The sequence below is a fragment of the Schistocerca cancellata genome, chromosome 4, assembly GCF_023864275.1.
Source record: "Schistocerca cancellata isolate TAMUIC-IGC-003103 chromosome 4, iqSchCanc2.1, whole genome shotgun sequence".
NCBI lineage: Eukaryota > Metazoa > Arthropoda > Insecta > Orthoptera > Acrididae > Schistocerca > Schistocerca cancellata.
The window spans coordinates 34,548,161-34,620,249 of NC_064629.1; positions in this window are offsets into that span (position 1 = coordinate 34,548,161).

A 72,089-nucleotide genomic window follows, 5' to 3' on the forward strand; every position below is an offset into this window, starting at 1 on the left:
GCATTCAAGTCGTTCGCACCCGATTCTCTTATTATGGTACAGTAGCACCTTGCGTGTCAGATTGTTCCAGTGCTGGTCTTACATCTGCTGTCTAACGAGAAGATCACCGGTACGTAGCTGCAGATAATGAAATCCAGCATCGAGTACAGAAGTCAGCACAGCAGCCAGCACTTGTAGGTAGTCGAAGAGTCTACCAACACTGCTCCGGTCCAGGGCGGAAGCTGCCCTCAAACTCCAGTGTCGCATGGGTCCACCGGCCTACCCTACCTGCGGATCAGGTTCAGCATTCAGCACGACGTCACAGCGTCTGACGTCGCGATCCATCTGAGTGGACAACACTGGCGGTGATCTGGGAGGGAATCAGTACTCCCCGAACGGCTCGTGGATCAAACATACATTTTGTGGGCACCACCGTCTCCAAGAGGGCTACCGTAGGGGTGTGCCTACCTCGCCAGGTTGTGGTAAACCACCGCACCAAGGTGTCATCGACTTCCGCTCCTAGCTGATGCAGCGTCATCGGCAGCTGTGAGTCCACTCTTGGATTCAGTGGATTCCTCTCCACATTTTATAGATACCAGCCGTCACAGATGACACGGCAACGGTTTGTATTCTGATTAATAAGTGGAGTAACTTTGAATATTGTTTTATTGATACTAACGATGCGACACAGGTCCTCGGTCTCTATCCTGACAAAACAGTAGAGGTTTACAGCGCGGCAGTGGGCGACCCTATAAACTGGTGGTCAGAAGTGCTCCAGCACAGCGCCAGTATGAGTTAGAGAGCAACGGTCCGGCACACTAAAATCAGCAACTGTCGCAAAAAGTGGGTCAAAGAGAAGACATTGTTATTCGTTTTGAAAAGAAAAAAATTGTATTCTTTGCAATTTCCTGGTTAGGACTAAAGGATTTTGAAATTACCTCGTAAAACTTGTAATTTAACGGGAGACAGTGCACCCTGTGATAAATTTGCACCAGCAGCATGTAGTACATGCAGGAAATAGAGACACTTGTTCAGAGTGCCGTTGGTTAATTATTACGCCTAGGAATTAGATGTAATAATTTTATTTTTCCAACTGTTACTACTGGGTTATTGTCGGGATTAGTACTAGTTTGATTCGTGTAGAAGAGAGAAAGGTAAACTGCACACAAATGGCACAGACACAGTCAGCTAGTACCAACGGAGGGATAGACGCTCTTAAGGGGCATGTTTCCTAACTGCTAGAGGATAATGAACAACAGAAAACACTTAATGAACAGCTAAGTCAACAGCTACAAGATTTATTGACAGAACAGAAGCCACAATGAGGTATGAATGAAGATAAAACTGTGGTAAATATTCCCCCTTCATCCACTGATCCTTCAGCCTCGAATCTCATAATTGCCTTCTCTGGGAAAACAACAAATGACATTACTGAGTTTAGAGGCGACGTATTAACCACGGCCACGTTAAGTGGCTGTTCATAAGAAAAATGCTTGTGGATGGCCCAGCTACATATTACGGGTGAGGTAAAAACCTATACGTCATATCATAAGGTGCTTCATAAGGTGTCCAAATTCAGTGAGTTAGTGAAGGGTATGCGTCAGAAGTAGAGAAAACAGAAGAGTACATCGTTTTTAGGGAGAATCTCAAGAGTTTAACACAGAAGGCGAATGAAACAGTGGAATTATTTTCTGACAGAATACAAAAAATATATCCTTAAACTTACTAGCTGACGCACAAGTCAGATTCAGACAGAGTCTTGCTCAAAAAAAGCTGAAAATATAGCGTTGGACGTGTTTCACAGAGTGATCCACCCAGATTTTCCACGGTGTATGCGAATGGAAAACCGTGAAGATTTAGCCACAGTATATTGTGTTGCTACGCTTTTACAAGGAACGGATAATACAGCTAGGATAGGTGCCGAATGGAAGATATTCAGATCTGGTATAGAATGTTACTGTTAGCAGGGACATTTAAAGGCACAGTATCGTCAAGCGTAATGCTATAATTGCCAACAATTCAGGCGTAAGGCATAAATTTATGAAACAGGGCAAGTACAATGCGAAAACGAAACAGTTAAATGCTAACGGGAAGCATTCCCAGTAAATCGCAGTACGGTAAAACCGTACACAGAGACGGATTACTGCTTGATTGCTTACATAAGTCAGAGGACGTATAAGTTTTTAGTAGATACTGGGGTTGTGAGCCTGGACATCATGGACAAAAGGAGAATGAAAACGCCGAGGTACAGATTGCGTGCAATAGGAACAACAAAATAGACTCAGTGGAGACAACAGAGCTCAAGTGTAGGTTAGGAAACACATGTTTTCGTGATGAAATGGAAGTGTTGCCAACTGTGGGGCAGGATTTTTTGCAATACTCAGTTTAGGCTTTCTGGTTGGGTATCATGCTAAAATCGACCTGTGGCAATGAACAGTTGAACACAATGGGGATTCGTTTTCGGCGGGTGCAACAGTTGTAAATGTGTCACAAGGTACACCCTTTGCTAACTCAGTACAAGAAAGTTATTCTGGGTTACGATAGATGCTGATGTTCCACAGGAAGCTTCGTGTTGAATAGAACCCTTTGTCGAGTGATGATATGTTGGATGAACGGAATTCTTTTATACGAGGTACGCACATGCTAGGGAAATAAATGGCCAGGTTATGGCGCCAATAAGCCTGGATAATTTCAGAATGAACGAAGTAAGTCTTCCAAAGGAAGTGGTAGTAGCTTCACTACAGCAGGTATTCGATGAAGAAGACTAAGATGGGTCAGAGATGGAGCACGATGTCAAGCAAAACGTCAGCACATCTGCGTTACGCAACAAGGGCAGTCACTTAAAGGTAATAATCGATCAGTCTTGGAGTCATTGTTAGGTTGGTACAGAGATTTGTTTCATTCTGAAGGCCCCTTGCCAGCCCCACCCATAACACAGCATCATATTACAATGAGTATTCATGCACCAGTACACCGTCAGCAGTACAGGTTGCCAAAATATCTCCAGCTGTTAACAGAATAGTTCGTAGATCAACCGTTTAAAGAAGACATAATGAAACAACTACAGCCCTCGGTCAGCAAGTATAGTAGTCATGCCGAAATAGTCACCTCATGGAACAAGAAAATATAGATTCTGTTGTGATTACAGCTTTTTAAATGAACATATGGTAACCGATGTATATCCTATTTCAAATATAACTGAAACTTATGATAACCTGGGACAGTGTAAATTTTTTTCTACGATAGATTTATTTTATTGGGTATCACCAGTGTGAAGTGTGTCCATGCTTTCACAATGTCATCCAGTCACTTGTACTACAGAATGCCTTTCAAGTCAAAAAACGCACTTGCAACATTTCAGCACTTGATGGGTGCTGTTCTTTCAGGGTTGAAACCGAAAAAATGCATGTTCTACTTGGTGGACATCAGCGATTTTTCAAAAGACCTAGATAAACGCGCAGTGCGTACTGAAGTATTTGATAGAATGAAAACAAAAAATGTTCAAATGTGTGTGAAATCCTGTGGGACTTAACTGCTAAGGTCATCAGTCCCTATGCTTACACACTACTTAACCTAAATTATCCTAAGGACAAACACACACACCCATGCCTGAGGGAGGACTTGAACCTCCGCCGGGACCAGCCGCACAGTCCATGACTGCAGCGCCCAAGACCGCTCGGCTTATCCCGCGCGGCAGAATGAAAACAGCTCGTTTCACATTAAGCATTGACAAACGTCATTTTGCCCAGTCTCAAGTTACTTACCTGGGGCTTATTACCAGCGAAGATGAAGTGAGAACGGATCCTTCTCTCACTTCAGCTGTATGTGATTTTTCAGCTTCACAAACAGTTAAGTAATTACAATCATTTCTTGGATTGGCAAAGTATTACTGAAAGTTCGTCAAAGGATTTGTGTCAATTATGCAACCATTGACCAGCTTATTGAAAAAAAGGATTTACAATGCAATGGACAGCAAAATTCAAGCAGTATTTCAAAATTTGAAAGAGACACTGACTCCAGATCCTGTATTAATTTTTCCTGATTTTACTATAGAACTTATATTATCATGTGATGCAAGCGATAAATCCTTTAGTATCATTTTAAGTCAAACTGTAGATTGACAGCAACGTCCAGCAGCTTATTCACCTTACCTGCTGAATAAAGCTGAGCACAATTATACTGTTGTAGAAACCGAGATGTTAAGTTGGATACATGGTATTTCGTATTTCCATTGGTGCCCATAAGGACGTAAATTTATAGTTGTTACAGAACATGCATTATTAGGGCTAAAAGACCCTTCAAATCAGTTAATAAGATGGGCACTGAAATTGGCTGAGTTTGAGTATGAAGTAGTTCACAAGACATGTGTCAAGCACAAGAATGCAGATACACGTAGTAGAATAATTTCAGTGTTGCAGTATCGGGATTGAATTTAGTAAAATTGAGAAAGGCACAAGATGCAAGGACTCAGTTACATGCAGACCACGCATTATCGTAACTTCAGCACCACGAACCGAAGTGTTTCAACATGCACACGACCATGTAATATCAGGACATGGAGGTAGGAAAGCTACTGACACATGAGTCACAGAAAGACTTTGCTCGAGAACATGACATGATGATCTGGACAAGATGTAAAAAATTATATTCCATGTGGTTAATGAACAGATTTGTCACCAAAAGATACAACTTAAAAGATAACCAGAATCAGTGGAACTTTTTCAGATGATAGGAATTTATGTACTGGGATCGTTTTATAGAAGTTTAGTGATAAGTAAGTACTGTCGGTGATGGACCAATTTTACTGGCATATCTCATCTGATGAAACATCTGTGTCATCTATTGAAAGAAAGGCAATTGCATACTAGTCCATTACAACCACAAGCTAATGGTTTTACGGAACGAGTCTACTATACCACAGCGAAGGTGTTAAACGCTATATGAACAGTCAACGTTTAGAATGGGATGTCTATTTAGGCTATGCGATGAGTGTGTACGACTCAAAAATCCACACAGATATAGGACTTTCACTGTATGAAGTAGTGTATGGGAGAGAGATTACATCACATTTTCATCTAGCACAGCTAAAGAGAGAAATAGGGGGAACATGTGACAATTCGTGAAAACATTAAAATAAGTTTGACAGCGAGTGAAACGCGCAAATACAAAGGCATTGGAGCGTCAAGAGCGGATTGGGCAGTGTATCAGTAAATTATCCCAGTACCGAGTAGGACAATTGGTTCTACTAGCAAGTTCGTATACCCCAAACAGTAAAACGAAGAAATTCTTGACAAAAAATGAATTCACTGGTCAATGTCAAGTTGAAATTACCGATGAAAACATCAGTTGTACATGTCAGTCGAGTTAAACTTTTAAGAGTAGAGTTGATGCGTAACAAGAAAAACCTGCACAATTACCACAGGAAAAGAAATTACCGAATGGAACGTAGAGCGTACATAACAAACTTAGGTCTAGGGATAAGTGATAAAATAGCAGTGTATTGTGTTTAATTTTGTGTTGGGTTACCAGGGTTAAAATTTTTTGGGGCTTGATTAAAGACAATTCCTTTCTCCTGGGTGGTGTTGAGGATGACGTCACAATATATTATCATTGGCATAATGTTCTTACACGTATGTGAAACAGAGGTGATTACATTCCAACCATTGGAAAAGGGAGTCTTGTTCTCACCACACATTGTACCACAATTGAAAGGTAATACAGCATTCTTCTGTCATGTCTCTACAGTTGAGGTCTATTCAGATCGATCTAGGATCATATTAACATACGATTCCCAGTTGCAGTTTTAAATTCTTGTTACCAGTGTTTCACAATCCATCCGTATCTGGTCAGACAGAAAATTATTGATAAGTGAGTACAAGAGCAAACGAATGGATTGTTACCTATTTCGGAACAGATACACCAGTTGTTACGTCAACACCACATCTTAGCAGTTGTGTCAAGGAGTTAGTCATCATTTTTCCAGCACAGATGGTTCAAATTGACATATGAAATTCAATTGTTCCCAGGAAGTATGGGAGCACCAGAATATAAAAAGCGGCATCAGTACCACAAATACATATTCACAGGGTTGGCAGTCACTGGTTATATTCTATGCTTCCTTCAGAGACGGTAATCGTAAATTGCTACAACAATAAGACGTTTATGAGGATGACAAAATTAGAGTTAAAACAAAGTGGATTATTGGTAAATAGAACCAAGTGTGGTACAGCCGGAACAAAGTTTCACTTTCCTGCTACGATTACAGGTACAGGAACTCGATCAATGTTGTATTGGCCAGAGAAACCTCTTAGCACGCTGTACTTGCAAAACCTAACCTCCTACATAATTTAGATCCCCCATTACTACAGGCAATAGATGATTTATTCATTACAGAAAAAGAACAAAAACAGTCGATCAAGTGTTACATAACGTGTGGAAATATAAAGAGAAGTATAAACAAATATCGTTAAAATTAGAGTTATGGTGATACTAGCTTTTATTCGTGCAATCTACTTTTGTCTCAGTAAGAGAATAAATAGTGACAACCGTCCATTAAATTCCTTTGGAATGGATTGATACTAGTAAGTAAGAGATTTTGTAGAAAAATGTAAAACGAATCAACCTACAAAAATAATGTTGAGTTAGTATAATATTTTCTTTGTGCGTAAACGAGCGACAGGTTCAAAGTAGATTTAAATATGTAAGATAGTTAACCAAACAGATAGAAAAGAGTAAAATTCGGGATGAATTTTATTAAAGTGGAGGAAGTAAAGGGTCGGACATCTAACCCCACTCCAACGAGCAGTTTCTGTTAGAAAGTTCCACAGCAACATACAAGGGTTGGACAAAAATATGGAAATACCGCAAGAAATGTATGTTTCAGCATAAATGCAGATGCTAGGAAAGCCTGCAGGTGGCGCTTTTGCATTTAACCAGGAACGGCGCCTGTGCAATGTCCTCAAGACGTTCCAAGTATAAGTCATGGTCAGAAAAGTATTAGTTGTGAGTGCATTATGTCGGAGCTAAGTGAATTCGAACAAGGGATAACATTTAGTGCTCGTACCGTGCGGGCTTCAGTAACCAAAGTAGTTGAAGCCTTTGGTGTCTCAAGAGGCACCGTATCTAAGATTTATACCGCATACAAGGAAGGCAGAAAAACAACACAATGCGGACGAAAATGCGTACTGAGCAATCGTAACAGACGGTCATGGAAGAGGATGTAATGAAATATAAGACGTTGGCAACTTTGAAAGGCACTTCAGAACTGAATGTGGCGCTTGCGAACCCTGTCAATACCAGCACAACACGAAGGAGCTCCATAAGCTAGAAACTGCAGGGCCAGTTGGAATTCCGGAACCACTCATGAGTGATACAAACGCCCCTAACAGGAGAACGTGTCGCTGAAGCCACAAAACTAGGACTATGGAGCAATGGAAGAACGACATTTGGTCGGATGAGTCCTCTTCCACACTGGTTCCAACTTCTGGCCGAGTGCCTGGCGTAAGCTGTCCCAAGCCTACGATGCAGACTGCAGGGTGCGGAGAGTGAAATATGGCGGGGGTTCTGTGGTGATTTGGGCAGCCACATCGTGGTATTCCATGGGCCTCTGCAATTTCACACAGCTGTCAAGGTTTACGCGACGATTTCGGCTGATCGGATCTATCCCATGAGACAGTATTTGTTCCCCAATGAGATGCTGTGTTCTAAAACGACAGGACCCCTTATCACAAAGCTCGGATCCTAAAAGACTGGTTTTGTGAGCACGAGGGTTAACTGTCGCATCATTCCTTGCCACCACATCACCAGATCTTAATATTATTGAGTCTTTGTGGTCTGTTTTGGAAAGAAGGGCGCGTGATCGCTACCCGCCTCCATCATTGTTACCTGAACTTACTACTATTCTGCAGGAAAAATGGTATAAGATTCCCTATAAAATGCCTCTATTTATCCATTCCAAGACTAGTGGAAGGTATTGTAATGGTGTTTTCACATTTATATCAACCCCCAGTACAATCTGCTGCAAAACGGAAGATATAGTAGGGAAGTAACCCACAGGCCCTGGTGAACCATCCTCCACAATATCATTCTCCCAGTGCGACAAAGCCTCACTGTCTGGCAGATCAGTCACACATCATCACTCATTGGCCCGAATGGGTACAATGTGATAGCTATGTTAGGGAAGCCCACTGCGTCCAAGATACCATTATAAAGATCTAGCCTCCATCCTAGTCCTCATGCACATTGAAACTGGTCTGCAGAAGAGAGTACAGCAAAATATGCTCATCCAATAACATCGTTCCTAATTATATTAAATTTAATGTAAAAAAATAACACCAGCAGCACAGTGTGCTTAACAAACAGCTGAAAGAGCTTGGCTGAAGTATGACATTTGTTCCCTATACTCTAAAAAGCAAGAATTGAATTCAGCCTATACAAATAACACTTAGAACTAGCTCCTCAGTACTGTATGTTATAACAGAAAGAATAAAACACCTAACAGAATCAATAATGGGAAAGAAATAACAGACACAGGAACAGAAATTAAATAAACTTACGAACAAAAACATCTCTGAAAGTAAGACACACACACAAAACATACATGCCATGAAAGCTTGATTAAGTTTATTGACATTACGATCACAAAACAAGACCAGCAGTTTCTTGAAAAATGTCTCAAATATAATTTCATCACCCACATAACACATAAGACTATACAAAATCTAGTTAGTGAGACTGAGTACATTATAGAGCAACATGAAAAAATTAACACACCAGACTTCAATCAAGTCTAACAAGAGAAATAGTGGTGCAGGAAATGGAACAATCAGAAAGAACAGACCATCTGTAAATACAAATACACAAACATATGACAAGAAATCCATTACAAGTATACAGAGAATACTAAAACAACATAACACACTCGTCACCAAGGTGAACAAATGGAACTATTTAGTCTTAATAACAAAGGCAGGATACACTGAGAAAACAGAAAAAAAATACCCAAGCTAACCAGTGACCCAACGCAATGATACCAAAGAAACCTGAAGATTCTCTTAAAGAGCATCACACTCACACTCTCACACAGAACCTGTCAGAAAGAACGACACAAAAAGACTCCGAAAGCTCTACTCTTAACAAGCCATCCAAAGACCAATAAACATCTTATTCTAGTCAGACCAGTGGCTGACTGCAGAAAAGCCCCATCTTACTTACTAGGGAGACATATGCACACACTCGTACAGAAAATATACATGTACACAAAAAATAAAAACAAAAAATACAGGAGACATAATTGTAAAAATTAAGAACATCAACATCTACCAACAGCAAAATTGATATCTTTTGACATTACATCCATGTACATAGATATCTCCGACAGAAGAAGCTATAAACAATACAGAACAACTAAAAAGGATGACATTCGTAGACATACAAATAAAGGACGTTTCTTTAATCGTTTGGCTAATCACGGAACAAAATTACTTCACTGTTAACAACAAATTTTATTTGCAAGAAGGTAGGCTACCCATGGTGTCCCCAGCCAACGTTTTCTTGAATCATAAAGACAACATAAATTGAAAAATATTGTAAAACAAGAAGGGTGCAAAAAATGCACTGGTACCAATATATGGATGACATAATCTGTCTCACAGAAAAACCCCAAAGTAGGATAGGAGAGCTTCACAGTACCATGAACACAGTACACCCACAAATCCACTTCTCAAAGGAAACTGAAGGAAACCAGAAACTAAGTTTCCTGGCCCTTACAATTACAAGAAAAAAGAAACAACCAACATGAATTTTACATCCACAGGGAACCCACATCCACAAGCACTGTTATCCATAGCTCATCCAACCACCTGACACCTCATAAATATATCAGTTTCACACAGATGCTCTACAGGATAAATAGAACATCAGAAAACTATACACAGGAACTAAATACAATCAAACAAATTGCTGTTGAAAATGAGTACAAAGCAAACACCATAAACAGGCTCAACAACAAGGTAAAAATTAAAGATAAAGATAGTGGCCACTCATTCAAGAACAACTAAAGAATCCGAAAACACACAGGCAGAGTACACAGGCAGCACAGCAGACCACACCAGAAAGAAACAGATGGTGCAAACTAACATACAAACAAAAACTGTACGGAGAATTGGAAACCTACTGAAAAAACAAGGGATCTCAGTAACATTCAGCACAAACAACACAGTTCAAAAAAGGCTAATATCAGACAGATGAAGCCCAGACAAATTGAGCAGTGCAGGAATACACCAACTCACAGGTAACAAGCAGGAGCTTCCGAACACGGTACACAATGCCTATGAGAGCTCTGTAGAGTGACAGTGTTGTGGGTTGGCAAGAGAGCCAACCCGGTACTACTAGAGGAAGCCGAAAGGCACGCGTTTTAGCTCACGCAGGCTGGCGTGAGGTCTGGAACAAGACAAGGAAATTAGACTTAGAAAAAAACGGACGTAGCTGGTGGAATACTTAACTTTAATCCATAAATGGTGAACGTCGCTCTTGACGGTACATGTTTTACAGTATCAATAGTAACTGGTAATGGCACCTTGCTAGGTCGTAGCAAATGACGTAGCTGAAGGCTATGCTAACTATCGTCTCGGCAAATGAGAGCATATTTTGTCAGTGAACCATCTCTAGCAAAGTCGGCTGTTCAACTGGGGCGAGTGCTAGGAAGTGTCTGTAGACCTGCCGTGTGGCGGCGCTCGGTCTGCAATCACTGATAGTGGCGACACGCGGGTCCGACGTATACTAACGGACCGCGGTCGATTTAAAGGCTACCACCTAGCAAGTGTGGTGTCTGGCGGTGACACCACAGACAGCATACGTTCCACTTTCGCAGAATAAAAATCACCACCCCATTAATATCGGAAGAAAAACGTTGCATACGGAAAACTATAGTGGAAGAGGAAAACGTTGAGAGGTGGCATGAGCCCCCTCTCATATTTCTATCTTACGATTTTCCTCTCTAATTGCATGCAGTGAAAAGTCGCTATTCCTTCACATTCGGACTTCCCACGCAGCGTCTCTCGTCACCCGGGTGGTCCGGTGACAGGCGGGCTCTGCTGATCTGGAAAGCGTTAAGCCGACGGGTGTGAGGAAGTCGAGTGAATGCTTTGCAGACGCCAACATTGTCAAAAGACATGCCCGGAGGGGTCTGAAGTAGCGGCTGGGCTAGAGATTCCGTTACTTTGCAGAAACTTTGCGAAAACACTTTCTGGCGGGCTACCAGCGAGGCGTGGGAATGACTTGTGTACTCAGGCAGTTGTGGCGGGAAAATTCCCGCGCTTTCTGCAAAATAGTAACTGTGATTGGCTTGCTCAGGCCATAGCTCCGTGACGTAGCAAAATCAGCGCAGAAATTGGCGCCAAGAATCTCCATTGGTGGAATGGTAGTGCTCCGGCAATAGAGTGGAATTTTCCGCCGGTTTTCGAGTTGCTGATCGGAACGTTTAACCACGGCCACTGTCGTGGGGGCGGGAATGTTGTGTGTTCGGCCTGTACGGGTGCTCTAGGCATTCGGCTCTCGCCTTTCGGTCGAGTACGTCGAAGCAACCAGCCATCGCCTCCGGTACGCCAGATCGTGTTCTGGCAGTTAAGAGGACAGTTTGGTAATGTATGTCCGCAGCACCGCCAGATGGGGATTTTCCTAGGTGATAATCAGAGCTCAGCAGAGCGCGCCTGTTCGTCTTTTTCTAACTTTGTTCTGTCTTGAGTAGCAGCAATTAATGTTGGGTTAGCTGTGTGTCTCTCTTAAGATTTGAGTGGCAAGGAATTGGTTCCACATACCACTTCGTCTTAAACCTCACAATCTAGTTTAGGGACAACTTCACCTTCACAGCGTTTGTTTGAGTATCCAATTTGAGCCAATTTGATGTATTATAAATGTTTCATGTGTTTTTGTTTATTATTTTGTGTTTAGTCTTAATAAAACATATTGTTATTTTGGACAGAACTTTCATTCTGTTAATCGGTAGAGCAACCCATCATTTCTCACTACGTTAATGAAACCTTCCTTTATTTAACTTATTTATCAAATTAAATTATTGCAGGTGCCAAACTCTTTTCTACTCCACTTGCAGGGTTGATTACAGTCAGTTCGCATATATTTTTTAATCCATGTGCAACAGCAAAAGTCGGAATTAGAATAGCGGGGGGCTTAGAGCATCATTTACATATGGAGATTCTAGAAGAATTTAGTGTTGAATACACTGCTTGCCCCGGCACCTCGCAACGTAATAAATGAATACACAGCACTTTGCAGCAACACACTCTTCACGAATCTAAGAGAACTGACACGGGACGCAGAACAGGAACACACACACACACATACACACAAACACACACATAAATAAGGAGCAGAAGTCGTCAGAACTCCCGCTATAATTCCCAAGATCTTCCTGCAATATGCGATACATTCTCTGGACGCACGCGACCATGGTGTAAACGTTATATTTTTGTGTGTTTCAATGCAACTGCAGGTCGACTAATGAACGTGAGTACACGAAAAATTACATAATAACCTAGTGGACGGCACAACTGTATCCAGAACACTACCGCAGTTACCAGTAGTATAACGCTGACATATGTAAGTTCAGTTTTTCATATTTGTTAATAACAGCCACTCATACAACATCCGAAGGAACGGCAACAAATACGCAGAAAATGCTCCGGAAATAACGGCAACAGACGTAAAAACCATGCTGTGACGTGAAGTAAATAATGTATTATGAAACTATTCATAGAATAAAATATTTGGAACCAAACAGTAAACACGTAATAATTTTTATAACGTTTCTAATGATGCTATTCTTTCGTGTTTTAGCATTAAGAAAAAACCCATTGATGATGGCGATATTATCGCTGAAACTATTTTGAGAAAGAGAATAAATAAATAAAAACAAAAGTGTTCCGCATCAAGGCGGACCCACAATCCCATATTGTTAGTTCTCACTACATGTAACTCCGCAACACAGAAGTGAGTACTGGCAGATTTCACGGCAAAGATAATCAGGGACTCACTTTATAAATTTTGTGACTGCATTTAGTGCCGTTGTTTGATGGTCACAGACTTAAATGAGCTAAGAAATGTTTGGGAAGGACGTGAAAATATTAAAATACAGCCTCGTTAATAATGGCCTTCAGTTAACAACCACAGCCCGAATATAAGAGGCGGAGTTACTGACCTTAAAGAGATGCTATATCTGCTGTAGCTTACCTACTGTCCCAATTACGAGCGCTTTGAGCATATAATCATGTCATACAATGGACACGCAACTTTCCAAAAGTGCACCCAAAATACACTTATAGTTGGAAACGTATGCCCATTTTCACTAGCGTAGTTGAGTTGTTAGGGAAAACCCCAGTATGAAGACGAAACTATCAACCTTCCATAGCTGAAAAGAACTTTCAAGATATGGTTAGTATGAGGCGTATCTAATATTCGAAAGTTAGAGAGAGATAAATGATTCAGTAACTATTCACATTTGTCTCTTCATTGCAACAGTGCCCAAATCAGTCAGAAACATGCCAACTTTATCCGCTGAATCCAAAATGGAAATATGTACCTCAAAGCAGAGTGCAATGACTGACTTCAGGTTGAATCAGATGTTACCATCAGCAAAGGCTACAAGCAAATGATCGCAATAGGGCAAAAGTTCATTCCTTAAGGCAAACCGAAAACAGTCACGTAGTATGTCCCCAATAACTATATCACCATTGTCACCACTGAAAGAATGCAGCAGACGACGGTTCAAATGCCGGCCAGTGTGGCCACGCGGTTAAAAGCGCTTCAGTCTGGAACCGCGCGACCGCTACGGTCGCAGGTTCGAATCCTGCCTCGGGCATGGATGTGTGTGATGTGCTTAGGTTAGTTAGTTTTAAGTAGTTCTAAGTTCTAGGGGACTGATGACCTCAGATGTTAAGTCCCATAGTGCTCAGAGCCATTTGAACCATTTGAACGGTTCAAATCCGCGTCCGACCATCCTGATTAAGGTTTCCCGTGATTTCCCTAAATCGATCCAGACGAATGCCGGAGATGGTTTCTTTTAGAGCGCACAACCTATTTTCTTCCCTATCTCTGAATCGTTCTGAACTTGTGCTCCATCTCGAATGACCTCCATGTCGATGAGACATAAAGCCATCATCTTCCTTCCTTTCTTCCTTCCTTCCACTGAAATACAAACAAGTGGTAAAAAATTAAACCACTATAAGAACGATTTTTGTGTCCTCGGACCATTCCAGAATGATCCTGAGTGGGGAATCAGGTGCCGATCCAAGCACAGATGTCACGTTATCGAAGTCTGCCTGAGCCATGCACGACGGCCCTTAAAGAAATCCCAAATCTTTGAATGTCGGTAGAAATGTGGGTAAGAGACTAAGTTAAATGTCACTAATAAGATTTTTCCCATATTACTGTAGAACATTGGTGGAATTCGTGTGGATAGTCTCAAACTTCTACTATACAGGGTGAGTCACCTAACGTTACCGCTGGATATATTTCGTAAACCACATCAAATACTGACGAACCGAGTCCACAGACCGAACGTGAGGAGAGGGGCTAGTGAAATTGTTTAATACAAACCATACAAAAATGCACGGAAGTATGTTTTTTAACACAAACCTACCTTTTTTTAAATGGAACCACGTTAGTTTTGTTAGCACATCTGAACATATAAACAAATACGTAATCAGTGCCGTTTGTTGCATTGTAACATGTTAATTACATCCGGAGATATTGTAACCTAAAGTTGACGCTTGAAACCTCCGACGTTCAGTTGCGTGTTGTAACAAACACGGGCCACGGTCGGCGAGCAGCATCTGCAGGGACATGTTTACGATGACGACCGTGTTTACGAGTGTGGCTGTAGTGCACTGTTGTGGTTTGGTCTAGCTGTCGCAGTGTCCGCATGTAGCGCTTGCTGCTATTGTTATTCTGCATTCGTCTCCGCACGCAGACCAACTGTAGTACACCGTGTTACCAGACGTCTGTGATAGTGTAGTGTTGTAGGAACTGTGACCATGGTGTATTCGAACTCTGAAAAGGCGGAGATGATACTCATCTATGGCGAGTGTCGATGAAATGCAGCTGAAACCTGCAGGGTGTATGCAGAACGGTACCCGGACAGAGAGCATCCAACGTGCCGCACATTGCAAAACATCTACCGCCAACTGTATGCAACAGGTATGGTCGTAGCACGCAAACGGGTCCGTAACAGGCCCGTCACAGTGGAAGCGGGTGCAGTTGGTGTGTTAGCTCCTGTTGCCATGAACCCACGCATGAGTACACGGGACATTGCGAGAGCCGGTGGACTGAGTCAAAGTAGTGTCATGCGCATACTGCATCGTCACCGCTTTCACCCGTTTCATGTGTCGCTACATCAGCAATTACATGGTGATGACTTTAATCATCGAGTGCAATTCTGTCAATGGGCATTAACAGAGAATGCGTTGCAGTTCTACCTGTTTACCGATGAACCGGGTTACACAAACCACGGGGCAGTGAATCTACGGAACATCCATTACTGGTCCGTGGACAATCCTCGCTGGCTCAGACAGGTAGAGCGACAGCGACCGTGGACTGTAAATGTATGGTGCGGAATCATTGGCGACCACCTCACTTCATTGCAGGGGCCCAAACAGCTGCAACATACATCGCGTTTCTACAGAATGCTCTGCCAACGTTGCTCGAAAATGTCCCACTGGAAACGCGTCGACGTATATGGTATCCGCATGATGGTGCACCTGCACCTTCCGCAATTAACACTAGGCTGACCCTTGACAGGATGTACGACGGGCGTTTCATAGCACCCGGAGGACGCATAAATTGGCCAGCCCGTTCTCCTGATCTTACACCTCTGGACTTCTTTCTGTGGGGAACGTATTTGTTTATATGTTCAGATGTGCTAACAAAACTAACGGGGTTCCATTTAAAAAAACGTAGGTTTGTGTTAAAAATCATACTTCCGTGCATTTTTTTAATGGTTTGTATTAACCGATTACACTCGCCCCTCTCCTCACGTTCGGTCTGTGGAATCGATTCGTCAGTATTTGATGTGGTTTACGAAATATATCCAGCGGTAACGTTAGGTGACTCACCCTGTATATTAGGCCTTTGCACTTGTATTTTTGAGAAACACATTGCAAGTTAATGATTCCCTCTGTTATAGGTTCCACAGGGAAGAAGACAATGTAGAAAGGTAATGGAGGAGTAGCCATGTCTACAAATGATATTTACCATGTTTCGGCTTTCCCCCTCACCATCAACGTATAAGGAACATCTACAGAGCCAAAGGTGCAACAAAGGAATCTTTTGTTCTCTCTGTCTGATTTCTTATGAATAAATATCCCAAAAAGACTCTCTGAACTCGTCACATAGCCTGTTTCTTGTCTGTGAAAGATTCGTCCAAGATAAAGCTGACTCATTAACAATGTATAATTTGAAGTGTCGACAGAATTGCCAACACTGTTTTTAGAGGAGGCTGAAATGCACGCTATAAGCTCACGCAGGCTGGCGTGAGGTCTGAAACAGGATACGTAATGAATGCTATAAAGAAAAGTACGTAGCTTCTGGAATACTTAACTTTAATCCACATTTGTAGAACATTGCTCTTGATGATACAGAAGTACTATAGCAATTGAATACGACGCCTTGCTAGGTCGTAGCAAATGTAGCTGAAGGCTATGCTAACTATCGTCTCGGCAAATGAGAGCGTAGTTGTCAGTGAACCATGGCTAGCAACGTCGGCTGTACAACTGGGGCGAGTGCTAGTACGTCTCTCTAGACCTGCCGTGTGGTGGCGCTCGGTCTGCAATTACTGACAGTGGCGACACGCGGGTCCGTCGTATACTAGCGGACCGCGGCCGATTTAAAAGCTACCACCTAGCAAGTGTGGTGTCTGGCGGTGACACCACATTCCTCCCCCGCAAATCGGCGAACGGTTGTGTTATAAGGCTTCCGCCCGCCGTGGGGAGGACCCCATGGTGGCGTATGCGATGAGGTGGGGAGCCTAACAACAGGCGAGGCTGTGCCACCCGCACCCGGCCATTCGGCCCGAGGGGAGCTAGGAAACGCCTGAAAACCTAGTCCAGGGTGCACGCCAACATGAGATGTATGCGCCCGTAGATAGGCAGGAGGGGCCGAAGGGCGACCTCCATCGAGTCGGAGCACCCGACTGGCGAAGACGACAGATGGTCCGGAGCGGCCAAGAGTTCCATGGCGGAGGACAACTGGTCACGGGAAGCGATCGGCGGCGCGTGACCCAGGGAGGCGCCCGGCGGTTGCAGCGACGCGTCCACTGCTGGCGGCGCTGGCGGCGGCTGCGGCGGCGGCGCGACGCCATGGGGCAAAATGGAAGGCAGCCACGGTAACACCTGGGGATGAGGGGAGCCAGTAGATGGGTCCCCAGGGCGCTGACCGGACGGCACCGTCGCTGAAAGCAGACGGGGAGCGGCAGAACCCAGGCGACGACAGAGGCGCAGCTGATTGAGATGCCGACGCACCTCACCAGCGGCCCCCATAACCAGATACATAGCGCGGCCGAGGCAGCGAAGAATGCGCCCTGCGAGCCAACGCCGTGATCCGCGATATTTGCGATAATAGACAACGTCGCCTGGAGCAAAAGCAGGTGTCTGTCGCTGCACAGGAACCTGATGCGGCGGATGAACAAAGACATCAAGGTTCGATGAGGACGACCATGGAGCAACTCAGCCGGCGAGCGACCATCTCGGGGCTGAGATCGATACGAAGACAAAAAGAGCAATAACGCGTCCTCCCGAGAATGCGACTCTTTTAACTTCAACATCTGTGACTTGAAAGTCCGGACCAAACGTTCAGCGGCACCGTTTGACTGCGGCGAAAACGGCGCGGATGTCAGATGTTGAATACCATTGGCCTTGCAAAATGACTGAAAGTCTGCGGACATGAATTGTGGGCCATTGTCGGAAACAATAGTCTGCGGAAGACCTTCAATGCAAAAGATAGCGGACAACGCTTGGATGGTGGCAGAAGACGTCGTGGTAGACATCCGGACAATAAAAGGAAAATTACTGAAGGAATCGACCACAACCAACCATCGAGCATTCCAGAATGGACCAGCAAAATCTATGTGTAAGCGTTGCCAAGGGGAAGTGGCTTTCGGCCATACAAAGAATTTCCGCGGTGGTGCGGATTGTTGTTCGGCACACGCCATGCAGGAAGAGCACATATTTGTAATCGCAGCATCGATTCCGAACCAAGTACAGTGCTGACGAGCAAGTTGTTTCGTTCGCACTATACCCCAATGTCCTTGGTGGAGAAGCTGTAAGACAGAGGACTGATCATTATCAGAACGCAAGAGCAAAACACCACGTCGTACAAAAAGTCTCTCCTTGTGAGCAAAAAAACGGCGAACCAACGGATCCTCGATCCGTGACTTTGACAAGGGCCATTGTGTAGCAACAAAACGCAAAACGGTAGCAAGGACAGGGTCAGCAGCTGTGGCTGTAGCTACACGACGATAATCAATCGGAAACGATTCGACCACGTCATCGGATTCCGCGTCAATGAACATACAAGCAAGTTCGGAAGAATCGAATGCTTTATCCTCGGCAACAGGCAAACGGGACAACGCTTCGACGTTTCCGTGCTTAGCAGTGGACCGATACAAGATATCGTAGCGGTACTGCGAGAGGAAAATAGACCAACGAATGAATTTCTGCGCTGTACGTGGAGGTACAGGCTTGTTCGGATGAAAAAGCGACGTCAAAGGTTTGTGGTCTGTGATGATGGTAAAGTGACAACCATACAAGAAATCATGAAACTTTGTAACACCAAACACGAGAGCCAAAGCTTCTTTCTCTATCTGTGAATAATTTCGTTGCGCCGACGAGAGCAATTTGGACGCAAAGGCAATAGGGCGATCATACGAACCATCTTTGTGTGCAAGCACAGCTCCGATCCCGAAATCCGAGGCATCTACCATCAACAAAGGGGGTTTCTGGGGATCGAAAGGCGTAAGGCAAGTATTAGAAAGCAACGCCGATTTCAGCTGGCGAAAGGCGCGTTCGCATTCCGTCGACCAGACGAACGGAACACCTTTACGGCGTAAGCGATGAAGTGGAGCTGAAATGGAAGAGGCATGTGGGATATATTTATTGTAATAATTAATTTTTCCCAGCACACTCTGTAGCTGCTTCAAATTCTGCGGCGAAGGCAAGTCTTGTATGGCACGGAGGTGCTCGGGACTGGGATGTATGCCTTGGGCATTGAGAACATGTCCCAGATATGGCAAATCACGAGCAAAAAACTCACATTTGTCTTTCCGCAAGCGAAGACCATTTTGTCGCAAGACCTGAAATAATGTTCGGAAATTGTCTAAATGTTCTTGCGACCTCATCATGCAATGCGTGGAGAACATTGCGCGCTCTGAAAAATTTCGGTTGCGCGTTTACTTTCCTCCAAATGTGCTTGATAGTTCTTAGCGGAACCAAGGCCCAGTGCAAAAATGTCTGCAAATTCTTCACATAGACGAGAAACACTGGCGGAAGGCACAGTCTGGTTCACTGATAGGACCTGATTGACTATAGACAAGTTAAACAACTGAAATAAATCTAAACCAAACAAGTTCACTGCAGAAGAAGAACGAAGGACGTAAAATGACACAAGTTTTGTTTGTCCCTTGTATGTTGCAAGAAGGCTGCACTGTCCTAACACAGGGATATGCTGTCCAGAATAACTATGTAACTTAACATTTGCAGCACGCAACGGAGGTGTGCCCAGTTGTTTGTATGTGTCTTTATTGAGCAGTGAAACTGCAGCTCCGGTATCGAGCTGGAATGTTATCATGTTGCCATTAATTTCCAACTCTACAAAAAGTTTATTGTCCTGCTGACGACAAGAGCGACTGCCTCGTGCAATGTGATCTGTTTCTGGTACAGAATCACTTGCGAGTTGACGGGATTTCCGTCGATGTCGGCGCACACTTTTTGTGGGACGAACACAGTCACTGTTAGAGAGAGAAGCACTGGGCGGAGTGGCATTAACTACATGAATTTCCATGGGCGAAGGTTCACGAGCCCGAGTATTCTTGGTTCGATTCTGGCGCGAAGCAAAGGGCCTGGAATGGTTGTGAGTGTCCGATCTAAGCTTTTTCTGACAAACACTTTGAACATGTCCTTTTTTATTACAGAAAAAGCAAATAGCTTGACGTGACGGGCAATTCTCACGCGAATGTCTAGTAGCACACCGCGGGCATGATTTCACTGCATTTGGGTGCTTGTGCGGCACATGTGGCTGCGCGGACGTGCGCGAGGGCTGTTTACCGTTCCGTGTAGCTCACCCGGCGGGCCGGTTAACGTGACACACAGTTGGCGAAGTTTCAAATGACTCCTGTGCAAAGTCAAGTGTGTCTTGCCGATCCAATATGTCTATCACTTGTTGAAGGGAGGGATTGACTAGTTTCAAAATCTGTTCCCGTATACGAACATCAGAAACGTTCTGTGCAATTGCATCACGCACCATAGTATCTGAATAAGGGAGTCCACATTCACACTCAAAAGCACAATCCCTTGTAAGGCCTTGCAATGTTGCAACCCACTCCCGATTAGTTTGACCAGCCATACGTTTTGTACGAAAGAACGTATACCTTTTTGCAACTAGATTAACTGATTCTTTGAAATAGGCATCTAAAGCAGACAAAATTTCGTCGTAGGACAGAGTTGCTACGTCGCGTCAGGGAAACAATTTCACTATCACTCTGTACGTCTGGACGCTGACACACGATAATAAATGAGGCTGCCGCTCGTTACCTTGAATTCTGTAGGCGGCGAGATGGAATCCAAATTGGCATGACCACTCCGTCCATGTTTCCATGGCCGCATCGTATGGCCGAAACTGGGGTGCAACAGCGTTGTGGCTGCGGTAGCGGTGAAGCGGCGGCGGCCGCATCGTTTTGCATTGCACATTGACCCTGGACGAGCTGTCCAAGGGCATCCAATAAGGCCTGCGTCTGCTGATTCTGCAAGCGATAAAATTCGGACAGTACATCTGGAGAATGTGGCGAAGCCATGACAAGTCAATTAGTGCAGCAAGTATTAAGAACAAGACCCTTTTTTACTCGTCGCCAGTATGAAGTGTCGGCAGAATTGCCAACACTGTTTTTAGAGGAGGCCAAAATGCACGCTATAAGCTCACGCAGGCTGGCATGAGGTCTGAAACAGGATACGTAATGAATGCTATAAAGAAAAGTACGTAGCTTCTGGAATACTTAACTTTAATCCACATTTGTAGAACATTGCTCTTGATGATACAGAAGTATTATAGCAATTGAATACGGCGCCTTGCTAGGTCGTAGCAAATGTAGCTGAAGGCTATGCTAACTATCGTCTCGGCAAATGAGAGCGTAGTTGTCAGTGAACCATGGCTAGCAACGTCGGCTGTACAACTGGGGCGAGTGCTAGTACGTCTCTCTAGACCTGCCGTGTGGTGGCGCTCGGTCTGCAATTACTGACAGTGGCGACACGCGGGTCCGTCGTATACTAGCGGACCGCGGCCGATTTAAAAGCTACCACCTAGCAAGTGTGGTGTCTGGCGGTGACACCACATAATTAGATTTATATATTACATACTAATATTGGTGTCTGTTTTGATACAAACTGCATATATATTTGGCATGCAGTAGCAGAGAAACAACTTTCCCTATACTGTAAACAGTTTTTCAGTGAGCATACTCTGGTTTTCGTGTTGCTCAAAGCTATCACCTGCTTCAGTGGCGCTCATTCACAGCCCGACTGTCTGGGCGATCCATTCGCAGACCAATCTGACTTTGTGTGGGCACAGGAGACTGCTTGGCGAATCCTTCCTGTCTACACTGTCAGAGCGTGGGCTAGCAGGCAGCTGTCAGGGTAAGCAGGTAGAGGGTCGCCAGTGGAACGGACGGAAGTGGGCGACCACTAGTCCATCGCCCGCACACAGGCGAGAGGGATGGGGCTGACGAGCTCGCCTATTGGGTCTGCCTAGACCCTCTCGCTTGCACGTGGGCGATGGGCTAGTGGATGGTCCGGGTCCATCTTTTCGGCCAGCGAACCTCTACCTGCTTCTCCCGACTGCTACCTGCCAGCCACACTCCGTCCACCAACAAGTCGCCGGTGTCCACATGTAGTCACTGAGTGGGTCAACGAGCTGGTCGCCCGACCTGCCGGGCTGTGAAAGGGGCCTTAAGAATAGTCACTGCTGAAATCAGGTGGATGTGTGAGCAAAGGTAAGTGATTCTCTGCCTCGTGATGACTGGGTGTTGTGTGATGTCCTTAGGTTGTTTAGGTTTAAGTAGTTCTAAGTTCTAGGGGACTGATGACCATAGCTGTTAAGTCCCATAGTGCTCAGATCCATTTGAAAGGTAAGTGATTTATCTATGGCTCTCACATAAAGTACGTAGGAAAGCATAAAAGAGTGAAAAAAGAGCAGCTGGTTCAGGCTCCTGTGTAGAAGAGACAGACATCGCCGCTACTGCTGGAGTACCTGATTGTGTGTGCGATAAAATTAACTTTGAATTACTTTTGCCATTACAGATCTCCTCTTTGTTTAACTCTCTGAGTCATATTTCATAAACTGATGCATAAATTTTGTACTTCGAATTTTCCCTTTTTCCAGGTCCACATGGCACTCAGCCAAGTATTCTTCTACATTTCTACATTTACTTGCTCATTCATTACTTAAATGCTGTGCCTTGCAATGTTCTATTATATATATATATATATATATATATATATATATATATATATATATATATATATATATATATATATATATAATTGTTATATATATATGTAATGTTTCGTATATTTGTGTAGCAAGCAGCTGTGTGGAGAATCTTGCCAAGTTCCTTTATGTGAATTCACATGCTACTACTGTGGTCGCTTTTCGGCCACATATTTGGTAAATGTTGAGGGTTTAATTACTTTGTGGAGAGGAAATTCTTTGTCAATTCGACATTTTACGTACCACATTGAATTTTCAGCCTGTTAACTGTGGGAAATCGTGGCATATGTGACTGGTACAAATAGAAGGCAACAGAGAGTCTGAAGGGTTGCAGTTGCAAAATACAGACGGCAGCTATTAACAGAAGAATGGAAAAACTGATAGAAGCTGACTTCTTGGAAGTTCAGTTTGGGTTCTGGAGAGATCTGGGAACATGCGAGGCAATACCGAGCCAATGTATTGTCGTAGAAGATTGAATGAACAGAGGCAAACCTACGTTTATAGCCTTTGTAGATTTAGAGAACGCTTTTGACAGTGCTGATTGTAATACGCTCTGAAATTCTGAAGACAGCGGGTGTAAAATATGGAGAGCAACAGGTTATTTAGAACTGTACCGAAACCAGATTGCAGTTATAGGAGATGAAGGACGAGAAAGAGAAGCAGTTTTTAAGAAGGGTGTGAGGCAGGGTTGTATTCTGTCACCAACATTATTTAATCTGTAGAGTGAACAACTTGTCAAGGGCTCCAAGGAGAAATTTGGAACTGGAATTAAAGTTCAGGGAGAAGAAATAAAAAGTCTGACGTTTGCTGATAACATAGCAGTTCTATATCATGAGATGAAAGAAATTATTCAGTGTGTGAAGGCAGACTAATTTGATTGTCATAGGGACTGGAATACGATGGCAGGAGAAACAAAAGAAGGAAACAATGGACTGGAGGAAAGGAATGAAAGGGGAACCTGCCTAGCAAAATTTTAGTTCAGGGTACAGTTTAATAATTATTAACACTTGTTTTAAGAATCATGTACGTTAGAGGTCGTAATTCTATATTTGACTTGGATGATCCGTCAACTGCACCTTTTTTACGCTTTTATTAAATAAAAAAAAAAATCTCTCTTCAGTCTGTTATTTGTAAAACATACAATTTGGAGTTTTAGAATTTGTAAGGATATAAATCCTCTTAAGCCCAAGGAATACTTAAAATGAAATAAATTATTCCATCTTTACAACTGCGACACACCCACATTTCTCACCATGTCATTCAGCACATATAATTTTAAATCCATCTGATTTGTACTTTTATCATTTGGACATTGTTCCTTTACAGCATAATGTAAGTTTTGTACTCTATCTGTACTTATATGTATATAAGCTTTGCTTTTCCATCTTTTATTATGTACAATATCCTTCACACTACCTGAGAAACCCTGTGATGCCGAGGCATTTATTTATCACAATCTTCTATTAGTCCATCCCCTGCTCTCCCTGCCTTCCTCCCGCTCTCTTTATCCACCCCCTTGCCCCAGTCGATCTCCTCCTACCCTCCCTCTCTCTACATTTCCTCCATCCTCCTCCGTCTGTCCATCTCCTTCGACCTTCTCCGTCTGCGCATCTACTCATCCCCCATCTCTCTGTAAATTTTTGTTTCTTGATAGAAAAAGCTGTTCTGAATTTTATGTTTATTATTTCTGGGTAAACACTGGTTCAGTCTATATCTTGATCTATGATCATGTACAGAGCTGTTTGTGTAGTAATTATAAAGTTTACCTGTGATATAGATAATGGAAGGTACACGTAGTTACATGGTGTAGTTGAAACCCCCCACTGTTTTAAACAGATCTTTACACTGAGCCCAGTTACTATTTTTGGTTATTGTTCTTACGGCACTGCTTTGCATTTTGAAAACTGTTTTCTTATTTTGTGTATCTGTTCTGTTGAAAAGAATTATGAAGCCAAAAATTACGTGTACATTTGAACAGTATGTAATTAAAAGACACTAGCTGTTACACACTGGTGACAGGACCCTAAGGGCATAACCTGTTGCTGACGTTTTGTTTGCTAATATCTTTTTGTGTCTACACCACCTCAACCAATAATCGGCACTTATTCCTGGAAATCTTGTGTTTGTGACCGTCTAAATTTAAACTGACAATCTCGTTTTCATTCTTCAAACTGAATTTTTTTCACGTGTTTTACGTTAATTGCAACTTTATTACATACTGACCAATGCTAAACTTCCTCGACAGGTTGATTTACTCTCTCTGTAAGGAGTTGTGTTGTGTACTCAGTGACTATAATATGACTGTCATTATTAGATGGTGAAATTAACTGTTTGGAAATTCATTTATGCATATCTGAAACGGTTTGATTGGTTGGATTGGGGTATAAAGGGAACAAATTACAGGATCATCAGTCCCTTATTCCTGATGCAAACAAGACTCAAGATAAAGCAACAACCAAAGTACGTTTGGGAAAGTAAAAGGGGGAAAAGGAATGGGGAACCACACCTACAAAGAAAACAAATCGAATGAACAAAAGTAGGGAAAACATACACGACAAGGAAAAGTAGAAGAAGGTATTAAAACCGTAGATCAGATGGTTTGGGCTGGCTGATCACAAGAATAAAAGAGGATGAGCCAGCAACTCTGCAACACACTAAAATGTCCACCCCAAAAAGACAAGGTGAGATGACGAGATGAACACATCTAGGGAAAAGACGAACACTAAGATAAATAAATACAAGGAAAGGGTGACAGAGAATTAAAATGGAGGAAGCGTGGAGGCCTCAGAGAGAAGGCCAAATGCCCACCCTTAGATGGTATGATAAAAACCCCTCGCGAATAAAACATAAAACTAAATGTGCTGTTGAGCCATTGTCGCCCAACAAAGAAGGTAGGGTGCTGGGAAGGTTCAAAGTCCGCCGCAGAACGGCCAAAACTGGGCAATCCAGCAAGATGTGGATGACAGCCAGAAGGGAGCCACAGTGATACCGAGGTGGGTCCTTGCGACGGAGGAGGTAGCCATGTGTTAGCCATGTATGGCCAATGCAGAGCCAACAAAGAACAACAGATTCCCTGTGAATGGCTCGCATGGATGTCCGCCACACATTCGTCGTCACCTTGATAGCATATAGTTTATTTGGTGTACTCAGGGTGCACCATTCAGTATCCCAGATAGCAAAAACTTTGTGGTGGAAGACCGATCGCAAATCGGTCTTTGATATGCCAATCTCCAGAGATGGTTTAGGGGTGGCCTGTTTGACCAGGCAGTCCGCAAGTTCATTGCTCAGTATCCCAACATGTCCTGGGGTTCAAATGAAGGTCATTGAGCGTCCACTGTTGCAGAGGGCATAAAAAGACTCCTGGATTAACAGGACCAAAGGATGCTTAGGGAAGCACTGGTCGAGAGCTTGTAGGCTGCTTAAGGAGTCACTACAAATGACAAAGGGCTCGCCAGAACGGGGGCAGACATGATCAAGAGCCCGATAGATGGCAACCAGTTCTGTAGCGAAAACGCTGCAGCCATCCAGCAAGGCCTGTTGTTCAGTATGGCCAATGTGAGCATAAGCGAAGCCAAGACTGTCGACCAGTGATACAGATGTGTAGATTATTTCTGAGCCCTCAAACTCTCCAAGAAGAGAGAGAAAATGCCAGCAAAGGGCCTCAGGTGGGACTGAGCCTTTGGGTCCTTGCGATAGGTCCAGCTGAAGCTGTGGCCAAGGTATGGACCATGGAGGTGTACAGAAGTGGGCCTGCAGGAAAGGTGGTAAGGAGGAAGTGTCGAGTTTTTGAAGAAATAATCGGACACAGACGGCGAACAGAGTCCCAGTTCTGGGCCGTCTGGAGATAGACTGCCGTGGATGGTAATTTGGATGGCGAGGCGAACTGTGTATGTGGGAAATTTGCGAGTCACAGTTGCCGCCGGAGCCTCAATGAAGGAACGCCAACTTCCACAAGCAGGCTGTTCATGGGGCTCGATAGGAAGGCTCCCATCACAAGGCAAACTCCACAGTGGTGGGTAGGGTTTAGTAAACTCAGTGCAGAGGGGGCTGCTGAACGTATGCAACACGGTACTGTACGAGGACTTGGTACATTTGCAGCAGTGTACGACGATCAGCAAGCCAGTTGGTGTGGCTCAGGCATCGAATAAGATTAAGGTGCCGCCAGCACTTGTCCTTAAACTGACGAAGATGCGTAAGCCAACTTAAGCGGGCGTCGAAGACCAGTCCCAGAAAGCAGAAAGTCTCCACTACAACTAGTAGTTGGTCATCGAGGTAAAGTTCTGGATGGGGTGGATAGTACGACGACGATGGAAGTGCATCACGCAAGTTTTGGCGGCCGAAAACTGAAAGCCCATGCTGAGCCAAAGCTGAGGGCCCATGACTGCACCTTCAGCGGCAACAGTAGAAGAGAAGCAGAATGAAATACAAAACTAGTCAGCGTATAGGAGGGGAGGGACTGAGGCTCCTACTGTTAATGTGAGACCATTGATGGCAATTAAAAAGAGTGGGACACTCAGGACAGAGCACTGCAGGATCCCATTCTCTTGTATATGGGGTGCACTATGGGAGGCACTGACACGAACTCTGAAAGTGCGGTGTGACAAAAATCGGGGGTGGGCCTCGGAGACCCCACGAATGCTGAGTAGCGAGGATGTGGTGTCACCAAGTAGTATTGTGGGCCTTCACGAGATCGAAAAACACGGCAATGTGGTGTTGTCGCCGGGAAAAGGCTGATAGAATGGCTGACTCCAGGTATACGAAGTTGTCGATGGTGGAGTGTCCTTGGCGAAAACCGCCCTGGGATGGAGCCAGAAGGTCCCGAGACACAAGGAGCCAACACAACTGCCGGCTCACCATACATTCAAGCAGCTTGCACAGAATGTTGATGAGGGTGATGGGACGATAGCTGTCAACATCTAGTGGGTTCTTCCTGGGCTTTAGCACTGGAATGATGACACCTCCCGCCACTGCGATGGGAATTTGCCATCGCTTCAAATGTGGTTGTAGACAGTAAGGAAGCTTCATTGGGAATCCTCTGACAGATGTTTCAGCATTTGCGAACGTATGCGATCTGGGCCAGGGGATGTGTCAGGACAGTCGTCAAGGGCACTAGAAATTCCCACTCACTGAAGGGAGCATTACAAGACTCAGGGTGGTTTTGTCACTCCACCCTGTGTTTGAGGAGATGAAAGGTGGGGTGGTAATTCTCCGATGGAGAGATGCGAGCATAATGCCCAGCAAGATGCTCTGCAATTACGCCTGGATCGTAAATAAAGCTCCATTTTTGGAAATACCAGGTGCATTTGCTGGGTTCTGATAGATGTTAAGTCGGTGGAGCTTGGTCCACACCTGGGAGGCGTAGGTTCATGTTCCAACACTGGACATAGAGTTCCCAACACTCCTGCTTCCTTTGTTTGATGAGGAGGTGATCCTTCGCTCAGAGCCATTTGAAGGCAATAAGGTTTTTCAGGGACAGATGGCTCTTATGACGTTGGAGGGCCCCCTACAGTCTCTAATGGCTGCAGCGATTTCCGGCGACCACCAAGGCACTGACTTCCGCCGGGGGGAACCAGAGGAACGAGGGATTACTGATTCAGCAGTGGCAACAATGGTATTAGTGACGACATGGATCACTTCGCCGATTGTGGCATGCAACGGATACTCAATGTTGGTAGTGGATGTGAAAGTGTTCCAGTCAGCCTTGGGAAGAAGCCACCTGGGCAAGTGTCGAGATGAAGGGTGCTGTGGTAGGGACAGAAAGAGTGGAAAGTGGTCACTACCACACAAGTCATCATTTGCTCTCCAGTGGATAGATGGGAGAAGGCCAGGACTGCAAGTCAAGAGATCAATGGCCAAATATGTGCCATGCGCCACATTGAAATGTGTTGGGCACCTGTATTTAGGAGGCAAAGGTCGAGGTGAGTTAGTAGGTTCATATGGCTCTGAGTATTATGGGACTTAACATCTGAAGTCATCAGTCCCCTAGAGCTTAGAACTACTTAAACCTAACTAACCTAAGGACATCACACACATCCATGCCCAAGGCAGGATTCGAACATGCGACCGTAGCGGTCGCGCGGTTCCAGACTGAAGCACCTAGAACCGCTTGGCCAATGTGTCCAACTAGTTAGTAGATCCTCAACACTTTTGCCACTGCCATTGACTTTGACTCCACCCCACGAAGGGTTATGGATGTTAAAATCACCCACATGGGGAAAAGGTGAAGGGAATTGTGGAATGAGTGCAGCCAAAACATGGGGTGGTGCTTCACCATCTGGAGGCAGGTAGATGTTACAGATAGTAATTTCCTGTGTTGTCCTCACACTGACAGCTACAGCTTCTAAAGGTGTTTGAAGGGGCACAGGTTCGCTACAGACAGAGGTAAGGACGAAAATACATGCTCCACCTGACAGTCTGTCACATGCAGGATGGTTTTTATAGTACCCTGGTAGCCACGAAGGGTGGGGGTCCCCATGCCAGGAAACCAGGTCTATTGAAGGACAATGCAAAAAGCAGGTGTACTACTTAAGAGTTGATGTAACTCAGCCATGTGGGAGAAAAACTGCTGCAGTTCCACTGGAGAGTGATACTTTCTGTCGTCTGAGGTGGCATGGAGTGACCAAGGGGGCAAATTAGACCTCAGCATCACCTGTCGCCACTGGCTGAGTGTTGGAATCCAATACCATTGCATCCGAGGCGTCGGCGAGATCTAGGTCCCCAGGGGACGCCAGAATGTCCACTTTGTCCTCAGACGCAGAGCTGTGCGGGAGTGCTGGTGTAGGGGGTACTGGAGGCTCCCATTTGTTAGCGGACTTCTTCTTTGAAGTTTTGCCCTCTCGCCATTCCTTAGGACCTTGCTGGGAGGGCTTCTCGGAAGTAGCTTCAGGGACAGAGGAGGACCTTGAAGCCCTTCGACCATAGCCAGTGGCTCTTTCAACCACTGGTTGGTGTCCACTGGACTACTAGGGGGGACTGTGGAAGGTAGAGTCCCACGGGACCCCTTCTACCCACGAGGAGGCAGAGGAGGCCATTGCTTCTCCAGCTGGGGGAGGGGACCGATGTCTCCAGCACTTTGAAGGGCAATGCTCCCAAAGCAGAAGCTTTGGGCGCAACACAAGAAGATATTCCCCCAGCCAGCTGGGCGGGGGAGGAAGATGGGTGGCCCTGAGGGCCCTCTGCAGCGATCTTATATAATGGGCATAACTGTGTCATTGATGGCGACGCCGTCATGGCAGCAGCATAATAAGGTAGCAAGTGAGCAGGGTTCAGTCTTTCATACTTGAGAATGGGCTCGATGTAAGACAGCCTGTTCAGGGTCTTGTACTCCATAATTTTGCGCTCCTTTTGGAGTACCAGGTAGTCTGGCGAACAGGGACAGTGATGCTGTCCACAGTGTAAGTAGGCTGTTTATGTTTTCTTATTGGCAACGTTACGTAGCGCTCTGTATGAAAATCACTGGCTGTGCTGTGTGCAGTCTGTGGCTAGTTTGCATTGTTGTCTGCCATTGTAGTGTTGGGCAGCGGCAGCTGGATGTGAACAGCGCGTAGCGTTGCGCAGTTGGAGGTGAGCCGCCAGCAGTGGTGGATGTGGGGAGAGAGATGGCGGAGTTTTGAAATTTGTCATGAACTGCTATATATATTATGACTATTAAGGTAAATACATTGTTTGTTCTCTATTAATATCTTTCATTTGCTAACTACCCCTATCAGTAGTTAGTGCCTTCCGTGGTTTGAGTCTTTTATTTGGCTGGCAGTAGTGATGCTCGCTGTATTGCAGTAGTTCGAGTGATGAGGATTTTTGTGAGGTAAGTGATTTCTGAAAGGTGTAGTTTAATGTTACTCAGGGCCATTCTTTTGCAGGGATCTTTGATAGTCAGATTGCGTTGCGCTAAAAATATTGTGTGTCACTTTAGTGAATGTTTTAGTACGTTCAGTTTTGCTCAGCTGTTTGAAAAGCAAATAGTGTAAGAGGTTTATCAGCACAGTCGTGTATAATTGTTCTAAGGGGACGTTTCAACAGTTCACACAGGTGGGAGGAGGCGTACATGGAGTATTCGGATGCAGCGAACGCCCACAGTCTCTATATGTGGCGCTAGAAGGGCACCGGGAGGACATATGCCAGAATTTGCAGCACTTAAAGCACTGCATAAGGGGAGAGACATAGGGTTTGACATCACATCGGTACACCATCACCTTGACCTTTTAGGTAATGAATCACTCTCAAAGGCCAAGATTAAAGCATCGGTGGCAACTCTATTGTCTTTGGATCCCCTGTAAAACCGCCGGACGAAATGAACACCCCGCCGTACTAAATTGGCATGTAGCTCGTGATCAGACTGTAACTGGAGGTCGCAATGAAAAATAATTCCCTTGACCATATTGTGGCTTTTGTGGGGAGTGAATGAAACAAGAATAACACCCAGCTTGTCACAGGCGAGTAACGCCCATGACTGGGTTGGGGATGCCATCTGAATCAAAACCGACACAGTGCGCTTTTGGACACCGCTTTCACTTCCCCAAACTTATCCTCCTGGTGCCCTACAAAAAACAGAGCTTCGTTTCCAAAAAGGAGTACCCATCAATTCTGCTACAAACTACGTAATGTGGCGAGTATGGATTCTTTCGCTCTGATACCCTACGTTCGTACCAAGGTGTTGCTAGGAATGGGAACGATTTAGTGTCATACCTGTCAGCATTGAATTCAACCTTTACTTTCTTAGAGACTGCTTGGACCATTTGGTCCCCAGCAAAAGATGACTTTGTGTGCTTCATTGTGGGTCATCCACCCCAGTGCCACCCACTCTGATCAGAGGCTCTGCCCACGGGTGCCACCCAGCCACAGCGAAGGCCAACTGGCATGATGGCCTTTGCTGCGAGTCCGGATGCCCCACGAAGACGGGCATCTACTCCTTGGCATACGTGGGAAGTTTACAGCTCAGGCATCAGCAATGCGATCCCTGAGTTGTCAGGGGCTACCACCAAATGGTTACATGACGGCCCTTCCACAACAGACTGGCTACCGTGCTGGATATTGGGGTCAGAGAAATCCAATATTGTCATGGGGCGAAAGAGGACAGGAGACAATGGAAGAAAATGACATACGCCGGAAAGTGTCCTCGCCCAAATAGTTGAATTGCAGGTGGAGATGCAAAGCCATGACGTCAAGAAGTTCAGGAGATCGAATGTAAGGGCACTATGGACAATTCGTGAACCACGTAAGGCGTCCATCCCCATATGGCCCGCACTTCTGTAGAATTTGGAAAGTGGCAGGTCAAACCATAGAATGGGACCTGAACTTATAGGGCCGAAAAGTGTGAAACTCCTTTTAGTCGCCTCTTACGACAGGCAGGAATACCTCGGGCCTATTCCAGACCCCAGACCCGCAGGGGGAGATATGGTATTGGTCCCGCCAGTGTTACTCTGGAGAACTTCTATATTAATGTATTTTGGTTCTGATATGTATTTCACTAAGAGTGTTTTAAGCCATAGGTCATACAGACAAGAATGATGCACGTATGCATCAGCACATTTTACTGTATCTGAAAATACAGTATGTTGTATGGAGAGTGATGTCCGAGTGAAACGAAAGCTATCTTTACATAATATGCGATATCTCGTGCTATGTTCTACATGTTTTCATCGGTGCAGATTATTTGTAGTTTTAGGAAAGATAATTGAGAACCCACCAAAAAAGCATAAAATTTACATCAGTTTCCAAAATAAATACAGATACAAATTGACGATTAAATTTCAGATTAATGCACTAAAAACACTGTAAAAACAAAAAAAAACTGTTGTTATGCGACGCCACTCTGACGCTCAATGAGGTTTTAGGTGCTTACTTTCTGCAGGATCAATAGCCATCCTGGATTGATGTAAGCCTACAGTTCATCGGCAGTAGCTGCTCGAGAACATGTGGTTTTAACTTGCACACTACTTACAGAATGGGTGGAGGAGTATCTTACTGTTATACTGGAGCGATAGTAAGCATGAATTTATGTGGCGATATCAGTCGTCATCTACGCTTACGAATTTTGGGTAGTCCAAATAGCGAATATCATCACATGGACGTTGTAGGAGTCACAGGCATACACCTACAGTTATACCTTTCAATAAGATGATGTTAATCATATGCTGTGTCGAAGAGTTGACCTTTCTGTAAAATATGGCAGAAGTAGTTTAGCTACGGTCTTTCCATTTCCCAGACTGCTATTGCTAACTGGCTGTATGTGTCTTCGAGAGGTCAATACAAGTGAACTGTTTACTCAGACTGTAGTAGCATAGTCAAAAAGATTCGGAAAATATCAAAAAATTCTGACTCGATTTATAGACATATAATATCCCTGATTCAGTTAGTGGTAGACGGGCTAATCACTTTTTATAAATAAGTATTTGATAGTGGTGTCGGAAAACACGATCGTCTATGAGTATCAACGTTCGTTGTATTTGACATCGATCTCGTTGTATCTTCATGATCGCTTGTGGATAATAATTTTTACCCGCCCGCCACTGGCTTTAATCCAGTGACTTACGGGATGTAACAACAAACCTACAGTTGAGTTATCTGTGTTTTTCTGCACGGTACCTTAATTGTATTCCAGTTTTAGGTCATTGATACATTGATTACAAAAGGAGCAATGTTATGTGGGCTGAAATTAGATTTGAAAACACTAAAAATGATTTCTAAGTATGTTTCCGCCCACAAATGCTCTGCTGGTTTTAGCTATACCTGTAGTTGCGTCATTTACAAACAACGCACACTAAGGACCTACAACAATATTCTGAAATATGTATATAGACTTTGAGAGTAGGTTGCTCTTTTCAAGATAAATAAGAAATGTTACATAAAGCCCTCTCCGTTAATGCCTGGTTTGCCGGTTACAAGGAAAGAAGTTTATCCAAAATAAGCTGTAAGAGCCTTTGTACTGATGAGCGTATTCTCTTTATCCTTGATGGATGAATTCTCATTTAACGTCTTGCTGTAACTAACACTTACCACCGCAGCAAGATACATAGGGCGGACCAGTTCCATAGACTAAACGGCCGGTGCACAATAATCCAATATACAGGGTGATTCAAAAAGAATACCACAACTTTAGGAATTTAAAACTCTGCAACGACAAAAGGCAGAGCTAAGCACTATCTATCGGCGAATTAAGGGAGCTATAAAGTTTCATTTAGTTGTACATTTGTTCGCTTGAGGCGCTGTTGACTAGGCGTCAGCGTCAGTTGATGCTAAGATGGCGACCGCTCAACAGAAAGCTTTTTGTGTTATTGTGTACGGCAGAAGTGAATCGACGACAGTTGTTCAGCGTGCATTTCGAACGAAGTATGGTGTTAAACCTCCTGATAGGTGGTGTATTAAACGTTGGTATAAACAGTTTACAGAGAATGGGTGTTTGTGCAAAGGGAAGAGTTCTGGACGGCCGAGCACTTCATCACTGGCCTCCAAGAAGCCCTGATCTTACCCCCTGCGATTTTTTCTTATGGGGGTATGTTAAGGATATGGTGTTTTGGCCACCTCTCCCAGCCACCATTGATGATTTGAAACGAGAAATAACAGCAGCTATCCAAACTGTTACGCCTTATATGCTACAGAGAGTGTGGAACGAGTTGGAGTATCGGGTTGATATTGCTCGAGTGTCTGGAGGGGGCCATATTGAACATCTCTGAACTTGTTTTTGAGTGAAAAAACACCTTTTTAAATACTCTTTGTAATGATGTATAACAGAAGGTTATATTATGTTTCTTTCATTAAATACACATTTTTAAAATTGTGGTATTCTTTTTGAATCACCCTGTATTTCCAGCTGTGGAGACGCTTAAAGTCCTTGGTGCATGTAACAGCAAGTTACACTGAGAAGATTACGCTGAGTTGTGTTAAAGTAAATAAATCAGAACTGTGTTTCTTTCCTTCTCTGTTACTGTGGTGCTTGGTTCTGTGTTGTGAATTTCTTTGCTCCTAGGAGAGTCTTTTGTTTTCCATGTTTTTACTCTTTGAAGTTTTTGTTGTTGCTAGTAGTCATCTTTTAGATATTAAAGGAAAAAGATCACTATTCTTAAAAGTGTTGTGTTCTTGCTATAAAATTATATCCTAAGTTCGTCCACAACAGGTTATGGGCCCAGGTCTGAACGCTTCAGGCACTGAGAATTGTAATATTCGTTCGTGAGACTATTTTTACCTTTACTAGGATATTCGTGAGACGGCAAAATTTTTGGAATGGCAGGCACAGTGCTTCAGTTGAGTGGTGGTATTAGTCGTACAATCATTGGAAAACTGTCAAGTGAAGATCAGTGGGAAACATGGAAATGGCAGATTCAACTTTGTTTAAAGGAACTCGATTATAGACGGTACACGTCAGTGTCCGTCATTAGCGGAAGGAGAAGAACGTCCGCCGCATATCGGCGCTGGCAACAAGGCTTGGGCAGCTCGTGTCATTGGAACGGCGCTTGACGAGGACTCTGCTATTCATGTAAGACAGAAGACTGACGTAAAAGAAATTTGGGATACCGTTACGTCAGCATATGAACAATCTTCACTACAACAACTATATACGGTGTTCGATTGCTTCTTTGAAACGACAAAAGATCACGTCACGTCTATAACAAAACACACGTCGCTACTTGCGAACATTTTCCATGACCTGTGCAGTGAACTGAAAAAAATTAATCCAAATGAAACTTTGCCCCTTTCGCTGCTCCACCGTCGTATTTTCAAAACATTAGGACCCGGAAATCAGTTTTACAGGTCGACCTGGTATCGTGTTCCTGAACCTGAGCAGACGACACGGCTTCTAATTGAGAATTTGCGTTCGATTGATAATTCGCTAGCTACACAGGCAGTTGATGCTTTCTACTCAAAATCAAAATCGAATGAGCAACATCAAAAACGGAATTAATATGCTACAGAGGGGAGTAGGTCAAAGAAGAAAGTCGTACGTGCGTGTATGGCAAGAAAGCTGGACATATTATCGCAGACTGCCGAAAGCGTATGGCTGAAGAAGAAGAAAAAGCGACAGCTAACAACAATAATAATTCGAGTTCCAATTTAAAAGTGAGCAACAAACCAAATACATTTCTAGTCACTAGCTTGTTGTCTCTTGTTAATTTTGATAGTGCAGTCGTAATGGGAGTTTCAGGAGAAAAGAGAGGATGCTTCAGGAGATGCTTGTAGGGACAAAGTAGTGTAAACATTGTCTATAAACGTATATCCAGTCTTCAGTTTAGAAGAAAAGACGGTGAAACCTCCCGTCGATGGCATTAGAAATGTAGTATTATCTGAGTTGCAGGAGGATTAGAGAATGAAGCGAACGTAAGACACTTAGAGAAAACATGCTGGTATTCGCTTCAAGCGGCATAGATAAACCAGAAACCATTTCAATCTGTATACTTGGACAAGTATTTGAGTCTTACTTTTCCTGAATGCTGGCTCGAATGCCTTAACAACTACGCCTCCTCATTCGGTAACAAGGATGGCGCTAATTCTGTTTCATGTTAGAGGATGTATCACTTCCACAAAGAAGATTCATGGTGCTGCTAACCACCGATTGTTAATACGTGTCACTAATAGAGTTACCAGCACCTATTCACGTGAAACCACTAACAGCAGTCGAAACTCAGATCGGTGCTACACTGGTTATGCAAATACTGACAGGCTATTCATGGTCTACGTGCTATACCATGTTACCAACATTCATTTATCTGTATAACATATCTGTTTCATCCGCTGGCTGTGCATTTAAATTGTTCCTGCAAACTAAAGTTCATTCATTGTGTACAATCCAAATGAAATAATGATCTAGGAAATGGCAACAAAGCCACACGCATCCTGTTTCATGCAACAAGATGTATGAGTATCAGCGTATTGCTCGATAACAGTGTCATGCAATAACAGTCTGGCGCCTGAGTTCTCAGCGCTCAACAGTTTACTAGATAAAGAGATCCCTCCCATATCATTCATTTAATTGCTTACTGTAAGCCTCCAGCGCACAGTAGCTAACAGTAGGATCGTTAGAAACATGGTACGCCGCTCATGTCTTGGTCGCACGTGCTTTTAAGTTAAATGAATCGGTGTTTATCATATTTATTAAATGTTAATCCCACTCTTTTGTCCCTTTTAATTGAAAATACTTATTTGTATATTTTAAATTAAGCTAGGCCGAAGAACAGTAATGCGATTGCAACAATCCCGGTCTACTGTGGGTGTAAACCAAATTATCAATAAGGGAAAAAATAAGGGCTGGACAATGTGCAATACATCAAGTATGTAGAGTGTGACTTCGACGGAAGTTAGTGTAGGGGACAGTGCGTCACTTTTCCAGCATTACATAGCAGTAGTCTTGTTCAGTTTATAGCATCCTATGCGACACGGACATGTGTACGAAAATAGCGTTATTCTAGTCCTATATGTCACAACAAATATTCTCTACTCCACTATTCCTGTGAGTCATCATTTCTTCAATTGACTTTTGACAGCAAGTGACAATGAATACACCAGTCTTTGTAACATCATAAATAGTCATGTCTGTAAGTAGTGAAACTGTCGTACTAGGCCATAATAAGTTGCCTTGCTAACTTAAAATTCGTTTTTCCACTCGAATGACTGACAATGTTTTAAAATTTACCATAGCAAAGTTTAAAATTATTTAGTATTTTACTGAATTTTTTAATGCACAGTAATTGTGAAACTGGCTCCTGTTACACGGCGTTTACGTGTTTGAGATTCGTAGGTGTTTCCTTCCATTAATTTCCCCCCCCCCCCCCCCCAGATAAAAGTCCAAAAGTGTTAAGTCTGTTGAGCATGCAGGCCACTTTGTATTTCCTGAAAGACCGATCCAGCGAACTCCGAACATTATCTATTGAAGCTCTGTAATTATCTCTGCGTCATGACCAGGACATCCATCATGTTGGTACCACTTGGGTTGCTTTACGCTGAGGTAACTAAGGTCATGGGACATCTCTATTTTCCTGGCATAATGCAGCAACTGGACATGAGATGGACTCAGCAAGTGGTTGGGAGTCCCTGCAGAAATATTGAACCATACAGTCTCTACAGGGTGGTCCATTGATCGTGACAGGGCCAAATATCTCACAAAATAAGCGTCCAACGAAAAAACTACAAAGCACGAAACTCGTCTAGCTTGAAGGGGGAAACGAGATGGTGGTATGGTTGGCCCGCTAGATGGCGCTGCCATAGGTCAAATTGATATCAATCTATTGAATAGCATATTTTATGACAGGTGGATTGGTTGTCGAAATACCATTCCATTGCGCGCACGTTCACCAGATCTGACGTCCCCGAATTTCTTTCTGCGGGGAAAGTTGAAGGATATTTGCTATCGTGATCCACCGACAACGCCTGACAACATGCGTCAGCGCATTGTCAATGCACGTGCGAACATTGCGGAAAGTGAACTACTCGCTGTTGAAAGGAATGTCGTTACACGTATTGCCAAATGCATTGAGGTTGACGGACATCATTTTGAGCATTTATTGCATTAATGTGGTATTTACAGGTAATCATGCTGTAACAGCATGCGTTCTCAGAAATGATAAGTTCACAAAGGTGCATGTATCACATTGGAACAACCGAAATAAAATGCTCAAACGTCTGTATTTTAATTTAAAAAACCTACCTGTTATCAACTGTTCGTCTAAAATTGTGAGCCATATGTTTGTGACTATTACAGCGCCATCTGTCACAAAGCGAAAAACGTGGCCGAACTAAAACATTCATATTTCTTTAAGTACTACACGAATATGTAAGAAAAATGGGGGTTCTTATTTAAAGAAACGCAGTTGATATCCGTTTGACCTATGGCAGCGCCATCTAGCGGGTCAACCATAGCACCATCTGGTTTTCCCCCTTCAAGCTAGACGAGTTTCGTTCTTTGTAGTTTTTTCGTTTGATGCTTATTTCGTGAGATATTTGGCCCGGTCACTATCAATGGACCACCCTGTATAGCCGTCCATTAATGCGAAAGTGTTGCTGGGGCACGAACTGACCTCTCAGTTATGTTCCATAAATGTTCGATGGGATTCATGTCGGGCGATCTGGGTTGCCAAAACATTTTCTGGAATTGTCCAGAATGCACTCCAAACCAGTCGCGAGCAACTGTAGCACAGTGACATGGGGCATTGTCAGCCACAAAAATTGTTTGGGAACATGAAGTCCATGAATGGTTGCGAATGGTCTCCATGTAACCAAACATAACCGTTTCCAGTCAATGATCGGTTCAGTTGGACCAGAGAACCCAGTCCATTCCATGTAAACACAACCCATACTTTTATGGCGCGACCATAAACTTGCACGCGCCCTGTTCACAACTTAGGTTCATTTCAGTTGTCTAGAGTCCAACCGATGTGGTCACGAGCCCAGGCGCTGCAGGCGATGTTGTGCTGTTAGCAAAGGCAATCGCGTCGGTTGTCTGCTGCCATAGTCCATTAACGCTAAATTTCGCTGCAATCTCCTAACCGATACGTTCGTCGTACGTCCCACATTGATTTCTGCGGTTATTTCACGCAGTGTTACTTGTCTTTCAGCACTGACAACTCTATGCAAACGTTGTTGTTTCGGCCGTTAAGTGAAGGCCGTTGTCCATGCTGAGAGGTAATGCCTGAAATTTGGTATTCTCGGCACACTCTTGACACTGTGGATCTCAGAATATTGAATCCTCTAACCATTTCCGAAATGGAATGTCCCGTGCGTCTAGCTCCAACTTCCATTCCGCGTTCAATGTCTGTTAATTTCCGTCGTACTGGCATGGTCACGTCGGAAACCTCCTCACATGAATCACATAAGTACAAACGACAGATATGCCAATGCACTGTCCTTTCACACCTTGTGTACGCTATACTACCTCCATCTGTATACATGCATATAGAGTAGTTGTACCATATCTTTTGTCACCTCAGAGTATATCAGTGGGATGTCTTCCACCAACTGCAGCAGCATATCAGTTAGGAACTGTAGATTAGTGTTGTGTTGGCTACTGTGGCAGTCAGCATCAACACAAACAAGGAAAAGGAGAAGTTGCGATGACAAGTGGCAGGACCCAAAATCACCTCTACAAAATACTTGAAGATTAACTGAACTCTTTGAAACTTCCTGGCAGATTAAAACTGCGTGCCGGACCGAGACTCGAACTTTTGACCTTTGCCTTTGGCGGGCAAGTGCTCTACTAGCATTTTTTTTTTTTTTTTTTTTGCATTTTGTTCGTTGTTCATCGTTGTGTTTCGTCGTTGAGGATGTCACATGACATTCGTTCACGTTAGGTTTTTGATCCTTCCACTCAGTTTTTTATATTAAAGAGGCTAACCAGCTCTCTGACAGAACACGCTGAGCTACTGTGCCGGCTACTGGCTAAGCTCCCCAACCATGACTCACGCCCCATCCTCACAGCATTACTCCCACCAGAACCTCGCCTCCCACCTTCCAAACTTCACAGAAGCTCTCCTGCGAAATTTGGAGAACTAGCACGCCTGGGAGAAAGGATACTGCGGAGACATGGCTTTGCCACGGCCTGGGGGATGTTTCCAGAATGAAATTTTCATTCTGCAGTAGAGTGTGCGCTGATATGAAACTTCCTGGCAGATTGGAACAGTGTGCCAGACGGAGACTCGAACTCGGGACCTTTGCCTTTCATGGGTAAGTGCTCTACCAGCTGAGCTACCCAAGCACGACTCACGCCCGTCCTCACAGCTTTACTTCCTCCGGTACCTCGTCTCCTACCTTCCAAACTTCACAGACGCTCTCCTGCGAAACTTGCACAACTAGCACTCCTGGAAACTGAACTCTTTATTTCCAAAAGGAAAATAAAGTTAACTTGTCTTGATGAAATGGCTTCCTGCACTTCCTACTTGCAAGTGTTTAACCACTACTACTACTCGCAGAACTCAGGCTAAATATTGTCTTACTAATACTCAGTACTGATGTTTTCGAAGACTGCGACCAGACTTGGCCGACCAACGGTGGGCTGGTTAAATCAGCGTTGACAGGTGGCGCTGAACACTGGAAGTGTGGCGCTGCCCTCTCTTTCCATTGGCGCGCGGATCGGCGCCATCTTGATGCCTTTTCTTGGCTCTGCGCTTGTCGGTGTGCAGTCGATGCTTAGGATTGCACAATTAGTGTATGATTACACGATTTTAGAACCATCACTGGAAGCACTCATGTCCATTAACTATATGGAAGCATTCGAACAGAGTAATTTAAAGTGGAATGATCACATAAAAATAATTGTAGGTAAGGCAGATGCCAGACTCACGTTCAATACAAGAGTCCTCAGGAAGTGTCGTCCATCCACAAAGCAGGTAGTTTACAAAACACTCGTTCGACCAATACTGTAATACAGTTCGTCAATGTACGATCTGTACCAGATAGGAGTGAAAGAATAAATAGTGAACATCCAAAGAAGAGCAGTGCGTTTCGCTACAGGTTCGTTCACCAAGTACGGTAGCGTCATGGAGATGCTCAGCCAACTTCAGTGGCAGATACAGGAGAGGTGCAGGGTAACATAGTAGTGTACCGCTTAAGTTCCGACGGTGTGCGTTCCTAGAAGAATCAACCAATATATTGCTTCCTCGTACCTCTATTTCACGGAAAGACCATAATGGTGAAATTAGTGAGATTTGCGCTCACACAGAGGCTTACGAACAATCGTCCTCGTGAATCATTCGCGACACTGCAAAGGAAAAGTGTTGAGGGGGGGGGGGGCGGCACTAAAGTTCCACCATACACCCTAATGTGGTCTGTGGAGTAAAGATGTTGATGCAGATGTAGATACCTGTTGCTCTTGAAGGGCCCAAACATGAACCAACAGATATGATTCATGAAAATTCGCATAACACGATGACAGCCCAAGATCGTTGTTTATCCGCTTCTCCCAAGTAGCGTAGTAGATTTTTAACTGACCAGCAGTGATGCATGTTGAGAAGATTGAATTACCAGCGATTTGTAAACAATGCTTCACCCGTAAGCAAAATCTTGCATAGAAACGCAGAATTACTTTGCAGTTTTCGTAGTCACCATTCTGGGAACTGTAACCGATTATGCAGGTTATCGTCACAAAGCTGTTGATGGAGCGAAATGTGGAAGGGATGAAATGACTTGGAATGTACTAATCTAAGAACATTCCTTTGACTGTTCCCACTCACACATTCATGATTCCTCGTAGTGACATGTCAGTTGCGTGTTGCCACCGATAAAATGTTGCATGCATTTCTCTAATCAGTTGCCGTTCTTCTCCGTTGTCGTGTTTTATTCTTCAGCCTTCCCGTTTTTCGAAATTTTCCTGTTACTTCTGGCATACAACTGGACCGCTGTTGTAAGAGTCTGATAACATGCCCCATAAACGTAAACTGTATCCACATTTCCGAATGTTGTGTGCAATGTGTTACCTTGTAGTAATTTGGCAGCTACTAACTTAGCAAAATTATTTGCATACACGAGACAATTCGCCACATTCCCCGTTACACCTTGTTAGAAAAAGCACCAACGTTTAATTTTTATTGTTGTTGAACATAATTAAGACACACATATATACAATCTCCATTCTGTATGCCAGATTCACACTTATTTCGAAAATGACTTGTTTATCATTGTACAAAATGATGAAAGATATGATATATTTTATAATAGTACCTGTAACAGTAATTACTATTATTTTAATGTTCTCATTTCCTTACACCTCTGACCTCACTCAGCCCATTTTACCGAGCGAGGTGACGCACACGGGACTCTCATTTGGGAGGACGACGGTTCAGACCCGCGTCCGTCCATCCTTGTTTAGGTTTTCCGTGGTTTCCCTAAATCACTCCAGGCAAATACCGGGATGGTTCCTTTGAAAGGGCACGGCCGATTTCCTTCTCCGTCCTCGCCTAAGCGATGGTACCGATGACCTCACTGTTTGGTCCCCTCCCCCAAACCAATGAACCAACTGCCCATTTTTTTTTCTGCATCCGAAAACTTTCCATACTGGCTAAAGATTCCAAGATGAGGATAGTGTCAAAAAAATGTTGACACTTGACATAGACAACTTCATCTTTCCACCCAAGGGCACAAAATATGTCTCGATAAAATAGATATCAAAACACGGATGGTAACTACGTTGAAACAAAATTCTGTGGCCTGCACATCGATTTGCCATAATAAATTATGTTCCTGAGTGTTTTGTATAGTTTTAATTCGTCAGCGGAGCATACTCTCGGAAGAGCCCTTGTGAACGGAGCATGTCGAATCGTCTGACCAGACCAGAACGCTATTACTCTTTTTTCTGTAGTCATAGGACGTAATGAAATGATGGACTAGCATTACTTTCATTTCCTCAGCGTACTCAGTCAAGACTGTATCTGTGTATTCTGAATGACAGAAATAGATTTAGTGTAATGCTGAGCTTATGTTATTATGAACACGTATGTCAGTGAAACAAAGGGAGAGAATTCATTCCTTCGAAAGCACATAATTAATAGGGCGAGGGCAGAGTGGCCCCACTACCAAATTCATTCAAGAAGGCGGATCCAAGTTGGTGGCCATGGATATGGCAGCGTCGCAGTGACGTCCTGGCGGAAAGTTCAAAATATGGTGGGAAAACAGGTGAATTGCGCTACTTGCACTAACCTCAACACCCTCCCTTTCTCCCCTCCTCCTCCACACCCCAATCTTCCCCAACCCTCCCCATCTGCAAATTGGTGGGAAAAGGATTCAGTTTGAGCTGCGCTGCTGGATAGGATGGATGTAAATCTTTATTTTATATGCATTGTTTATTTAAACAATTTGAGGTGTCATAGGCAGTATCTCCATATAGTGTGTTCACCATGCGGTCCAGAGTCCAAATGACCTAGTTCACACCACCGCCACCAGAGGGCGCTGTCGTCCCTCCCCCTCTCCCCTCCCATGACGTAATCCAAGATGGTGGTTGGTGGGAAATGGCGGGAAAAGGACACCATTTCTGTCTAGCTGCTGGACAGGGAGGATGGACATAATTGTTTACTGTGTTCAATGGATGAGATGGTGGTGGTGGTTGTTGCGATGTTTAAGGGGGACTAAACAGCGAAGGTCATCAGTCCCCTGGATGAGATGTCTGTGCTGGAGAAGGAGGAGTGTATTAGCTGCAGCCATGGATGTAAGGACTGTGTCGATAGCAATGATATCTGCTGAGGACGAATACACCTCATGAAATAGTGAATATGCAGCAGGATGGGGCTAAGTTACACTTCGCAATCCATGCTGATAAATGTGTGTGCTGTAACTGTAGATCATTCGATAAAAGCCTAGTCAGCTTCCGAAGTGCCACAGGCCATACGTTCACCCCAGAGTCTACGTGCTCCGCTGGAAGAGGGACAACGCCCTGGGCTCCCTGCCTCCAGAGTCTCCGCACCGCCTTACGTCACGGCCACACGGTAGCCATAGGGCTGTGCGCTAAGCACTTCCTGTCGTATTGGAAATACCCGCGGCCTTCCACCTCCTTCCCGTCCCCAGCGCATGGATACCCTTTGCCGTTGAAAACGAACTGCTTCAGGAGTTATTACACCTGGTGTTATGGAATATTGCAACATACATAACTTGAAGGTATCACAGGATGTACCATCGCACAAAGAAAGACAGACTTCCCGATAACGCGAGAATATTTAAGCAATTACACATTTTATTCCAAGAAATACCACCACTGCCACACTTAAACACAGACTCTAAAAAGATTGCACCACACATGTGAAACCATCCCTGAGAAACTCCGCGTGCTTTTGTGGGAAATATCCTGGTCTTTGAGCACGGGCTGATTCAGGATTTACTAAATCTAATTGAATACGTACCTAATTACACTCTGAGAAAACACGACTGCACAGTAGTTTTCGTCAATTTTTCGATGTATACCGCCACAGTCGAACATGGACTCTAAAAGAAAGATAGTGGCACACTTCTCAAACCTCACTGAGACACTTCACATGATTTTGTGGGAAACAGATCCCGAAACCGATAGCAGCTGCAATATCTGATTTCAAATACCAAAACTATGATATCTGGAATTCGAAACAAATATCTCTGTACCTTGAAAAACAGGATGCTTATCTCTTTTCGAGTTTTAGCTACTTGTTTGAAGGCACTGCCAGAGAGAGAGAGAGAGAGAGAGAAAAATTTGGACTCCTATAACTACTGTAGCGCACATTACTTTTCTGAAACGGTGAGTGGGCTTAGTTTATATTTGCTGCTTCTAGAGTCAGGAATGTTATTTTACTCACTTCTGGAAGTACACTCTGGTGTCTCTTCACCGATGGAAAAATCAGAACAATTACGCAAACAGAACTCGAAGCACTGCCCTACAGACGAAAAAAATGCTATAATTTTCGGTGACTTTTCGATGTCTTACAGCTGCTGGTCTGGAGATGCTCTAAAGCGACAATGGCGGTGAGGGATAGCATCACGGCAGAGGGGCAGTTTCTGCTTGGACTTGTCTTTGAACGCTCGAACAAAGAAGACATCACGTGACTGTCAGAACTTTCTGTAGATACCTTTCGACCGCCTTGTTCGAACCAGTCTGTAGAGACACGTATACCCCACTCTGAAATTGTCAAGGAAAGCTTGAATTTTTCGATGTGAAACCCACCAAACCGCTGCTGCTGCCGCCGTAGGACCACTGTCCACCATTTGTCCCTGCAGGTGGACAAAGTACAAGACTTGCAATAGCAAAAATATTTTGTAGGGATCGGAAAAAACATAAAGCAGTAATACTGCAGTGACAGTTAAACCCTGCAAAAGTGGACTACAGATCATGAAATACGGAAACTGTTGCCAAAGACACTTCCTCAGTTACACTGCTCTGCTATTGTCGACGAAAGCTTGAATTTTTCAGCCAGAAACTGATCCCCAATCAAGATACATCACCACATATCATATTCACGTAGTAAACAAAATTCATATCCTGCACTATACAAAATCATCAATTCTGCATTCTGTGTATAATTCTCGACCACCAGACTCTCGTACGTATAACGCAAAGTCAGACAGATCCCAAAGAAAACATAAGTGCATGTACCCCATATATAGACCTCGCAGCACTAGATATTTCATGTGAGGGCGGACAGTCATCCACTGCAGCCAGTGGTCACGAGTCAACTGCCCCCACATAGGCTGCCCCGACGCACGATCAGAGCATCCTGACCGCACCGCGGTCACTCTTTGAAGTGGTGTACAAAGGCTTGGCAGGTTCTCCTCGACACAAAAGAGTTACTGTTTCTGGCCCCAACCTGCTTCTTACTTGCTGCAATGCTTTCTGCAGCCATCTCCAGACTCTGCGATTACAAGAACATATGTATTTTCACATGGTTTGCCAAAATATCATACCATTTACGCGATAGTTCTCGATATCAAGCACATAGCAGTTTGCTACCGATCGCTTGCACAGTATAATTCTGAAGATAAAGTGCGGAAATTATATCTCTAGAAAACCAAAACTTTAGGGATGTACAGCGAGGTGGAACGTGCTATAATGTGTTGATTAATTAGAAACTTGTCTCATCTCTGAAGATCTTTTCGTGAAAACTCGAAAAAAATAGAGGAAATTGGTAGTTCCGCCCGTATTTTTTAACGGATACTGATGTCAATGATATAACAAATTCCGAACCATTTTTAACTTTACGAACCCAACTAAGGATTTCTCATGTCTAGAGAACGAGCAAACGTCTCTTTCACATGTCTTTTACCATCTAGATGCACACAGTGACACGGTTAGGTCAGCTGCATTCCTGTAACCCAGATGGGGTCCTCAGTCTGGACGTCTATCGCCGTAAGCCGGAAATGTCAACTGTTCCGGTCACAGGCTACAGCCGCCACACGCGTCCCGCACACCAGGCAGAATCATCGTTGGAAACCAGCCACATATACACTCCTGGAAATTGAAATAAGAACACCTTGAATTCATTGTCCCAGGAAGGGGAAACTTTATTGACACATTCCTGGGGTCATACATCACATGATCACACTGACAGAACCACAGGCACATAGACACAGGCAACAGAGCATGCACAATGTCGGCACTAGTACAGTGTATATCCACCTTTCGCAGCAATGCAGGCTGCTATTCTCCCATGGAGACGATCGTAGAGATGCTGGATGTAGTCCTGTGGAACGGCTTGCCATGCTATTTCCACCTGGCGCCTCAGTTGGACCAGCGTTCGTGCTGGACGTGCAGACCGCGTGAAACGACGCTTCATCCAGTCCCAAACATGCTCAATGGGGGACAGATCCGGAGATCTTGCTGGCCAGGGTAGTTGACTTACACCTTCTAGAGCACGTTGGGTGGCACGGGACACATGCGGACGTGCATTGTCCTGTTGGAACAGCAAGTTCCCTTGCCGGTCTAGGAATGGTAGAACGATGGGTTCGATGACGGTTTGGATGTACCGTGCACTATTCAGTGTCCCCTCGACGATCACCAGTGGTGTACGGCCAGTGTAGGAGATCGCTCCCCACACCATGATGCCGGGTGTTGGCCCTGTGTGCCTCGGTCGTATGCAGTCCTGATTGTGGCGCTCACCTGCACGGCGCCAAACACGCATACGACAATCATTGGCACCAAGGCAGAAGCGACTCTCATCGCTGAAGACGGCACGTCTCCATTCGTCCCTCCATTCACGCCTGTCGCGACACCACTGGAGGCGGGCTGCACGATGTTGGGGCGTGAGCGAAAGACGGCCTAACGGTGTGCGGGACCGTAGCCCAGCTTCATGGAGACGGTTGCGAATGGTCCTCGCCGATACCCCAGGAGCAACAGTGTCCCTAATTTGCTGGGAAGTGGCGGTGCGGTCCCCTACGGCACTGCGTAGGATCCTACGGTCTTGGCGTGCATCCGTGCGTCGCTGCGGTCCGGTCCCAGGTCGACGGGCACGTGCACCTTCCGCCGACCACTGGCGACAACATCGATGTACTGTGGACACCTCACGCCCCACGTGTTGAGCAATTCGGCGGTACGTCCACCCGGCCTCCCGCATGCCCACTATACGCCCTCGCTCAAAGTCCGTCAACTGCACATACGGTTCACGTCCACGCTGTCGCGGCATGCTACCAGTGTTAAAGACTGCGATGGAGCTCCGTATGCCACGGCAAACTGGCTGACACTGACGGCGGCGGTGCACAAATGCTGCGCAGTTAGCGCCATTCGACGGCCAACACCGCGGTTCCTGGTGTGTCCGCTGTGCCGTGCGTGTGATCATTGCTTGTACAGCCCTCTCGCAGTGTCCGAAGCAAGTATGGTGGGTCTGACACACCGGTGTCAATGTGTTCTTTTTTCCATTTCCAGGAGTGTATTTCATCACTGAACTTACAATGAAATATTGCGATTGCAGCCTCTATCTGACGACATTCTAAAATGAACGAAGTATCGTAAATTCCCCTCCTTAGGACAGTGGCTCTGTAAATACCAAAATCTGTAGTATTCTTATGACTGGACATAACTTTACACGCTCTCCTTATGGCTATCGCAGTTTTCCTCATCAAATCTATACCTTCCTTACGACAGGACATAGCCGTTTTCTTTGCACATGTCGGAACACAGATATACATTATTAGGCTGCTGATCACACCGAATCTATCACACATACTATGCTAAGTCTAATACTTCACCAATAATTGACTGCTGGTCACACCAAACAATATGGAGCAAAAATCCGCGATAGATGGACATGTCTCATTTGTTTGTCTTGTGTGTGGCAGCAGGGTGTCTTACGAAGAGAGAAATAATTGTCTTTCAAGCCACCAGATGTTAATTACACGATCGCAACGACTATGTTACTGTCACAAGGGAGGGTCTACAGACACACACAAGTAAGGCTAGCGATATCCGTGTTAAAAACTCTGCAAACTTTATAAATCGAGATATGGTATAGCTTCTGAATCAAATGGTTCTCCACACAAATACAGCGACATTGAATACGGAAGGTGATCTCGGGGTGCATGTTAACAGACCGAAAATGGGGGTGCACGTCGCCAGCGCCGTAAGATCGTAATAAAATCACCGAATTTAGAAAGTAATTTGGCTAAGGAACGTTGTATGAAGTCAGTATTTGCAACGCCATCATACCGTCGCTAGATATTTCTGTTTGTAACACATTAATCCCCAATGCCATGTCGGAAGCTCTGTGATTATATCCACTGGGTTAAAGGAGACGGTTTATTGAGAATGATCACATACAGTAGATGGTATGCTACCTGATGAATCACTTTAAGAAAACTGCTACGAAAGGTTGAGGTCGTAAGAAATGTATACTACCTTTTCAGATCTATATTGTTATGCATTCTGGTATAAAGTCTGTCTGCGGTTTGGGATCAGGTCTTTCGATTCAAGCACATACTTGTGTTGGACAGTATGGAGATGTCTTTTAATGATTACAGCCACTAGTGAATCATATTCATGGCACTGTCATATCTCGGATCGAATCACTTTTTTGGAACCTATCTTCTACAGTAAAACTTCATTAAACAGTCCCTGTGCATCTTGTAACTGTTCCCCAGTCTCTGCCCCGCCATCACTGCAGGATAGTGCATTTGAGCGTCCCAATTTAAGTCGAAAGTGAGCAGAACTTGGAGTATGCTACATCTAGACCACCTTCAACCCATGGTAAAACAGCGTGAGCTGAGTTAATACAACAGGACCATCTTTTTAGACCACTCGGTGGAAATGGGAGCATTTTGTCGTAGCTCCGCCGACTTTGTACAATGTGTAAGGCCACAGCCAAAACGATTCTATCTTCTGCAACACAAAGTGTTAGTACAAAAAGACAGAACAGGAACTGGAAGAACGACAAGGATTTTCTACTGCATCACAATGTGTCTCTAAACTACATACAGGTACTGTAGTCTGAAGGAAATCTGGGTCCCTCAGGGTGCATTCGCGTATGTCACCCAAACATTCTTTATATCATCATTATTTTGTACCATACAACAGGGAACAAAAAACTACAACCTATAAAAAACTTCGCTAACGTCGTCTGGTAGAGAGCTCGATAAGATATTACCACAATGTGTCTTCTGATGTATATATATCGAAAACAAATACTGTCTGTGTGCTGTTGTCGAGGATATGTGGCAGTCCTGTTAAATATACAGGTATTGATCCACTCCATGCTCGAAGTCACCTGCACAGACCAGTGTAAATTTTCATTACCTGTACTGTAAGAAGACCATATCCCGCAGACTATCACTTGCTAGAGAGAGACCCTGTGTGTGTGTGTGTGTGTGTGTGTGTGTGTTTTTTATACATTTTATTTTTCCTGCTGTAGTACATACAAGCAATGTATTGCTATAGCTTTGTACACCACCCTACGTTTTGTTCTGTTTTTTCCTTTTCCACTACGACTTGAGTTGCGTGTCAGGTTCTAAACTGACATTAACAAATTTCGATTCATCGGCTCTCGCAGAAAACCAGATGTCGCACGGTATAAATTATGTTGCTGCTGCTCGCACAACGCACACACATGATGATTTTAAATAAAAGACAGTGACAATATATGGAACCTGAAAGAGTTTTTCTGCATTGTGGAGCGTTAAATTGATTGATGATTCCTTATATGCATATTATCACTGTTACTGTGCTAGCCATCCCTGGAAGGTGTTCAAAAATGGTTCAAATGGCTCTGAGCACTATGCGACTTAACTTCTGAGGTCATCAGTCGCCTAGAACTTAGAACTAATTAAACCTAACTAACCTAAGGACATCACACACATCCATGCCCGAGGCAGGATTCGAACCTGCGACCGTAACGGTCGCGTGGTTCCAGACTGAAGCGCCTAGAACCGCACGGACACACCGGCCGGCCTGAAAGGTGTTGCCCCTCTGCATACAAGAACTGTCCTGGTCTAAGCAGAAGACATGCAAATCATCCCGTATTTCTGCAGATTTTTTTCTCAGTTTGTAGGCATTTTTTTGGTCACTTTTTTCTTAATTTTGTTTCACCTCTGCTCATGCCGTCACTATATCACTTCTTCCCACATATTCTAAAATTGAATGTAAAAGTAGCACAGTCATTAAGAGTTGGTGCAAATGTACTATTTTTTTTCTGGTCAGACGGTAATACTTGAATTCAGGTACAGTGTAAATGGCTCTGAGCACTATGGGACTTAACATCTGAGGTCATCAGTCCCCTAGAACTTAGAACTACTTAAACCTAACTAACCTAAGGACATCACACACATCCATGCCCGAGGCAGGTTTCGAACCTGCGACCGTAGCGGTCGCGCGGTTCCAGACTGAAGCGCCTAGAACCCGGCAGTTACAGTGTTTTGCTCTGTTTCCTCTGTGTCTGTATGATTCTGGGTCTGTTGTCGGTTTCATGTGCTCACAAAGAAGGAAGGCTGAGGTATTTCCCGAGGGACAGGAAGTGCGCTTAGGATTAGCGCATGCCCGAGCGCGCGCTTTGAGCCATGTGGCGGGGCCCGGCAGCCGAGGCGTGTTACTGGCCGTCGAACGGTGGGGCGCTATGTGTCGTTAACTAAAGAGCGTTGTATTGCGACCTGGTGTGCCCACAGTACACAAGTACAGATTGGATCGGATGTTTGACGCTGTGTAGGACTGATTAGGTGTTTTAAATGTTGTGTCGGCAGATTAGCACACACAACGCACACTAATTGAGAGAGGAGGCCGAAATGCACGCGTCAACTCACGCAGGCTGGCGTTAGGTCTGAAACAGGATACGTAATGAATGCTATAAAGAAAAGTACGTAGCTGCTGGAATACTTAACTTTAATCCATCATTTGTATACAGAATTCTTGATGATACAAGTGAGACTCTCTCTAGAAATGGTTAATGGCGCGTTGCTAGGTCGTAGCCATGGACTTAGCTGAAGGCTATTCTAACTATCTCTCGGCAGATGAGAGAAAGGCTTCGTCAGTGTAGTCGCTAGCAAAGTCGTCCGTACAACTGGGGCGAGTGCTAGTAAGTCTCTCAAGACCTGCCGTGTGGTGGCGCTCGGTCTGCGATCACTGACAGTGGCGACACGCGGGTCCGACATGTACTAATGGACCGAGGCCGATTTAAAGCTATCACCTAGCAAGTGTGGTGTCTGGCGGTGACACCACATTAAAACCTAACAAACGGTATTTACTATGTATTTCTCTGTACTCACAGCTTTGTGGTGTCACCTAACAATCAGTTGTTGTATGGCAACATTCTACTGTATGTCTATTGAGGTAGTATTGATACGCGAGAGTTTATTGCTGTCTTTGATGCTTTCCTGAACAAAATAGAGCCATATACCTCCAAACTTACTTTCATCTGCATTAAAGGATGCAGAAGGTGGACTGAGTGATCGATTGAGATCGAGTTGTAACGAGTTGTGATTTAATGGTGGACTGATGATGCATTCTAGAGAGAGAGGGAGATGTTGCTGCAGGTCATTTCACAATTTTTTCCGTTGTTCTGTCGTAGTGCGTCTGTTGCGTGGCATAACCTGAATTTGATGCATGTTGTGTTTGTGACTTAGAGCACTGTCTACTCTCGGTCGATAATAGCAAACCTCTGTCATCAGAGCACTTCCATCTCATGTGTGATGATGATGAAAACATGACCATCCTGTTTCGACTCTTTTCCTCTAGACGAACGCAGTTTTATGCGATGTGCTCCATTTTCCTGCCGCATCTTGGGCATAAAAGACAGTCTTCAGTTTCACCACTACGGTGATTCTAAGTTAGCGACAGGTGTTTGTGAAGTTTTGCAATCACCGTCTATACATCTGCTTGGCTGATGTCTTGTTTACTGAGTTCGTGGCAGCACAAAGTGTAATTTCACTTGTCAAACACCGCTGCTATGCGTTTGCCTACTTCCTTGTTAGAGGCATTCTCCGTTACTAACAATCATTTTTTTATAGGACTGATATGAGCACAGTGTAATTTCTGAACCATGATCGGGTGCGAACAGTGGGAACTGTAAACCTCTGAAAAGCTATATGGTGCATGTATCACAAACAATGGACATTTGAAGGAAGTAGTTTTTCATTTTACAGTTTTTCGCCTTAGTTTACCGTAGAGAAACTTGCAAGAAAATGTATGTCACTGAAACGTCCTCATTCAACAATTATACATGACTGTGCTTAAACTGACACACAATATTTTTTTAGCGCAACGCAATCTGACTTTCAGAAATCCCTACAAAGGAATGGCCCTGACTAACATTAACCTATACCTCACAAAAATCTTCGTTACTCGAACTACTGCAATACAGCGAGCGCCAATACTGCCAGCTAAATAAAAGATTCAAACTACAGAAGGCACTAACTACTGATAGGCATAGTTAGCAATTGAAAGATGTTAATAGAGAACAAACAATGTATTTACCTTAATAATCATCAAAAGTCATAATATATACAGCAGCTCATGACATCCATTTTTACAAATTTCAAAACTCCGCCATTTCTCTCCCCACATCCACCACTGCTGGCGGCTCACCTCCAACTGCGCAACGCTACGCGCTGTTCACATCCAGCTGCCACTGCCCAACACTACAATGGCAGACAACAATGCAAACTAGCCACAGACTGCACACAGCACAGCCAGTGATTTTCATACAGAGCGCTACGTAACGTTGCCAATAAGAAAACATAAACAGCCTACTTACATAGCCCCCATGCTCCCCACAAAAAATCTTACAAATTGTTTTGGGCAGTGGCCAATAATGATTTGATAAAATTTTTCATAATTACAATAACAAAGATACCAAATGCACACACTTATTAATACAATGTTGGTCAAAAGCTAAAATTTTCTCACAGTCCATAAAGACAGTTCAGATTGTTTATCACTATAAAATTGCAGTGTTTTTCTCAAAGTCTGTGCAGTAAAAGAAAATGCACACAGAAGTAGTGGATTTCCATGGAGTCTTGATGAAGTAGTGTTGTCCTTCCAACGGAAAGACAGTGCTGACTCTTGACATGCTGATAGGTAACGGGCCACAACAGAGCAAACCCACAGCAGAGTCAGTCGAAGTTTTGAAGAATATTGGTAAGTAGGTCATCACAGAGTAGACCCACTGTAGTCCTGGTAGAGATTACGGTATTGGTGGGCCACCAGAGGTGCAGACTCACTGCAGCCCTTGTAGAAATAATGGTATTGGTGGGCCATCAAAGATGCAGACCCACTGCAGTCCATGTAGAAATAATGGTATTGGTGGGTCATCAAAGGTGTAGACCCACTGTAGTCCTTGTAGAGATGGCCAGCAGCCATCTGCTGCGACTGTGCAGGTGCACAATCACCATCGTAGAGTCTTGCAGAGAAGATAGCAAGTCCATAAATCACCACTTGTGCACGCACAAAGTTTTTGGAATTGTCCTTAGAACCAGCAATGCTGTTATCCAGTCCCTTGCTGAATTAGTAACACACGTGCAAACACTAACAGTCCCAACTTCTCACATATTGTGCATTACTATAACCAACAGAAATGTGTGCAGTGAAATGAATGCTTACAAGTTACTTAATTTGATGAACTGGTGTCAATTACAATATTATAACATGGGAATACAATTACAAAGGTACAAAATACATCATTAAAAACATAACAATACAGATAACATTTGTAGTAATACAGGCTTTACAAAAGAATAGAAATAGACATATACATCAGTGTTACAGCAATTATGACATAAGTAAATACATAAAAGATCATAATAACTTTTGAAACACCAACTTTGCACATGAGCATTAAAACAAAACAGAATAAATAATGTCTAAGCATATTTACAAGGTAAATAACATATTATTAACGCCAGTTATATTTGAGGATAACAGTATTCCTCATCATAGTGAATGTAGCTTAGTATTAGAAGAAGAAGAAATTCTATGAAACTACACAGAGACAGGAAGAAAACAAATACACAAGGGCACACAAACACATAGTGGGATAACACAAAAGGAAAGGACATGGTTTGTTTTCAGTGTAACATTTGGTACTGCAGTCCAACCCAAAACTTCATTCCATAGATCTTTCGTCTTATTTCGATATCTGCTCCAGCCAAAAAAATCCTATCCAAGCATGCTTTCTGTATTTTTCTCTTATAACCTCTCAGTTCATTTCTTCAAATTCATCGCAACTCATTCTCTTATAGGCTACCCCCTCTTAAGCTAACTTAAATCTACTGAGCTCAGATGCTAAACTAAGGGACAAGGCAATGCAGCAGCATAAAACAATTAATACAAACAGCAATGAAAAAAAAATGCAGATTTGCGAAGCAAGCAGCATTATAGAAATTAGCAAAGCAATTGCAATATTACAACTAATATAAGGCACTGTGCAGCAAACAAGAAAAATAAATCCGTAGTAAAACTGGCTTAACAGCGTAATACAAAGTCAAATTCAGTAACATTATGCCTGGCAAACAGCAGCAGCAAAAGCTATAACTTATACCTAAACATGACAAAGCTCAAGAAGAAAAAATATTACACTAAAGACAACAATGCAGATAAGGGAAATGTATATTCACATCTTAATGTCTATGTAATTAAAGTGGTGCACCACAAAAACTATTTCTACAAAAAATTACCAAGTACATGAAAAGAAAATTATATATGCAGTTACTGTTATTAGCCCCTTCGTATTGTTCTTTCCATTCCAAGAGGTCCTTTTTCGAAGAATGTGGATCATAAAATAATTACCTAACAGATCTGTTGACAGGAAGTGTTCACATTAGCAAATGCATTGAATTTTATTTTATTATGAAACCAATGCTGCAAGACAGCTGGAAACCAGATATCAAATTAAATAAGCAACTATGTACAAAGTAAAGCATAAGAACATCATTCAGTAGTCATGAGGCATTTCATAAGTTAGTAGAAAAATCTCTCAACTCTCGTAGAAAGATACTTGTCATAATCAGGCGTGCAGATGTAAGAATGTTTCCAAGTAATGAGCGTGTCGTATTTGCGATGCTTTCTCTAAAGGAATGTCAATAGCGAGGCTAATGGCCACCCCCTTTTTTTCTGCCTATGCAGCTGAAAAGGCACCACTAATGGCTTTTTCTCCAGGCATCTGACACAGCTGGGTGCCCACGACACATTACGTGCAGGTGGTCACTTAACTTTCTTACGGAAATATTTATGACAGGAGGTTCCGCTACAGTGACAGTCTGATATAAAAATATTTCACAGGTCAAGAATTTGCGCTGCAAATGTGTAGAAACAAAATCCTATGAATATAACATTCTCCAAAAAATTTTTGTCGGTATTGTAATACATTCACGCATTTACATACATTTCATAACTCTTAAAGTACGATTCTTGGTTTCCAACATCCTTTTCATAAATCAGAGTCCCTAACCACTACTCCTTATTCCTTACCTTACTACACATATACATATTCGTCGACACTTCTTCAATATTTCATCTTAATAAAAATGTAGCATAATCAAATTCCTCATATAACATCGGCTTATTGATCATAAACATACCTCAACAGCATAATACACATCGTCGTCATAAAAATAACATCATAACACCTCAGTCAAATCTCAAAAACGTCGTAGCTTTCTGCAATAATTTCAAAACCTAAAGAAAATTCTCTGCTCATTTCAGTAGTGTCATCTACCTCAAACGTACTTTAAAAATCATGATCTCATACCAAATACATCATTCAAAGCTCTCATAGTATCACAATGGTTCCAAAAAAATATGAACAGTTCACAAAGTACAAACAAAATACAATTTCATAAGTGTGAAGTAACCCAACTGTGTAATTGCGTAAACATGTGTCACTGATGTAGTAAAAAAAATGTTTATCTCTCAGTTAAATGATCAGATAGCTGTGTAATTTGTGTTAGAGAAAAATGGTACCGATGTGTAAAGTTGTATAAGCAAATACCATATTAGCTAGGGCTCTTTGTGCTTGCCACACACATGGTACACAAAGTAAGCGTGTACCCCCCTGAGGATTAATGTAATTATACCCTCAGGTGTTACAGATTACAAGAATGGAATGAAATGTATTACGGAAAATCTTTGTATCATTGTACTTTACATATCTTTAAAAATAAATGATTTAAGTAAAAAATTAATCACTCAAATACGTGTCCTGTAGCGCTAAATGTGCGTCTTGCTGTAAGATAATCTCTGTGGAAGTGTCGTAGTTATTGTCCTCCGAAAGCTAAGTTCTGCAGAAGTCAATGTACTTACCTCATGATAAACAAAAGTGAAATGCTTTGCGTATAGATATCTTAGTTATTACGCTTATTGTTGTGATGAAGAAATTACTGTGCTGTAGCGTATTGTTGTGCTATGGAAAAGGCTGTCTCATTGTAGCTATACCACAAAAGTTACTACTAAAACATGTTCTACTTTCCAGAATAATACAGAAAAACTGTGCAGATATGAAACAGAAACACTGCAAAAGCAACATTGTAAATTGTCACTCATTAGTAACGTCGTATATAATCGTGTAGCTGTCACATAAACCAACCACTGTGTCATCTGGTATCTCTCAGAAAGTACTTTAATTCAGAATCCACTGTCAAGCAAACCAAAATGTTGCATGAAAATCTCATTAGCAGTGCCGGTATATGTTCTAAGTATGTAAGCCGTATATTCGTTATGTAATCGTGCAACTAACAAGGAAGAATGTATAAATAACAACACTGTGTCGTCTGTTCGCAATAACAATGCATTCGCAATTACTTGTCTAAGTCACCTATGTTCTTGACTGGATGGTTAGTTAGCTTTAAAACATAGTTGCATGTTAACAGTTTGTAAGTGTGACAAAGAGTACTAGTAATGTGAAGTGAAAAATTTTATAGCAAAGACTAAATTAAAAAACAGTTTATCTCTCAATAAACGGTTTTACATGTGAGCTGTGGTGTAACCCTTTGCTCTTCTCAGTACGCAGAGTTTCAACTTGAATGCAATTATCATGCGGTATTATCCGTAAAGAATGCTGGAATTTTGCTCAAGGTTAGCGTCTATGTTATTTTCCCTTGAGCCAGCGGGCGCAAGTGGCTGCCTGCGGTGCAAGTCATTTTCTGTTTCTTTGTTGGCGTGCATCGTTATTAGGATTAGGAGACCTAACTTCTACAAATTCGCCTTGCTGAGAGGGCCCAGCCCTGCTTAAATCCCGCCAGTTCTGATGAAATTCACGTCTGTCATTACGATCACATCGTCTGTCGTCATGTCGGTAGTTCCTGTAGTTTCTTTCTTGTCGGTTAAGTGGTGGAGAATTTCTCCCTGAATTATCACTGCACGGTGGACCGTTGCGTCTGAAGTTATTCTGTCTCCCTTGATAATAATTGTTCTGGTTGCCAAATTGTCTGTTTCTATGGGTGCCTCTGTCATATTCATTACTACGGAAATGCGATCTCTCTCTGTAACTATTACTCTGCCAGTGGTTGTCATACGGGTGGTGTCTCTTTTGGTCACGATTTACGTTGTAAGAATAGAATTGTCATGTCTAGTTATTGTTTCTGTCGTCAAGGAATTGTGACGGATGTGACCTGTAGTGATTGTTTTCCTGTTTTCGCATCCTGCGACTGTCTGTGTCAATTTCTAATTCTTGTAAGAGTCCCTGAAAAGCTTCAATGTCGTCTTTGCAACGTCCTTCCAAAATAATATGTCGTAAATGTTCAGGTAATTTGATTAAGCAAATGCGGATGAGTTCTGAGGGGCTGTATGGGTTTGACAGGTACTGATTCTTGTGCAATATGTCTTCAAAATATTTGACAAGGCTGGAAAATTCAGATTGTTCGAAATGTTTCATCATTATGATGGTATGTTTTACTCGGTCTTGTGTAGCTTGAGACCAATATGCTGAGAGGAAGGCATGATAAAATTCTCCTTCACTGTGACAATCGTGAATGACCGATCGCATTCTTACAGCTGGGTCATTCTCCAAGTAGCCACACATAAATTCTAATCTGTGTTCTAATGACCAGTTGGGAGGAAAACAATGAGAGAATTGATGGAGCCACGCTTGTGGATGAATGTCGTTGGCAGAATTCTTAAACGTTTTGAATTTATGTGTAGTAATGAACAGCTTATAGTCAAAATCATCACGTCGGCGAGTCGCATGTCGGTCATTGTTACGTCGTTTCGGCGGTTCCATTTCAAAATTCGGTGTACTTTGTCAATTTCTTTCATAATTTCCGAAGTGCCCTGTGTTATTATTTTGTGGCTGTTCCGTATTTCTATGTCCCTCTTCCCGTATTGGAGCGCGAGTGTCCTCTGAAATATGTAATTCTTGTATTACCTGCGTCAACTGATCTTGTACTTCCCGGATTTCTCTTTTGTGCTGTGCATTGATTTGATTTTGATTTTGTTTCAATTTTCTAATTTGTTCATATTCTTCTGTGTCAGTGAAGGCTACAGGTCTTGTGTCATTCAGATCATCATCTACCTTTGTAGATAAGTTAGTGACCTGATCCGAAAGTTCGGCTACTTTCTCCGATAGTGAACACATTTCTTCAGTGTGTTTTTCTGAACCAAGTTTCAGAGTGTCCATTTGTGTTGAAATCGAATCTACTGTGTCCTTTAAGTTTTCCTGAGTTTTTGCAAGTTGCGTAACCGAATCGGAAGATGCTTCGTGATTCTGTAATGCATTTTCATGCCGCGAAAAAATAGGTTGAAAATGCTCAAAAATTTGTGTTTTTGCGTCATTACAGACTTTTTGACATTTCGATTCAATGTTATGTAACTCAGTAGTTAAATCTTCACGTGTTTGTTCAAGTGTGGTGTCTAACTTCCGAAGATTTTGTTCCAATGTGTCTAACTGTTGCTGTGTTTGTCTCTGGTGTTGTTCCATTTTGTCAAACTTTTGAAGATTTTGTTCCATTGTGTCTAACTTTTGAAGCTTTTGCTGTGTTTGTCTCTGATTTTCTTCCATTGTGTCTAACTTTTGAAGATTTTGTCCCATTTGTCTCTGATTTTGTTCCATTTGTTGCATTAATTGCAATAATAATGTATTAGTGTCTGGAATCTGTTTCTCTATGCTTTTTGGCAGTGCATTTTCACCGGCAACATTCACATTTTGACAAGCAGAAAATGTGTCTTGACTCATTTGAGAAAACGGTGAGGACCCAAAACCTAAGTCTACAGTATTTGCAATATTGTGTTCTGTCATTTCGGATTCCTGAGACGAGCTGTTGCCGACCGATCGATCGATAATGCTTCCTTGTTCACTACCTGTTTCACTGTCTACACCGTTATTTGCCGCCCACTCCATTTCCCTATGCACAATTACCAAATTACTACTTCGAATGTCTGTTAATTCACTACTCAGTGGTGCTGATAAGCTACGCTCGTCGTCACTATTATTTCTCAGTTTACTTTGAAGCCTAGTGTTACGTTTTTCACACGCCATTATTGTCACAATATTTCACACGATAACACAGAAAAGCGCAATTTGACGAGCAAAATTAAGAGAACACATTAACGTAGCTCTGAAAATAATATCTCGTTAATTGCAAGCGCAGCTGCTAAATACTTGCTGGAAATCTACATGCATGCCACAACTGTTTTACTGTACAACAATGAAAGACTGCAACTACAAAGGAGATTCTCTCTACAATTACGCACTAACAATAAACAATAGCTACACTAATTACACAAACTACAAGAAAAAATCAGAAGATTCCAGTGAGGTATCCTCGGCTAAGGGTCGACATATGAAACGCCCCCATTCAACAATTATACATGACTGTGCTTAAACTGACACAATATTTTTTTAGCGCAACGCAGTCTGACTTTCAGAAATCCCTACAAAGGAATGGCCCTGACTAACATTAACCTATACCTTTCACAAATCACTTACCTCACAAAAATCTTCGTTACTCGAACTACTGCAATACAGCGAGCGCCACTACTGCCAGCTAAATAAAAGATTCAAACTACAGAAGGCACTAACTACTGATAGGCGTAGTTGGCAATTGAAAGATGTTAATAGAGAACAAACAATGTATTTACCTTAATAATCATCAAAAGTCATAATATATACAGCAGCTCATGACATCCATTTTTACAAATTTCAAAACTCCGCCATTTCTCTCCCCACATTCACCACTGCTGGCGGCTCACCTCCAACTGCGCAACGCTACGCGCTGTTCACATCCAGCTGCCACTGCCCAACACTACAATGGCAGACAACAATGCAAACTAGCCACAGACTGCACACAGCACAGCCAGTGATTTTCATACAGAGCGCTACGTAACGTTGCCAATAAGAAAACATAAACAGCCTACTTACATAGCCCCCATGCTCCCCACAAAAAATCTTACAAATTGTTTTGGGCAGTGGCCAATAATGATTTGATAAAATTTTTCATAATTACAATAACAAAGATACCAAATGCACACACTTATTAATACAATGTTGGTCAAAAGCTAAAATTTTCTCACAGTCCATAAAGACAGTTCAGATTGTTTATCACTATAAAATTGCAGTGTTTTTCTCAAAGTCTGTGCAGTAAAAGAAAATGCACACGGAAGTAGTGGATTTCCATGGAGTCTTGATGAAGTAGTGTTGTCCTTCCAACGGAAAGACAGTGCTGACTCTTGACATGCTGATAGGTAACGGGCCACAACAGAGCAAACCCACAGCAGAGTCAGTCGAAGTTTTGAAGAATATTGGTAAGTAGGTCATCACAGAGTAGACCCACTGTAGTCCTGGTAGAGATTACGGTATTGGTGGGCCACCAGAGGTGCAGACTCACTGCAGCCCTTGTAGAAATAATGGTATTGGTGGGCCATCAAAGATGCAGACCCACTGCAGTCCATGTAGAAATAATGGTATTGGTGGGTCATCAAAGGTGTAGACCCACTGTAGTCCTTGTAGAGATGGCCAGCAGCCATCTGCTGCGACTGTGCAGGTGCACAATCACCATCGTAGAGTCTTGCAGAGAAGATAGCAAGTCCATAAATCACCACTTGTGCACGCACAAAGTTTTTGGAATTGTCCTTAGAACCAGCAATGCTGTTATCCAGTCCCTTGCTGAATTAGTAACACACGTGCAAACACTAACAGTCCCAACTTCTCACATATTGTGCATTACTATAACCAACAGAAATGTGTGCAGTGAAATGAATGCTTACAAGTTACTTAATTTGATGAACTGGTGTCAATTACAATATTATAACATGGGAATACAATTACAAAGGTACAAAATACATCATTAAAAACATAACAATACAGATAACATTTGTAGTAATACAGGCTTTACAAAAGAATAGAAATAGACATATACATCAGTGTTACAGCAATTATGACATAAGTAAATACATAAAAGATCATAATAACTTTTGAAACATCAACTTTGCACATGAGCATTAAAACAAAACAGAATAAATAATGTCTAAGCATATTTACAAGGTAAATAACATATTATTAACGCCAGTTATATTTGAGGATAACAGTATTCCTCATCATAGTGAATGTAGCTTAGTATTAGAAGAAGAAGAAATTCTATGAAACTACACAGAGACAGGAAGAAAACAAATACACAAGGGCACACAAACACATAGTGGGATAACACAAAAGGAAAGGACATGGTTTGTTTTCAGTGTAACATTTGGTACTGCAGTCCAACCCAAAACTTCATTCCATAGATCTTTCGTCTTATTTCGATATCTGCTCCAGCCAAAAAAATCCTATCCAAGCATGCTTTCTGTATTTTTCTCTTATAACCTCTCAGTTCATTTCTTCAAATTCATCGCAACTCATTCTCTTATAGGCTACCCCCTCTTAAGCTAACTTAAATCTACTGAGCTCAGATGCTAAACTAAGGGACAAGGCAATGCAGCAGCATAAAACAATTAATACAAACAGCAATGAAAAAAAAATGCAGATTTGCGAAGCAAGCAGCATTATAGAAATTAGCAAAGCAATTGCAATATTACAACTAATATAAGGCACTGTGCAGCAAACAAGAAAAATAAATCCGTAGTAAAACTGGCTTAACAGCGTAATACAAAGTCAAATTCAGTAACATTATGCCTGGCAAACAGCAGCAGCAAAAGCTATAACTTATACCTAAACATGACAAAGCTCAAGAAGAAAAAATATTACACTAAAGACAACAATGCAGATAAGGGAAATGTATATTCACATCTTAATGTCTATGTAATTAAAGTGGTGCACCACAAAAACTATTTCTACAAAAAATTACCAAGTACATGAAAAGAAAATTATATATGCAGTTACTGTTATTAGCCCCTTCGTATTGTTCTTTCCATTCCAAGAGGTCCTTTTTCGAAGAATGTGGATCATAAAATAATTACCTAACAGATCTGTTGACAGGAAGTGTTCACATTAGCAAATGCATTGAATTTTATTTTATTATGAAACCAATGCTGCAAGACAGCTGGAAACCAGATATCAAATTAAATAAGCAACTATGTACAAAGTAAAGCATAAGAACATCATTCAGTAGTCATGAGGCATTTCATAAGTTAGTAGAAAAATCTCTCAACTCTCGTAGAAAGATACTTGTCATAATCAGGCGTGCAGATGTAAGAATGTTTCCAAGTAATGAGCGTGTCGTATTTGCGATGCTTTCTCTAAAGGAATGTCAATAGCGAGGCTAATGGCCACCCCCTTTTTTTCTGCCTATGCAGCTGAAAAGGCACCACTAATGGCTTTTTCTCCAGGCATCTGACACAGCTGGGTGCCCACGACACATTACGTGCAGGTGGTCACTTAACTTTCTTACGGAAATATTTATGACAGGAGGTTCCGCTACAGTGACAGTCTGATATAAAAATATTTCACAGGTCAAGAATTTGCGCTGCAAATGTGTAGAAACAAAATCCTATGAATATAACATTCTCCAAAAAATTTTTGTCGGTATTGTAATACATTCACGCATTTACATACATTTCATAACTCTTAAAGTACGATTCTTGGTTTCCAACATCCTTTTCATAAATCAGAGTCCCTAACCACTACTCCTTATTCCTTACCTTACTACACATATACATATTCGTCGACACTTCTTCAATATTTCATCTTAATAAAAATGTAGCATAATCAAATTCCTCATATAACATCGGCTTATTGATCATAAACATACCTCAACAGCATAATACACATCGTCGTCATAAAAATAACATCATAACACCTCAGTCAAATCTCAAAAACGTCGTAGCTTTCTGCAATAATTTCAAAACCTAAAGAAAATTCTCTGCTCATTTCAGTAGTGTCATCTACCTCAAACGTACTTTAAAAATCATGATCTCATACCAAATACATCATTCAAAGCTCTCATAGTATCACAATGGTTCCAAAAAAATATGAACAGTTCACAAAGTACAAACAAAATACAATTTCATAAGTGTGAAGTAACCCAACTGTGTAATTGCGTAAACATGTGTCACTGATGTAGTAAAAAAAATGTTTATCTCTCAGTTAAATGATCAGATAGCTGTGTAATTTGTGTTAGAGAAAAATGGTACCGATGTGTAAAGTTGTATAAGCAAATACCATATTAGCTAGGGCTCTTTGTGCTTGCCACACACATGGTACACAAAGTAAGCGTGTACCCCCCTGAGGATTAATGTAATTATACCCTCAGGTGTTACAGATTACAAGAATGGAATGAAATGTATTACGGAAAATCTTTGTATCATTGTACTTAACATATCTTTAAAAATAAATGATTTAAGTAAAAAATTAATCACTCAAATACGTGTCCTGTAGCGCTAAATGTGCGTCTTGCTGTAAGATAATCTCTGTGGAAGTGTCGTAGTTATTGTCCTCCGAAAGCTAAGTTCTGCAGAAGTCAATGTACTTACCTCATGATAAACAAAAGTGAAATGCTTTGCGTATAGATATCTTAGTTATTACGCTTATTGTTGTGATGAAGAAATTACTGTGCTGTAGCGTATTGTTGTGCTATGGAAAAGGCTGTCTCATTGTAGCTATACCACAAAAGTTACTACTAAAACATGTTCTACTTTCCAGAATAATACAGAAAAACTGTGCAGATATGAAACAGAAACACTGCAAAAGCAACATTGTAAATTGTCACTCATTAGTAACGTCGTATATAATCGTGTAGCTGTCACATAAACCAACCACTGTGTCATCTGGTATCTCTCAGAAAGTACTTTAATTCAGAATCCACTGTCAAGCAAACCAAAATGTTGCATGAAAATCTCATTAGCAGTGCCGGTATATGTTCTAAGTATGTAAGCCGTATATTCGTTATGTAATCGTGCAACTAACAAGGAAGAATGTATAAATAACAACACTGTGTCGTCTGTTCGCAATAACAATGCATTCGCAATTACTTGTCTAAGTCACCTATGTTCTTGACTGGATGGTTAGTTAGCTTTAAAACATAGTTGCATGTTAACAGTTTGTAAGTGTGACAAAGAGTACTAGTAATGTGAAGTGAAAAATTTTATAGCAAAGACTAAATTAAAAAACAGTTTATCTCTCAATAAACGGTTTTACATGTGAGCTGTGGTGTAACCCTTTGCTCTTCTCAGTACGCAGAGTTTCAACTTGAATGCAATTATCATGCGGTATTATCCGTAAAGAATGCTGGAATTTTGCTCAAGGTTAGCGTCTATGTTATTTTCCCTTGAGCCAGCGGGCGCAAGTGGCTGCCTGCGGTGCAAGTCATTTTCTGTTTCTTTGTTGGCGTGCATCGTTATTAGGATTAGGAGACCTAACTTCTACAAATTCGCCTTGCTGAGAGGGCCCAGCCCTGCTTAAATCCCGCCAGTTCTGATGAAATTCACGTCTGTCATTACGATCACATCGTCTGTCGTCATGTCGGTAGTTCCTGTAGTTTCTTTCTTGTCGGTTAAGTGGTGGAGAATTTCTCCCTGAATTATCACTGCACGGTGGACCGTTGCGTCTGAAGTTATTCTGTCTCCCTTGATAATAATTGTTCTGGTTGCCAAATTGTCTGTTTCTATGGGTGCCTCTGTCATATTCATTACTACGGAAATGCGATCTCTCTCTGTAACTATTACTCTGCCAGTGGTTGTCATACGGGTGGTGTCTCTTTTGGTCACGATTTACGTTGTAAGAATAGAATTGTCATGTCTAGTTATTGTTTCTGTCGTCAAGGAATTGTGACGGATGTGACCTGTAGTGATTGTTTTCCTGTTTTCGCATCCTGCGACTGTCTGTGTCAATTTCTAATTCTTGTAAGAGTCCCTGAAAAGCTTCAATGTCGTCTTTGCAACGTCCTTCCAAAATAATATGTCGTAAATGTTCAGGTAATTTGATTAAGCAAATGCGGATGAGTTCTGAGGGGCTGTATGGGTTTGACAGGTACTGATTCTTGTGCAATATGTCTTCAAAATATTTGACAAGGCTGGAAAATTCAGATTGTTCGAAATGTTTCATCATTATGATGGTATGTTTTACTCGGTCTTGTGTAGCTTGAGACCAATATGCTGAGAGGAAGGCATGATAAAATTCTCCTTCACTGTGACAATCGTGAATGACCGATCGCATTCTTACAGCTGGGTCATTCTCCAAGTAGCCACACATAAATTCTAATCTGTGTTCTAATGACCAGTTGGGAGGAAAACAATGAGAGAATTGATGGAGCCACGCTTGTGGATGAATGTCGTTGGCAGAATTCTTAAACGTTTTGAATTTATGTGTAGTAATGAACAGCTTATAGTCAAAATCATCACGTCGGCGAGTCGCATGTCGGTCATTGTTACGTCGTTTCGGCGGTTCCATTTCAAAATTCGGTGTACTTTGTCAATTTCTTTCATAATTTCCGAAGTGCCCTGTGTTATTATTTTGTGGCTGTTCCGTATTTCTATGTCCCTCTTCCCGTATTGGAGCGCGAGTGTCCTCTGAAATATGTAATTCTTGTATTACCTGCGTCAACTGATCTTGTACTTCCCGGATTTCTCTTTTGTGCTGTGCATTGATTTGATTTTGATTTTGTTTCAATTTTCTAATTTGTTCATATTCTTCTGTGTCAGTGAAGGCTACAGGTCTTGTGTCATTCAGATCATCATCTACCTTTGTAGATAAGTTAGTGACCTGATCCGAAAGTTCGGCTACTTTCTCCGATAGTGAACACATTTCTTCAGTGTGTTTTTCTGAACCAAGTTTCAGAGTGTCCATTTGTGTTGAAATCGAATCTACTGTGTCCTTTAAGTTTTCCTGAGTTTTTGCAAGTTGCGTAACCGAATCGGAAGATGCTTCGTGATTCTGTAATGCATTTTCATGCCGCGAAAAAATAGGTTGAAAATGCTCAAAAATTTGTGTTTTTGCGTCATTACAGACTTTTTGACATTTCGATTCAATGTTATGTAACTCAGTAGTTAAATCTTCACGTGTTTGTTCAAGTGTGGTGTCTAACTTCCGAAGATTTTGTTCCAATGTGTCTAACTGTTGCTGTGTTTGTCTCTGGTGTTGTTCCATTTTGTCAAACTTTTGAAGATTTTGTTCCATTGTGTCTAACTTTTGAAGCTTTTGCTGTGTTTGTCTCTGATTTTCTTCCATTGTGTCTAACTTTTGAAGATTTTGTCCCATTTGTCTCTGATTTTGTTCCATTTGTTGCATTAATTGCAATAATAATGTATTAGTGTCTGGAATCTGTTTCTCTATGCTTTTTGGCAGTGCATTTTCACCGGCAACATTCACATTTTGACAAGCAGAAAATGTGTCTTGACTCATTTGAGAAAACGGTGAGGACCCAAAACCTAAGTCTACAGTATTTGCAATATTGTGTTCTGTCATTTCGGATTCCTGAGACGAGCTGTTGCCGACCGATCGATCGATAATGCTTCCTTGTTCACTACCTGTTTCACTGTCTACACCGTTATTTGCCGCCCACTCCATTTCCCTATGCACAATTACCAAATTACTACTTCGAATGTCTGTTAATTCACTACTCAGTGGTGCTGATAAGCTACGCTCGTCGTCACTATTATTTCTCAGTTTACTTTGAAGCCTAGTGTTACGTTTTTCACACGCCATTATTGTCACAATATTTCACACGATAACACAGAAAAGCGCAATTTGACGAGCAAAATTAAGAGAACACATTAACGTAGCTCTGAAAATAATATCTCGTTAATTGCAAGCGCAGCTGCTAAATACTTGCTGGAAATCTACATGCATGCCACAACTGTTTTACTGTACAACAATGAAAGACTGCAACTACAAAGGAGATTCTCTCTACAATTACGCACTAACAATAAACAATAGCTACACTAATTACACAAACTACAAGAAAAAATCAGAAGATTCCAGTGAGGTATCCTCGGCTAAGGGTCGACATATGAAACGCCCCCATTCAACAATTATACATGACTGTGCTTAAACTGACACAATATTTTTTTAGCGCAACGCAGTCTGACTTTCAGAAATCCCTACAAAGGAATGGCCCTGACTAACATTAACCTATACCTTTCACAAATCACTTACCTCACAAAAATCTTCGTTACTCGAACTACTGCAATACAGCGAGCGCCACTACTGCCAGCTAAATAAAAGATTCAAACTACAGAAGGCACTAACTACTGATAGGCATAGTTGGCAATTGAAAGATGTTAATAGAGAACAAACAATGTATTTACCTTAATAATCATCAAAAGTCATAATATATACAGCAGCTCATGACATCCATTTTTACAAATTTCAAAACTCCGCCATTTCTCTCCCCACATTCACCACTGCTGGCGGCTCACCTCCAACTGCGCAACGCTACGCGCTGTTCACATCCAGCTGCCACTGCCCAACACTACAATGGCAGACAACAATGCAAACTAGCCACAGACTGCACACAGCACAGCCAGTGATTTTCATACAGAGCGCTACGTAACGTTGCCAATAAGAAAACATAAACAGCCTACTTACATCACACGTTGGAAATATATTTCTTACATTGGAATATTAACAGTGTTGCATTCCACATAACTGATAGGTCAGAAACCGCACCGCTCTAACATTATAGCGTGTTTTAAGTGGAGAACCCTGTGTTTTTAGGGGTGCATGTGTTTATGTTCACTCTTACCAATAGCTTCTTGTATTGACACCAGACATTAGAACAATACTTTAGAACTGATAGCACAGTTGATTTACGTAAAACGTTTCAAACTCCATCCATCTGGAGCTCCATCATGCACGGAAGTTTCTTGTGAGGAAACGTGTCAGAAGCATTCAGGAAACCTAGAAACATGGAATCAATTTGAGATCCCCTGTCTATAGCACTCATTACTACGTGTGAATAAAGAGCTAGTTATGTTTCACAAGAACGATATTTTCTCAGTCCGTGCTGACTGTGTGTGTCAATAGACCCTAACGTTCGAGGTAATTCAGTAGATGTTATAAAATCCTACTGCAAACCGACGTTAGTCATGTGGGTACGTAATTCAGCAGATTACTCCTATTTCCTTTCTAGAGTTTCCGGTGTGACCTGTGGAGCTTTCCAGTCTTTTCGTACGGTCCTTTCGTCAAGCGAGTGGTTGCATTTTCCGTTGAGCACATTCATTTTACACCCGCCGAGAGCAGCAACTTGGAGCTTCTAAAAAAAATAATTTTAATTATACATTCAGAACTAATACTTATCGATTATAACATCGAAACTAAAAAATTTTATGAAGTAACTCCTCTCATAAATTTTTGCTTGAAATATAACATACTGTGCATAAAGTTATATGAAAGTTTTCAGAACAGCAACTGATATAATATTCGAAAAATAATACTGGTATCCACAACTACTGTTGAGGAGAAGTAATGCTACATGAGGATGTCCTGTTACATCGTCTGCTAAACATATTGTAACACTAATGATTAGCAACGTAGATGTCTGGTTAAATGTGTCACTTAACTACCAATTTATTGAAAGGAACAATTCCGGTAAATACAATATGAGAAAAAGATTTTCCACCAATTCCAAAAATGAGTGTATTTGCTGCTGGAAGCGGTAGCAGAAGCTGCAGTCCATCAAATCCTCTTACATCACAGTATGGCAGTAACAACTATGCCGAGTAGAGGTTGATCTATTTCCACAAATGTTTATTCATGTCAGACTTACTTCCACCGATAAGGTACAACGAATGCCATTTTGCCTCGGATGTTCCCCATCTCCCTAAATCTGGAAGTATTCGTCCCTTCGAACGTCTTTGCCAACTCTCTGTGCCGTCTTTTGTCGTTAAGTGTTGGTGTTTCATGTAGGTCATATCCGTAACACTGAATCGGATTTCTGTTCAGCCTATGTTGTATAGATATCTTAATCTTTTTATGAACAAAGTTTCGTGTTACGAGCCAATTTCCTACTTGATAATATATATTACATATGTTTTATAGGCAAAGCTGTTTAGTTCGTGAGAGCAAAGCATAAGTATCGTGTGGTAATCTCAATATCTTTATTACTATCCGACAGTACGTGATTGGAACGGCAAAATGTTATGTCTGCGGTTCTGAAAACATTAACACAAGAGACAAAAAAATCTTGCCGCACCTTTACGTCTTCTCCGCTGTAACTTTCATAACCAAAAGCAACTGGTTTATTAATCCATATTTAGGAAAGTCATCCAATAAATTAGCCAAAACTCCCAGATCGTGCATCAATAAAGTTTCATTTTATGTAAGAGGCACCACAGCTCATACATTATTCAACAACCACGATAAAACAGATTTATTAAGGTAACAGAGGTGTTTATAAAATCACTTTCATTGAGTGTAACAAATTGTATCATGGACAAACAGGCAGAGATGGAGCAGTTACACTGACTGAGCAAACTCCACTTTTCCTGTAGATGCGTTAAAGGCAGTCAGCGATACAAATTCAACATAGAAGTGTAACATATAGCCAACAAAATCGAAAAATCTTAACTTATTAGGAGCACTTGAGGTAAATAAGTATTTAGCTCAAAAATCCCACTTGGTTCAAAAATGGTTCAAATGGCTCTGAGCACTATGGGACTTAACATCTAAAGTCATCAGTCCCCTAGAACTTAGAACTACTTAAACCTAGCTAACCTAAGGATATCACACGCATCCATGCCCGAGTCAGGATTCGAACCTGCGACCGTAGCGGTCGCACCGTTCCAGACTGAAGCACCTAGAACCGCTCGGCCATCCCGGCCGGCCCACTTGGTTCCAAATGATCAGTTACAGCTGAACACAATCCCACTCTTAAGTTTTACATGATCCAGTCAATCAGCCACATACTTCCAGGCTTCATTTCCAATGATCACATTCATCTCTACAAGCTTTTAGCACAACGTAAGTGTCATACACCTACCTTTTGCCCTTACAACTTTTAATATTAAATTCATACAAGCTATACACTTCAGTATTGTGATTTCGTTATGTACTGTGTGCCATCTTATTCATCTTGTAAACTATAATTTAAGCTGTTTGGTACGTAACACGAGTAATGAGATCTCTATTAGACATTTCTCACCTAATGTAACAACCAAAGATTTTGTGACTGTTGATAATACCTTTGTTTCTTAGCGTTTGGTTTCCATCACGCTAGTGTCTCTTGTGGATACTGTCCAGCTGTTCCCTGACGATGGACCAATAAGACGAAATCCGGTTCAAAATAAACAAATATTAGTGGAACAAAGACGCAGTTTATTTCCTTTTCAAACTTAAACATGGAGTAGTTCCTTTAATAAATGAGAGAAGAATCCGTATACATGATTAAATGGAGACCTTGCTTCGTATTATAGTTAATTTCTATAGGGCTACTTTTTCCTAAAGCGATTCAATTAATTATATGAGCTGCGCGTTAAGCTGCTTAATACGAGCCAATTAAAACGCGCTGCAGTGTGCTTATAGTTCTGAAGGAGAGTTTGTAGGAACATATTGCGGAAATGTGGAGTATGAAACCATTAATCGTTGATATAGGTAAATATATACGTACTGAACCATTGCAAATACAACATGACAAAATCTTTAGAATCGAATAACTGGTTAAGAAAAACTAATATTTGTCGGCTGCTGAAATAATAAGATTCTCCTAGTGCACCTAGAAACGCTTGTTACAAAGGATTACAAGCCCTAGTCTACAGCGGGGCAAGGTCACGAGTAGCAGAGGGTTATATGTAAATTGAAGGGGATCGCTGCGGTCCGTTGCAGCCGGTTATTACACGGAATCAGCGGCGACCAGCGACAATTTCTACCGGACCTGGATCTCCTGCTTACTAGGCACGTGCGTTAATCACTGAGCCATCCAGGACAGCCGAGAGTTCTTCTCCCAGGCACCAGTCATCACCCTGATGGCTTGGCTCTTTTTGTCCTACGGCTTACGCTCATTCATTCGCCCACTACACGCTCTCCTGCCTTTACAAACAACAAATGCCCCTAGAAACATAGTACAACTGGAATTTCTGTGTTTGTGTGATATGTGCTTCCGGCTGCAGAAAAGTTTCATTCGTGACTGTCAGGTTCCCATCGGTTCGCTATTTTTCA